The sequence below is a fragment of the Panicum virgatum genome, chromosome 3K, assembly GCF_016808335.1.
Source record: "Panicum virgatum strain AP13 chromosome 3K, P.virgatum_v5, whole genome shotgun sequence".
NCBI classification, from domain to species: domain Eukaryota; kingdom Viridiplantae; phylum Streptophyta; class Magnoliopsida; order Poales; family Poaceae; genus Panicum; species Panicum virgatum.
Genome location: NC_053138.1, coordinates 34,947,970 through 35,019,126, shown reverse-complemented (window position 1 = coordinate 35,019,126; position 71,157 = coordinate 34,947,970). Strand labels below are relative to the sequence as shown.

Here is a 71,157-nt window from a genome sequence, read left to right as displayed (position 1 = left end):
CACACCACGGTATCCACATTGTGTATTTTCAGGCCCTCCTTTCCCCTTCATGCAGCCCTTCTTTGAACCCTTAGCAGGTGCTTTCCTTGCTCGCTTCGCGCCCTCAGCACCATGCTCCAACTGCTTGTTATGCTCAGCCCACCGCTGGATGACAGCTGCAACTGAGGTAGGCCCCTCACGTGATCTGCGAGGCCGTTTCTTCCTGCTAAAGGATAACAAACACTTTAGTATTGCTGTTATTGTGAAAACACTTCACAAAATGAACATGTAATGAGAACGTACAAAATAAAGCAAGATGTCCCAAAATACCATGTAAACCAAAAAGGCTCACAAAAACCATATAATGAACAAGTAGAGTACAAACAAAACAAGACAGCATCCAAACGCATACCATCTCCACAGAAACAGATCAATATTTCGCTCACTACCACCCATCTGTCACCACAGATGACCAAATATTCCTACTTGTCAATCGTCTCCAAGAAACAAATACTATTTAGCTCCGAACTCGCTGTTAGTTGGCTTTTGATCAGAAGTTCAGAACATCGCCCCCAAAAGGGATACCCTTTCACTCAACAATCAAGCTGCTAACACATATCCTAGGTAGTAGGGGCAAAACTATCTTAACAGAACCATTAAATGTAATTGGCACCACTGCAACTCCACATGCAAGGTATACAGCTTCAAACATAGGAAAAGGACCTAGGCAAAACTAACCAAAGGCTGGTCAACAGTAACAGTCAAAGACTGCTAGCGATAGCTCAGATGCTCTACTCTAACACAGAGAGCAGCCAGACAAAACGGTTGAACACACCACAGATTAGAGGCCATTGGTGGCGCATCTCCCTGGGGTTTCTGCTCGACCGAGAGCTCGTACTCATTCGAGCGAAGAGCCCGGCCTCTTGCTGAAACACGAACTGTTATTTGTGTCCTGGGTTTTACACGGTCAAACATTGGGGACTCATAGCAGTCAATATTTCCTGTTTACAAGAGGTGATCAAGCAGTCATACCTATTGTTCTGATGGAACCAAGCACCACAGTACTGCCCTCTGCTCCAAATGTTCTAGATTACCGAAAAGACAACACAGACAGACATAATACGTATCAGAGACTGGATAAACAAAGAAAAACTAACAGTATAACAATTACACAAAAGATGAAGAAACAGAGTTAGCACATAAGTTAGACAGGCACACATTAGTCAAATAGTACACATGTTTCTGTGGAGACGACACGCCAGAACAGAATGTAACTCTCGCCAAACACCAAGTGAATAATGATAGTCCCTCAGGTTCGAATTGGCAATACAAGCTCAAAGTTCCTATCTTACAGTAGTCCACATCCCGAAACTCAATCCCCGACCCTGATATAACTAACAAATCTAGTTATTGCAGCCAACAGCAAGCAAAAGCATGAGATTTCCACAATCTCCAGGGACATGCTATGCTCCACACTACCCAAATCAGCAATCATCACTGCAAGGACCAACTGCAACTACTCTTGTCCATTACCCCCAATTACACCTCTTTTTCCCCAAATCCACAACCAAACGAATCCTGAATTAACCCCAGAGCCCCCAAGCCGCAAAACGGCCGATCCCAAGTACACGGACCACCAACCGAAACCCTAAGCTTCAAATTCAAGGGCAGACTGGCCCAACCCTTCAAAGAAACCCCACGACCCCCACCGCGGGGCACTAGAACCAGCCTACCCCCACCAATTTAACAATCCAGAACCCTAAGCAGAAATCTCCACCAGCGAATCGAACAAGCCCCCATGTAATCGACGTCCTACGACCCCAATCTCTGTACAGGAACCCGCTCCCACCGGATTGAACATCCCCAAACCCTAATCCCCCAAAGAACGGGTAAATCGAAAGAAATCGCGGGAGTTTGGCAGGATGATCTCACCTTCCGGGCTGCAGGGCCTGCGCCTGCATCGGCATGGCCTGCTTCTGATCCACCGTCATGGCCGCTCCAAAGATCGCCACTGGGCTCCTAGGGTTCGCTACCCTGGTTTTGGATAGTGCGCTTCGAGTAGCTCGAGTGGGGAAGACTAGCGAGAGGTCGAGAAGAAAAGTCGTCGACGGGGAGAGAGAACGGAACAGAGAAACCGGAAGCCCGATGAGAGGAGGCGCGAGGGCAATTTATAGGCCGCCCGCGACGCGCTCCGCGGGGCCCACCGAGTGGGAAAATATCTCGGGTTCTAGGTGGCTCGCGGCCGGTCCACGGGGTTCGGAGGTTCCCGGGCCCGCACATCAGCGAGAGGGTTTATGTGGGCGGGGTGCAGAGAGGGTGAACGGGGAGGGGGCGAGGTGACGTGAGGCATGCGCTGGGCCGCGTGGCGCGCCTAAGACTGACCTCATCAGTCCCCCCAGCCGCCGCAATCCCCCACGCCACCGCACACGTGGCCCGTCCCCGGCCCCGCCACCTCCGCCCGCCCGCCCGCCACCTCACCCTCTCGACGCTTCCGCGGGAGGCTGGTGAGGTCAGTCTAAGTAAAGTAGCAAACGCGACCAGCCTAGTCGCCGCGCTTTCCTTCGCGAGTGGATTTTCCCCTCAAGTGATTACTAAAGTCCGACCTCTAGATGGATTTCCATCTATTTTAAGCCTCGCCTTTACATGAATGGCTGGATGGCGTGCGTGGAGGGGGTGGCTTAAGGGCCGGATATATATCTCATCTCACAATTACCTGACTTTACCTCACTCGTATGTACAATCACGTTAGCTAATTTAATTTTTTTACGATTTTAGAGCATCTTCACCAAATTACCTATTTATCACACTAATATCAAAAAACTTATCTTCAATAATGGGAGGTGCTCCATAGGCATAGCCAAAAGGTGCCACATGTATGGTGCGGCATACCCTAAGCTAGTGCAAGCCCACTCCCTCCATCTTGTACTTATAGAGCTCAAAATTTATCTCAAAATATATAAGTGTACATCTACAAATAGGACAAACTAACACTAATTATTATCTCTACTTTCTCTTCACTCAAGATGCAATGATTACATTTTTATAGGGGTAGGCCTGCCTCAACCCTGTTGCCTGTTGGTGAAGTGGAGAGCAACTTTGTGATCTGCTTGTCCCGTGCATGTTCTCCCCAAATGTCTAGCCTTAACTTCTCTTTACTGCATTCCAATTTGTTAACTAGTTGTTGTTAGATTTTACCATGATGTAGTTCAATTGATATGCCTTGTAGATGTATCCAGTAGGAATTAGGGATGTATTGCATTAGTCAATTACTCACATATTTAGTTTAATTGATTTAGCTATTTGTTATTTAAGCTTGTGTTGTTTATATTTCAAACTTTTAGTGTATTCTTTTGAACTTATTTGTATTGTACTTTAAAACTTATCGTACCATTTAGTAGTTGTGTACCATATTGCAGGATAATTTTTATGAACTTTACCGAATTGCTATATCGATTCGCATAGAAAATTTTGGTTCCGCATACCCTATGCAAAAATCTTGGCTATACCACTGTCTCCAGCAATCACATCGCCAATACCAAAACATTTTTAGCAATCTCGAAAGGACACCTACCTCTTGCTTAAATGTAGGGGGTTCCTCCATCCACCTTATCTTTTGAGTAATCTGCAGTAGCACTTGCTATCAAAAAATAAAAAGTATTATTGGAGATGGAGAGAGAAAATATATAGGGCATGAGAGATAAGCAATCTGTCGGAGATGCTCTTAGCATAGTATTCGCGCAATGCATAAAAAAACCAAGCCGGTTTGGATAGGAATTTGGATAGGATAGTGTTAAACTTTAGCACTTTGAGATATTAGCACTTGATCCACACTACTACAAAAAACCATTAACCGTGACCTTTAAAAAAACCCTAGGAGGCGGGCAGCAAAAATAACGGCCCTGTTAATGGCCTGCATTAATCGAGGCGGTCGCTTTTTGCCACCTCACAAGATCTATTAACCGTGGCGGTTATTATAATGACCGTCTTGGTTAATTGTTCCCAAACGTTGCCCTGTGTCTCACATCTATTTTATTCATCCATGCCTCCGCTCTCTCTCTTATCGTCATCTCATCCGCTCCCGAATCTCCCTCTCTCCCCTCCACTTCTCTAGGATTTATCTAGACTACTGATGGGAGCTTTATTGTTATTACTTCAGCGGACCCTCTCTAGGATTTTCATTGTTGCCTATATCATTTGGCACCTCTGGATGTTTCTCCTTTGTTTCTATATTTTTCTTCTTATGCTTAAATAGTCTGACCCATTTATATTACATAAGAGGCAAAAAATTGATACAACATCAATAAAATTTAGGTGTATGCCATTGTTGTTTACTCTTGATTTGATGTTTCTCTTGCCATGCGTGTTGGTTGCTCAATATCATTTTGCTATAGCGCCATTTGTTCATGTTGGATGGTGTATGTATGGTTGAAATATGAGACATATATAAGTTATTTGATATGCTAATGATTAAATGATGAGGATTGGTGTGTTAGTGAGCTCTTCTTGCTATTATATTGCTTATTGTGAAGTTTAGGCGACATCTTTTATGGAATTTTATTTTATTGTATGCGTGAAAACATATTCCGTATGTTGGCCCAAAATTGGCTCTTAAGTAAAATGTATTGGGATCCTTAAATTTATCATAGTATGTCATTTAGTACCATAAACTTTAAATTGTAAATTGATGGGCTGCACGTGCTTCTTACCTTAATTCATATTCTAGCCCAAACTCATATCAAATAACAAACCAGCAATCAAATAGACCACTAACCACTTGTTAAAATAAAGAAGCAACGTTAAATATGATGTTGTGTACAAGCTTCACAAATTGCTGCTAATATTTAACATAGCTGGTGCTGTGAACAATAAGTTCAGGAGTAATCCGACTGCATGAAGATTAATTGTTGAATGATTATTTTGTCACATTTTCTGAGCATGAGTTCCTTCTGCAAGTTAAGGATTATGACATTAACATCGCTTCGAAGCCATGAAGGGCCACAAAGTTAAAATGAAACATATCTTTTTAAAAACATTTTGGTTCTTCTCAGATCTACTTGCTGCAACAGCTTCGATCGCGACTGCAACACCTAGCTGGCACTAACAAAATCTGATTAACCGCGACCATTTTTTTTGGGTTGGAGGTGGGCAGGCATGCGGCCCGCCTCGGTTATGGGTGGCCGGGCCGCAGGCTGTGCAACTGCCTCGATTAATTGATTAACCGAGGCGGGCACCTTAACAAAACCGCCTCGGTTAATAGCCCATTAACAGAGGTGGTTGGGTTAGGCCAACCGCCTCAGTTAAAATTTTATCGAGGCGGTACATCGTAACACATCCACCTCGGTTAATGGACTGTTAACCAAGGCAGATTCTTTAAGACGTCCGCCTCGGTAAAGCTCGATCTATATAACAGCCAGCTCCCTTCTTTCTTTCTGCGGCTCCTCCTTCATTTTTGGGGTTTTTGAGCTCAAAATACCAAAATTAGCCATTTTAGAGGAGGGAGGTTTTGCCCTTGGTTTTTGTGAAGGGGGCACCGCAGGAGGTTGATTTGTTACTCTCCTACTCTCATCTCATCTCTTCTCTTTTTATTGATTTACGTGCTTTTGGTCTAGATCTAGATCTAGATCTAAATGGAGTAGAGAGACGGCCGGATCCGGAACCTGTAGATCTGTTTCTCTCGTTCATGGACAAGATACCCAAGGCTGGCAACGATCTTACTTTCCTGCATTCTGTGATAAAATTTGTTGCCGCTGCGAAAAAGTATCATCTGAGTCTGGGTCGGGAGCGTATAATTTGTCCATGCAGTAGATGCCAGAACAATCTTCTCCACGAAGATAGCGTGGTGAAATCTCACTTGATCCGCTATAGTTTTGTTGAGAATTACACCGTCTGGAAGTTTCAAGGCGAAATGGATCCGAGCGTCACTAGTGCATCTGAAAGGAACTCTTCGACGCCCTCATCGGTGAATGGAAGAGGACAACAACCTTCACCATCAATAGCAACAGCGGCGGCGACAGTGCGAATCGCGATTACATCAACATTGATAAACTTCTCCAAGACATAGTAGGTAACGATGGTGATAGGGATGGTGATGAGCAGGGTGATTTGTTGGGGCCTGAAGATGCAGAGATTTTTGAGAATCTTGCTAACCGTATGGACCAAGATGATGTTCTATTTGGGAATTCGAAGTGGCTCGAGAATTTTAGGAAGATGAAGTAGGCGACAATTTATTCACTATTTAAGGACTGTCCGAAGCAATGGATGGCATTGCGTTTTAACCTCCAATTGTTGATGTTGAAGTCTCGCCATAGGTGGTCCGACACTAGCTTCATCAACTTAATACGTATGCTTGCTGACACATACCCCGAGGATAACAAGCTGCCCGCCAATACCTATCGAGCGAAGAAGATTATCCGGTCAGTGTCGATGAAGCTTAAAAAGTTCCATGCGTGCAGTAACCACTATATCCTATATCGGAGCAAGTATGAGAACTTGCAAAGTTGTCCACACAACGGCTCAAGTTGGTACAAGAGGAATGTTGGTTGTCACGCCAACATGGATGATGAGAGACCCAAGAGTAGGAGTGAAGCGTCCCCTCATAAGAGAAGACTTAAATGTGATACAAACATCGGTCCCAGGAGGCTGATGACACATTTATTACATCAGATGTTTCATTACCGTACAACTCTACGCGGTAGTGAGCAGAGAAACGCCACTATCGTGAGGATTACAACCCACACCCACACAACGATATTAAATATAAAAAGATGGTCATCAGAGTCTTGCGCCATGCGGTAACTCCTGCGGGTGACCCTAATCCACAGGCAAGGCTGGGTGCAGGACGGTACCCTACTCAACGTCCTCTGGAACGAAGTCTGGGTCTTCCTCTGTAAAAATTAAGAATGAGGTGAGTACAAACGTACTCAGCAAGTCCAACCACACCCACGGAGGGGGAATAAACAGAGTATCATGCACAGGGTAATTCAAGGATAAGGTTAAGGCTTAATTTTGCGGAAAGCAATATTTTATGCAAGGGTTCATTTGAAAGCAAGCATTTCCAAAACCAGTTTTCTTGTACCGAGTAACACGAAGGGTTGATCCACACAGGACCCAAGTCTTAAGCTGCTACCGGACTCCTCATCCGCTGTAGCACACGGCACAACAGCCGGACATATTTCCAAAACAACCCACGCCAACCCATCCCATAATAAACACTAGTTATGTGACCACACCGTAACTCGCCCAATACCGTGGGCACGGCTATTCGAATAGATTCTTAACTCTGCAGAGGTGTGCAACTTTACCCACAAGTGGGGTACCGCAACACGAACACCTTAGTGTCGGTGCAGATCCCAACAAAGCCATTACCCACCTTAGCTAGACCTGACTAGCCATCACGGGACGCACCAAGGGGTCATTGACCTATCTCAGAGGTTTTAACTGGGGCATAAGTTACACAGAGCTAATCCCTTCTCCTTGATCACCCGTTGCTCTCAGCTCTCTTGATGGCTATCAGACTAACTAGTGGGATTTATGCTAAGCCATTGCCCATACAACGGTCGAGTGGTTTGCACGATAGTGGAGTTAGGTGAGATGTCACACCAACTCGGTCCTTAGTTGTGATAAGATGGATATCTCCCATCCTTGCCCTGCGACACAGGCACGAGCACACCAAATGGCAAATCACACAGAAATGCCATCCATCCCGTCTGACTCATCTTTCGCAAATCCACTTTTATCCCTTCCCACACACGCACACCTTTTCTTTATAAAAACAAGTTGTATTGTGTATAAGATCCTAAACGTTTTAGCAGCGATTAACGTCCAAACAAAATCAGACATTAATCTAGGTGGTCAAGGAATGGTTATAACAAATCGAGGGGTGGCTATCCAACCGTGTTTTCAGCAAGTAAAACATATGCAGTTTTGTAAAACAGGCCAATAGGTTGTGTTTATAAAAACTAGGATAAAACATGCATCAAAGGGCGGGATTGAACTTGCCGTCTTCAAAGCCTTCGGGGAGGTCCTGATCGAAGCACTGTCCTTCGGGTTAGGGGTCGCGGAATTGGTCTTCATTCGCTTGCTCGCAGTATTGCTCGTCAACGGGCTCTCCTTCGTTCACACCATGGTCTACGACGCATACAAACAAACACACAATCAAGAAAAAGAAATAAAGGTTTTATCGTTGAGCCCAAATCGAAAATACTTAAGATATGGAGTTCGGAGTAACATTTTCTAGCGGTTTCCTAGTGGCATGGACAAAACTATGACATGAGAGACGTGGTAAAGTTTCAGATCGATCCGAGGTCGTTTGGCGCATGAAATGATAGGTTATATATAGGTTTAAGGGTTAAATAAGGGGTCAGGGACCTGTTTGTAATTATTTCTAAGAGTGGAAGAGCGTGATCGTAATTTCTAGAAATATCCGGGACACACTGAAAAGCCGTAGGGATTTATTTAAAATTAATTATATAAAGTGGGAGGGTTTGTTCGTAAAAAGGGAAAACAGGAAGGATCTTTTTGTAAAAAAGGTTATAAAGGGAGGGGTTCTTTAGTAAGTAGAGGGAAGGTAGGGGGTTTCTGGGCAAAAAACCCTTCTCTTTTCCCTCCCCACACTAGAAAACAGGGGATGGGGGCGGCGCGTCGCCGGCGGCGGCCCTGGGCCGGCGGTCTAGGCCCGGGAGCGGCTCTGGGGTGAGGGAAAAGGGAGAGAGAGACCCAAGGGGTCGATTCCCCCCCTCGATTTGGGGAAAGGAGGCCCGCAGGGTGGGGATTCATAGCGGCGGCGGTCAGCAGGCAGCGGCGGCCATGGTGACGCCGCGGTGGGGCTTGACGGCGGCCAAGGTGAGGAGGGAGAGTGAGAGGGATGCGAGGAGGTCCTACTGCACCTCTTACCCTGGGCGGAGACAGCGCATGGAGGCAGCTCCGCGGTGGCCGACGTTCGGGGGCGGCGGCAATGGTGGGTGGTGGCGCTAGGAGGTCAGGGAGGCGGCGGGCGATGGTGGCCGGGGATGTGGGGTTCGAGGGCGACGCCGAGGCCCTTTTATAGCGCAAGCATGGCGGTGGAGCGGTGCGGGGTAGGTGGCCGGCTAGCGAGCATCGCGGGGCGCCATTAATGGCGCTCCGGCGTCGCGATGCGGTGTGCGGGCAATGGCGCGGACGGCGAGGCAGGCACAGTTGATACGACGTCTAGGGCAGACGCGCAAGCACGTGAAGCGGCCGACGTTGAGCGGGGTGGCGTGAGCGGCGGCTCTACAGCGGCGCGAGCAGCGGGGTGGTGTCGCGGCGTGGGCAGGCGTGCACGTGGGCCAAGCAGGGGATGAGGGTGTGCGGGCGCGTGTGCGCGGGCGACAGCGAGCTGTGCCGCGCCGCGCGGCGGAGCAGAGCGGGTCAGCGGCGAACGGCGCGGCGGGTGCATGTGGGGAGCAAGGGTGAGCAGAACCGGGGTGGCCAGCGGTGATGGCGATGCAGCGCACGGCCGCGTGCGCGCGAGTTGCGCGACGCGCGGGGCCGGGAGCGGGGCTCAGGTGTGCGGTGCGGTGGTAGGCGGCTTGGCCGGGCGGGGCATCGAGCGGCCGGTGCGTGTGGAGCATGCGCAGCACTGCTCGGCAGTGCTTGGCGTGGTGGAGTGCGCGGCCAGGGAGCGTGTGCGCATGGGCAGGCGGCCGGCTGGGCGGGCGCGTGCGTTCGCGTGGGCCAGAGACGGCGGCTGAGGCGAGCGTGGAGAAGGATTCGCGCGGGCTGAGCCGCGCTCAGGGGAGGAGAGAGGAAAGGAAGGAAGGAGAGAGGGAGGGAAAAGGAAAAGGAAAAAAAAGGAAAAGAGAAAAAAGGAAAAGAAATGGAAAAAGAAAAAAAGGAAAGAGAAATAGAGAGAGAGAGATTCTCGGCGAAAATTTCGGCGGCGACAACGGCGTCGGTCTGGTGCGCACGGCGGTCGCGGGCGCGTGCCGTGGCTTTGGCGGAAAGCGGCGTGCGCGGAACGAGGGGAACAGAGGGATGGAATGGGGGCTGGATTCGGGTGTCGGAACATAGATCTGATGGGACGGTTCCGGAAAAAGAAAAGGGCTCAGGGGTTTAGGAAGGTTTTGAGCTCAACGATGAAAAGTTTTGAAAAATTATTTTTAGCGCGTGTTTTATTTGGTGGATTTTTTTCGGGATGTCACAAGGAGGAGGAGGAGGAGGAAGAAGCAGATCCTGGTTCCTCAGGATGAGGAAGAAGAGGGCTACGTGCAGAGAAAAGTCCTGCCCTGTCATTGTGGTACCTCCCTGTGATTGATCGTCTGCGTGCGCTATTTGAGAACCCAGAGGATGCCAAGATGATGTCGTGGCATGCATCAGCAGAAGATGCAGTTGGCAAGCTATGACACCCCTCCGATGGCAAGCAGTGGAACAGTTTCAATGCCAAGTTCGCACAGATGCAGTTGACAGGGGTGATGAGGATGATGCAGCTGCAGCAATCACTTTCGGATGAGCTCTTTGTAATTTCTCTTTGTTTCAGTGTGACAAATTTTAGTTGAGCAATCTTTACTTTTTTTACTTTGTAATTTTGCTATTTTGAATGTTCATACTTTGGCTAGACACTTTATCTTTTGACTTGAAAATACCCAACTCCAAACATCAAACTCCACCATCGAACATGTAACATCTCCATCTAAAAATAAAATATTCGCACTTTATGATATAATTGCCTTTGCAATCGGGATGCAAGTGGGTACCCAATGGTGTTTTATGGGTAAACTGAATAATTAAGATGGCATGCCATCCTATTTCATTTCTCCTCCTAAATTAATTACGCACAATGCCATCCTTGTTCCTTTTATCAAAGTTTTGGGTCGACCCAATGACCCAAAATAAATATAACTTGCATCCCTACTTATTATGCCTTTCAAAAGGAAAAAAAAGCAAGTTTGCAACACTTAATGACCTTTTATTAACTTGATGGCATCCATCCATTCTAAAGAATTCAACCAAGTGTTATTCCTGCAGTTAAGTAAGATTAAAGTCACCCACTGGCTCAAACTAGTTTCATGTATCATACCCAACTACTGATGACCTAAGACAATACATGCTCTTCGGTCAAATTGAGCAACTAGAAAAAAATATTAAGTGATAATGTTCTTCATGTAGATGTTGAAGCTTGGAAAGACCTTATGAAGGTTAAACTTTGTTTCTTTAGTCGGTGAACATTCCGACTAGAGATGTAGTAGAAACTGTAATGTTTTATAACAATCGTTAGACCATCTATCACCTTTTATTTTGTCAATAAATCAATTTGCTCGCAAATTGAATAAATATCAAGGCAAAGCCCAAAATTAACCAAAGTGGGAATGATTTTGGAAATAAATGGATGGAAATTTGTGATTCACCAGAATTGGTATGTGTTTCTCATGTTTTCTTCTGCTGTCAAATGCCAATTTCTCATGTGAGAGCAACACGATGAACAATATCCGTGCGGTATTGTCACAGCAGAAAAAACATCCAAAACAACTGCTATCTATCCATCATTGGTAAACAGATCATTCCACCAAATCCCACAATTCTAGAAGTAGGAGGAACGGTATCACATTCAAATAGGTTCACGAGCTCCATGTTTTTCAAGAAGCCTCAGGTGGAGGTGCTCCGTGATGGAATTGGTGGAGCGGAGTTAGAATTCATGGAGTGGTGGGGCTCCAAATAGGCTCATGGTAGAGCTGATGAGCTAGAATTCATGGAGAGGAGCAGTTCCAGAAAAAGCTTAGTCAATGGATCGAAATGAGGGATCTGAAATGAGGAAGCGTGAACGTGGCAAAAATTGAGCTTTTGAGAACTTGAGGGAGAGAAATACCCGCTGGACCGTACGATTGGAAAGTTGGGGTTAAGAGAAACCCTCAACCGTGCATTAGGGTTTTAACTTCCAAGGATTAATGTTGTGATGATTATTAAAAAGGAGCTCTGATAACCTGATTGCTCGCCGGCTCCCAGCCAACAAATATATTATGACAATTTTTTAAAAAATATGAAAAAGGAGCTAGAACAACATTGCTCCACGGCTCTCTAAGCCAACAAATATTATGAATAAATTAAATAATAAGATTACAACTTCACAAGAATTTGTGAGTGTTCTTTGCATAATGCAGCGAGTGATCAGGCATCCCCATAAACACAGCATCCGTAGGAGAAGGGAAGCTGACGCTGGATGCGGCCAGCACTGATCCTGCTGACGCGCGACGAGGGCGCTCTTCGGGTACGCTGACGTGCGAGACTCCGCTTCCGAGACCAGCGGCGATGATGAGAGCGGCGTGCAGGGGGTGTAGTCTGGCTCTGGCGTGGAATCGGCGCGGTTCGACGGGGTCGCCGTGGTGTAGTCCGGCGGCGAAGTGGCGCGACTTGACGGGGGTCTCAGCGATGTAACCCGGCGTGGAATCGGCGCAGCTAGACGGAGTCGCCGGGGTGTAGTCCGACGGGGTCGACGGCGTGTAGTCCGGCGAGGCAGCAAAGCTCGATGATGGTGTCGACAGGGTGTACTCCGTGTTGGCGGCGCGGCTGGACGGTGTCGACGGGCTGTACTCCGACGGGGTTGACGGTGTGTAGTACGGCACCCCGGCGGCGCTACTCGACGAGGGGTCGTCGAGGTGTACTCCGTAGATACGACGCGGCTCGACAGTGTCGCCGAGGTATAGTCCGGTGGGGTTGATGGTGTGTAGTACGGGGACACACGGCGCTGCTCGACGACAGCGTCGCCGGGGTGTAATCTAACAGGGTCAGCGGCGTGTACTCCGCCATCGACGCGGAGCTGCCTGACGGGGTCGCCGGCGTGTACTTCGGCAGGTCGACGGGGTGTACTCCGGCGGCGTCGATGGGGTGTAGTATGGGGACAAGGCGCTGCATGAAGATGGCGTCGCCGAGGTGTACTCCGACGGGATCAGCGGCGTGTACTCCACCGTACACGTGAAGCTGCCCGACGGGGTCGCCGGCGTTTACTCCGGCGACGCGGCGCGGCGCTGAGCAGGAGACGCCGTCAGGGGGCGGTGATCCGAAGATGAAACCGACAGGGACAGGCAGCATCTGTATCGCTCACGGCCGGCGCCCGCGCCGGGCACCTGGATGCTCCCAATCAGGCCCCGCCGCGCCCGCTCTCCGCCGCCCGCTGGAGAGTAGGCATCGACGCCACTGGACGCCGTGCACTTGCGGATCTCTTTCCCCGCCACCATGACAAGCAGCTGAACCCGAGAGATCCGGCCGGTGAGGGATTCGTGCATCGAGGGGCGCGGTGAGAGAGCGTGCGCGGTAGCGGGTGGGAGTCTGGAGCGCGAAGGGGGAGAACCAGAGAGGAGTTGCACGATGGGCTGAGGGCCGAGCCATATGATGGCATGCCCCCACGTGCATCTCCCCTTACATGGCTATATGCACATCTTTCTATATAGAAAGATCTAAAAATAATGCACAATTTAGATAGTTTGATCTACTCTCAAACTAAAATGCCTTACATTTAAACAAAATTTGAACTCTAGAATGCCGTACATTTGAGAACGGAGGAAATATATGTATGTGTATTGAAAAAAATAAAAAAATAACATCCAACCTAACTCCCTTCTTGAAATGGGCCAAAAAGCCTAAAAATCGGCCCACTAACCGGCCTAAACCTCTTCCCCTACTTGATATTTCCACTTTAATATTTTGACCACTTAGTACATCTATTGTCTATATGTCAATAATTTTAAATTATGAATAATTTATGTTATCAATACTCAATTATGTGCTACTGATATTGAAGCGTCCTCTCATAAGAGAAGACTTAAATATGATACAATATCAGTCCCAGGAGGCTGATAACACATTTATTACATCAGATGGTACAACACCGTACAACTCTACGCAGTAATGGGCAGTGAAGCGCCACTATCGCAAGGATAACAACTAAAACCCACACAACGACATTAACTACGAAGAGGTCATCAGAGTCTTGCACCATACGGAGCTTCCTACGGGTGACTCTATCCACAGGCAAGGTTGGGTGCAGGACGGAACCCCTACTCAATGTCTTCGGGGACAAAGTCTGGATCTTCCTCTGTAAAAATTAAGAATGGGTTGAGTACAAATATACTCAACAAGTCCAACCACACCCATAGAGGGGGTATAGCACAGAGTATAATGCACAGGATAAATTAAGGATAAGGCTAGGGTTTAATTTGCGGAAAGCTAATTTTTATGCAGGGGTTTATTTGAAAGAAAGGGGTTTTCAAAAGCAATTATCTTGCACTGAGTAGCACATAGGGTTGATTCACACAGGATCCCAATTTTAAGTTGCTACCGATCTCCTCATCCGCCGTAGCACACGGCACTGCTGCCGGACACTTTTCCAAAACAACTCACGCCAACCCATCCATTCCCAGAAGAAACCCTAGTTGTGTGACCGAACCGTAACTCGACCAGTACCGTGGGCATGACTATTCGAATAGATTTTAACTCTACAGAGGTGTGCAACTTTACCCACAAGCGGGGTACCACAGAACGATCACCTAAGTGTCGGTCAGATCCCAACAAAGCCATTACCCACCTTAGCTAGACCTAACTAGCCACCACGGGATCCACCAAGGGGCCATTGACCTATCTCAGAGATTTTAACCGGGGCATAAGTCACACAGAGCTTATCTCTTCTCCTTGATCACCCGTTGCTCTCAGCTCTCCTGATGGCTATCTGACTAACTAGTGGGATTTATGCTAAGCCGTTGCCCATACAACGGTCGAGTGATTTGCACGATAGTGGATTTAGGCAAGATGACACACCAACTTAGTCCTTAATTGTGACAGGATGGATATCTCCCTTCCTTGCTCAATCACACAGGTACGAGCACACCATTCGGCAATTCACACAGAAGTGCCATCCATCCCGTCTAAACTCATCTTTCGAAAATTTCACATTTCCCTTCCCACACACACATTTTCCTTTTATAAAACCAGTTGTACCATGTTTAAGGTCCTAAGCGCTCTAGCAGCGATTAATGTCCAATTAGAACAGATCATATTCAGACATTAATCTAGGTGGTCAAGGAATGGTTATAACAAATCAAGGGGTGGCTATCCAACCATATTTTCAGCAGACAAAACATATGCAGTTTTGTAAAACAGGCCAATAGGTTGTGTTTATAAAATTAGGACAAAACATGCATCAAAGGATGTGATTGAACTTGCCGTTCTCAAAGCCTTCCGGGAAGTCCTGATCGAGATACTGTCCTTCGGGTTCGGGTCGCAAAACTAGTCCTCATTCCCTTGCTCGCAGTACTACTCGTCGACGGGTTCTCCCTCGTTCACACCGTGATCTATGACGTACACAATCAAGCACGCAATCAAGAAAAAGAAATAAAAGTTTTATCGTTGAGCTCGAAACAGAAACATTTAAGATATGGGGATAGGAGTAATATTTTTGAGCAGTTTTCTAGTGGTACGTCCGAAATTATGTTATAAATGGTGTGGTAAAATTTCAAGTCGATCGGAGGATTTTAGGTGCATAAAATGACGAGTTAAAGAGGGGTTCAGGGGTTAAACCGGGGTTCAGGGGACTTCTTTGTAATTAGTTTCGAAAAGGGAAGGACTTGATTGTGATTTCTAGAAATACATGAGTTACTCTAAAAAGGGGCAGGGGTATAATAAGAATTATGTTTATACGGTGGAGGATTTATTTGTGAATAGGGAAAATAGGAAGGTCTCTTTTGTATAAGTACTAGAGAGGTGGGAGGGTTCTTAATAGAATAGAGAAAAAGGTAGGGGGTTTTGTGGCAAAAAGCCACCTTCTTCCTCCTCCCTCCACGGGAAACAGAGGAAGGGAGGGACGGTCGCCTGGCCGACGGCCCTGGGCCACGGTGGCGGCTGGGAGGAGGGGAAAAGGGGGTAGGGAGGTGCGGGGGTTCGATTCCCCCCTCGATTTCAGGGAAGGAGGCCCGCAGGGAGGGGAGCCATGGCGGCGGGCGGTGGCCGGCTCTGGCTGGTGCGGCGGCGGCGCTGCAGGGCCTGGCAGCGGCCGGGGCTAGGGGGGAAAGGGGCCGCAGGGCGAGAGGATCCTATCCCCCTACTCACCTTGGGTTGGGATGAAGCAGGGCGGCTTGGTCACGAAGGCCGGCGGCGGCGGTGGAGGCGCTAGCGGCGGCGGCGATGCACGGCTCAGGAGGGGGCGCGTGGGGGCTGGGCAGCTTGTGGAGCTCGAGGGCGACGTGGAGGGCCTCTTTATAGGCTAGGAAAGGCGGTGGGGAGGCGGGGCGCCAGTGGGGTGGCCGGCTGAAACAGACCGGGTTCCTGAAAGGTGAACCCGACCCTCTGTATCGTCGTGATTGTCCCTGGATCAGTAGCTATCACATACATAACTCATTTCAATTGAATATCACAGACATAACTCACGTTTACAACATCGCATGGGTTTATTTGTTACATAATCCAAAGGATTGTAATACGAATCTCAAAGTACAAGCCCCTTGGGCTAAAAGAAAACAAACAGAAAGCGGAAATGATATCTAGTCTTCTGGGCAAACTTCGTCTTCACGAATCTTCTCGATCCTTCTCCACAGGCAGCTCGGAGTGTAGCTCGGGCCATCCTTAACTCCTTCCATGTTTGTCGTCCTGTCGACTCCTTCTCTCGGATCCTGCATCTATCAGGCTATCCCCAAGGACGGAATAGGTTCACGTCACCATCCATATGCAAGCTTTATGTGGATGCAGACGGTATAAAAGTAATGCCAACGGTAGGCTATGTTTTCCTAATGCAAGCAGTATATGTATAAGTCTTCCAAAACACCTCTCAACACGGGCAGCTCCGGCAACCCGGACTCCCGATCTCCTATCTTCCACTACAACTGTCTCAACCCTGTTTCGGTGCGGGAACTCCCTCTCCCCGCACCTCAGCTGCTATCCAAGCAGGAAAAGTGGTACTAGAGGGAGGTTGAAAAGTATATGTGGTTCTAACTACATTTGTGGGGGCCAGATCCAGAGTTGTACATGACCGAGTACGCGGCTATACGTATAGTTTTCACCCTGCAGGGGTTGTACACCTGTACCCACTCGCCACAAATCCGGCCAAGAGCGACCTGACCTTCTCCGAGGCACCAGTCAACGAAACTAACGGCTACGGCACCATCCTACTCCCGGTCTGGGGCGCGTCCTCCCGCAGTAGGTCGCTCGGGGCTGTGAAGCTATCTAGAATGGAATCTCCATGGATCCTGCGATCGGGGGCTAAAGGGTCCTGCCCACTCCCCCTGACACTGAAACACTATCCTCCTGCAGTAATGGTGTCGCGCGTAGCTAGCTCGGGCTGGGTCCCACCTCATAAAGGATAAGTGGTGTGCACGTTTGACATAGTTCCGTCACTAGGGCCACAAAGTCAAGTCCTTCATCCAGCCGAGGCGAGCGTCTTCGTCCAAGTTGGCATTCTGTCAACACGGTCTGCAATCGATACTCATTACAAGTATCTCCTCCAAAACTACACCTCTAATATGTTCCCACAGGAACGGTCTAGCACTCGCCACAGGTGCCCGTCACCCATTACAGGTGCTCATAGGATCGTGCCCAACACATAATCCCCGGATCTCGATCCGAAGATCAGAGAAAAGGGTCCGCTCGCCCCCGCTGTAACCTAATCACCAACTCCCATATATGTGGAGTCAACTTCCAGCAAGCAAGGACTATCATATATTTATTCCCATACCCCAAATCTCACTCATAGTGGCAATAGCATGTATCAATCAAAGCTAAGTACGGGAAACAAGGAATACGAAAAGTAAATGGCCATGCAAGCTCATCTCATCACTCAATTTGGGAGTGTAGCGTATCTAGCAAGCAAGGCCTAATAGGTATTCAATCACGAATGGGCGTGAACCTGATAGGTCTTCGTAGTCTTCCTGATCCTCCGGGCTTCTGGTCTCCGGGTACGTCCTTTAGGATCTTCTGGTCGTCCGGGACGTCGGTCAGCTGCTTCTCGTCAGGACCTAATCATAATTACATATAAATACAGGGGCCAAAGTGCAAGAATGCACAAAACAGGCTCAAATAAGATCCAACTCACAACAAAACCTATTCTAATGCGTAGATCATGATTTTAGAAGATTTATGAAACTGGTTTCATATTTTTCGGAGCTCCGGTTGAATTACTACGATTTTTCTAAGATCAAAGCATTTTCTGGAATTAATAAAAGATTATCGGAAAAGGAAAAACACAAAGGTGACACGTGGAAGCACTAGAGCGTGCCATGTGGCACGATGACGCCAGCAAGACATCACCTTGGGGTCAGCTCTGCTGACGTCAGCAGTGGGCCCTGCTGACGTCAGCGTTGACCAAGTCAACGTTGACCATTGACCAGTCAACCGGGTTAGTGGGGTCCGCAAGTCAGTGGGCCCACGGGTCGGTCTCACAGCAGTGACATACAAGTGGGCCTGCGTGTCAGGTTAAACCAGAAAAGAAAAAAAAAGGATTAGGGGTTTATTGGGCCAGAAGTGAATCAGGCGGCCCAATAAGGCTCGGCTCACACTGGTGGGCGGCTCGGCCTGCGGCTTGCAGGCCGGTTTAGGTTCGGCTTAGGAAGGCGGGCCGACTCGGGTATTTGGCTCGCAGGCTGGCTCAGCCTGCGGCTCGGGTTCTTGGCTAGCAGGCCGGCTCAGGTTTGGCTGGTTGGGCCGTACACGGACCACACGCTCTCGGGCCCTCCCTCTCTCCTCTGCTTTCCTCCTCTTCGGCGCGGCGGCGGGGGCTTGGCGGCAGCAGACGGCGACGACGGCGAGGCTCCCTTCAGCGACAGTGGCCGAGACAGTCCACGGGGCTCTCCTCCCTAGGCGGCAGCGGCTGAGACAAAGGGGCGCAGGGCTAGGTCACGGTGGGGCTGTAGAGGGCTCGCGCGGGCGGCGGCGAAGCTTGACGGCTGAGCAGAGGTGCGGCGTGACAGAGGGGTTTGGCAATGCGTCTAGGGTTTCCTCCTCCTCTGGGCGACGATGGCTTCCTGGCAGTGTGGCGGAGTCGAGGCAAGGCGGCGACGGGGCTTCCTTGACGAGGCTAGGACGGGCGGCCAAGGGCGAGACTCACGGCACAGTGTGGAGCGCGAGCGGTGAGGTGGCTTGGCCGTGCGCGCCCGGGACCTGGGACTCCAGGTCCGCGGCGGCGCTGAGGTTTGGCCGTGATGGCGAGGTCAGGAAGGCGGGATGGCGAGGCCACGCCCACGGCTGGGCCAAAGGCGACCCTTGGCTGGTGCTAGCGGACATCGGGGCATGGCCACGGCGGCACAACGTGACGCTGGTGTGGGTACGCGCACACGCCAAGGCGCGGCCGCAACGAGATGCAGGCGTGTGCGAGGGCAAGGTCAAGAACGCAGCGGCGGTGGCATGGCCGCGGTACGTACGTGCGCTCCAATTGCGGTGAGGGCCAAAGGCACAACCTTGGGCACGGGTACGTGGATGCGAGCGCGTGTGTGGGCACTCGGCTTTGGCCGAGGCCGCGTCATGGCCATGGCGATCGCGGTGCTCTGACGGACCGGGCTGCGGCGGCGCCAGGCTGCAGCGGGCTTCGAGGCATAGGCAGCACACAGGAAGGCATCACAAGGGAAGGCGGAAAGGGCTGGCTGCACCTACCGGTGGGCTTGTGGATGACGGGCTTGGAGCGGTGGCGAGGTGCGGCCTTGGAGAGGCAAAGCAGTGCCGAGCAGAGCAGGGACGCTGATGTCGTCGATCGGGGCGCTGGCTCGACGGCGGCGTTCCCCCGGCGGCGGCAACGGTCCTCCTGCGGGGCTTCCTTCTCCTCTCCCTCTTCTCCTGGCGCACGGCTCCTTCTCCTCCTTCCTTCTTCTCCTCTTCTCTGTTCTCTCTCTGCTCTGTTTTGCAGGTGTGGCGGCAGTGGACGAAAAGAGCTCGGGGCTCTAGGGTTAGCGGCGGCCACTAACACTTGTTTTATAGGGGTTCGGCTAGGGTTTGGCTCTCGGGCCCTCCCTCTCTCCTCTGCTTTCCTCCTCTTCGGCCCGGACGCCGAGGGCTCAGATGGGATGTGCGCTGCGGCGTGGACACGCGGCGGCATCACGGCGCTCGGCGCTGGGGCTCGGGAGCGCGCGGGGCGGTCAAGAACGAGCGGGGAAAGGTGTGCGGCGGCCTCCTCCGTGTGTTGTCGCGGTGCAGCGCGGGCTGGTGACGCGAGCGGCAGGCGGCTCCGGCGTGAGAGGCGGAGAGGATGGTCAAAAGCGAAAAAGCAGAGCGGGGCGGCAAAGCTAGCGCGGGCAGGGCAGAGGCGGTGAGCTGGCGCGGCCGATTCTTCTCGCGGTAGCAGAGCGGAGGCGCGCGGGGCAGAGCAGAGGCGGCAGCGGCAGCGGCAGGCGGCGGCGTTGATTTGGGGGAGAAAGGGGAATAGTTCCCCTGGCAGGCGGGCCCGGGATGGCAGCGGCTCGTGGGGAAGGGAACGTAGCGGTGCGCAGGTACGATTGGGCTAGCGCGTCCGTGGTGGCGAGGGGCGCGTGCGGTTGGGCCGAGCGCGCATTCGCGGGCCGGTGGCGAGGCGCGATAGCGGGCCAGGGCGCAAGGAGACGGGCCGGCGAGGTGGCATTGCGAGCTAAGGCGTGGAGCAGGCTGGCGGGTTGGGTTGGACTGGTTTTGATCTTGGGCCAGGTTTGGGGTGAGTCCCGCTGGGTTTTGGGTTGGACCTGAGTTCGGGCTTGGGCTGGTCCGGGTTAGGGCCGGATAGCTTAGCGGGGTTAGATTGGGTCTAGGTGGGTTTGGACTTGGGTCTGACTGGGTAGCAGGCTCGTCCGTGTTTGGGTTGCGGCCCAAGGTTTGGAGCTTGGGTTACGGCTGGGCTGAGTCAACGGGTCTGGGCCGGGTTGGGGTTAGAGGTTTCAGATTTAATTTGAATGGCTTAATTCAAATCAAATCCCACTCACAAGTGTTAGCATTTGAAATCAAATTGAGGGCACACCTCAATTTAATTTCCACACAAATTCACACAATAAAATAAATCCAAATCAAATTCGAATTAAACAAGTAGAGCCAATTAAATCCAATAACTCCAATTGTTCTCACACTAGCAAATATTATCCTTAATTTTATACAAAATTTTAATTACTAGGATTTTGGGGAGGCAGAAATCCTACTTAGGTTGATATTTATAGCATTGCCACGAAAAATTTTGAAATTCACATTTTTCGACTTTATAACATTCCGGAAAAATCCGGGATGTTACACCGGCGAGCTTGGCGGGGAGCCTTTAATGGCGTTCGGCGTCGCGGTGCGCGGCAGCGCGATTCGCGGCGGCGACGTGATGGCTCGGGCAGGGAAGGCGCGCAGGGGAGGACGAGCACGTGGAGGGGCCGGCTGCTCGGCTCGGCGTCGGGTTGCGCGGCTCGAGCAGCAAGGCGGGTGCTGTGCTCTGCAGTGCGGCGGCGCGAGCAGCGAGACGGGCACAGGAACGCGGTGCTGATCAACGGGCAGCACGGCGAGCGGTGCGGCCGCGTGGAATGCGTGCTTCGCTCGGGCTCGTGCGCGTGCGCCGCGTTGATGCGATGGGACGAGTCGGCGGCGAGCGGGCGGCGCGGCGAGCGGCGCGGCCGCATGAAGCGCGTGCGCACGCGTGGGCAGGGGCACGCATTGAGGCGGCGAGGGGGCTCGACATGCGCAATGGCGATGGGCCCGGCGAGTAGGGGGGCGCGCACGCGCGCGTGGACGGGAGTGGGGGAGTGGCCGGTGGCGGGCGCGCTCGGTGCGTCGCGCGTGCGGGAGAGCACGGCAGAGGAGAGGGAGGAAGGAGAGAGGGGGAAGGAGGGAAAAGAAAAGAAAAAAAGGGGGAAGGAAATGGAGAAAAGAAAAAGAGAAAGAGAGAGAGATTCGCGCGACGACTGCGGCCGGACGCGCACGCGCGCTGGTCGGGCGCGACGCGCAGGACGAGAAAGAACAGGGAGACGGGACAGCGGTTTGATTCGGATGTTGGGACTGGGAGATCAGGCAAGGAAAGATTTTGAATGGACTGAGCTCATCGATGAAAAGAGATTTTGAGAAAATTATTTTCAACGCGTGAATTATCTTGGTAAATTTTTGGGGACGTTACAAACCTACCCTACTTAAAATGAATCTCGTCCTCGAGATTCGGCTGGCTTCTAAAGAGGTGGGGAAACTCCTTCTTCATAGCATCTTCACGCTCCCATGTAGCTTCTTCTACTCCGTGTCTGCTCCACAGAACTCTGCAAATCCGTACTTCGGAGTTTTTTGTCCTCCTAGTGACAGTGTCCAAAATCTTGACAGGTACTTCCTGGTACCGAAGGTCTGTTTGTAGATCTATCTCTTCTTCTGGCACATGCTCTTTCTCCGGTACTCTCAAACATCTCCTTAGCTGGGACACATGGAACACCGGGTGTATATCCGACATTCCTTCTGGTAGCTCCAGTCGGTATGCTACGGCCCCGACTTTCTTCAGAACTTGGTACGGTCCAATGTACAGAGGGGCCAACTTTCCTTGTACCTGAAATCTTCGAGTTCCCCGAATAGGTGAAACCTTAAGGTAGATGAACTCTCCCGGGTTGAATCTTATTTCCCATCTCTTTTTGTCTACGTAGCTCTTCTGTCGAGACTGGGCGGCCTTCAGCTTTTCTCTAATCTCGGCCACTCTTTCTTCTGCTTCCTTTATGAGTGCAGGTCCAATTAGGGCACGTTCTCCAACTTCTGACCACATCAGAGGAGTTCTGCATTTTCTCCCATAAAGAGGTTCGAATGGTGACATGCCGAAGCTTGCTTGATAACCGTTGTTGTATGAAAATTCCGCATAGGGCAAACTCTGCTCCCAATCCTTGCCATAAGTAAGGATGCATGCTCTCAACATATCCTCCATGATCTGATTTACCCTTTCTATTTGGCCATCCGTTTGCGGGTGATAGGCGGAGCTAAAATCCAATTTGGTGCCCATGGCTTTATGCAAACTTTTCCAAAATCTAGAAATGAAATGGGTCCCTTTATCTGAGACAATACTGCTAGGCACACCATGCAACTTTACTATGTTTTCCACATAAAGCTTATCTAGCTTTTCTCCACCATAATTGGTCCGCACGTGTATGAAATGAGTCGCTTTAGTGAGTCGGTCCACTATTACCCATATGGAGTCATGTCCTTTCTGTGTTCTGGGCAAACCTACTACAAAGTCCATTCCTATCTCATCCCATTTCCAAACCGGGATAGGTAGGGGTTGCAACAATCCTGCTGGCTTCTGATGTTCGGCCTTGATCCTTTGACAAGTATTACAATGGGCGACAAACCGTGCAATATCCGCCTTCATTCCCTTCCACCAATATTTTTGTTTTAAATCCATATACATCTTGGTGGATCCTGGGTGGATGGAGTAGGCCGAGTTATGGGCTTCATCCATGATTATTTGCCGGAAGTCTCCTTCTTGGGGCACACAAATCCTATTTTTTTACCATAAAGTTCCCTCATTATCCACTCTAAAATCCGGTGCCTTATTTTCTCCAGTCTGCATTTGGATTTCCATCAAGTCCTTGTCCGAATTTTGGGCCTTTCTGATTTTATCCTCCAGAGTGGGTTGAATGCTCATCTTAAGAATTGAACCTCGAGGGACAATGTGCACATTCAATCATGTCATTTCTTCCTGCAGATGGGCATCCTTGGGTCCATAAGATTTCCGGCTTAAGGCATCAGCTACCGCATTAGCTTTGCCAGGGTGGTAATGAATTACCATATTATAATCCTTAACCAGTTCTAACCATCTTCTTTGCCTGAGGTTCAGGTCTGGTTGGGTAAAGATATACTTCAGGATCTTATGATCCATGTATATCTCACACTTGTTTCCAATCAGGTAGTGTCTCCAAATCTTGAGGGCATGCACTACGGCTGCAAACTCCAAATCATGTGTTGGGTAGTTCTACTCATGAGGCCTGAGTTGGCGGGAAGCGTATGCAACTACTTTCCCATCTTGCATAAGGACACACCCTAAACCTTGTCGGGATGCATCACAATAAATGACAAAATCCCGATGAATGTCCGGTAGGGTGAGTACCGGGGCGGTTGTCAATCTTCTCTTCAATTCCTGGAAACTCCTTTCGCAGGATTCTGTCCAAACAAACTTCTTTTCCTTCTTAAGAAGCTCTGTCATGGGTTGGGCTATCTTGGAGAATCCCTCAATGAATCTTCAATAATACCCAGCTAATCCAAGAAAGCTTCTGATTTCACTAACATTGGTCGGTTGCTGCCAGTTGGAGACTGCTTCGACCTTCTCAGGGTCCACTGCTACTCCTTCTGCGGTCAGAATATGACCAAGAAAAGCTACTTTCTTAAGCCAAAATACACACTTGCTGAATTTGACATATAGCTTATGTACCGTCAGCTTTTCAAATACTACCCGCAGATGTTGCTCGTGTTTCTGGACACTCTTGGAGTAAATAAGTATGTCATCGATAAAGACTACGACAAACTTATCTAATTCATCCATAAACACCTTGTTCATGAGATTCATGAAATAAGCAGGTGCATTGGTGAGCCCAAAGGATGACAAAAGCTGCCCGTAACGGGTGACAAAAGCTGTCTTTGGGATGTCGCTTTCTCTAATATTGAGCTAAAAATACCCTGACCTCAGATCAATCTTGGAGAAGTACTTGGCTCCTTTTAGTTGATCAAAAAGGTCATCAATCCTGGGGAGGGGGTACTTATTCTTGATGGTAACTTCGTTCAGTGCCCGGTAATATACACACAACCTCATACTCCCATCATTCTTTTTGACAAATAGGACTGGGGCTCCCCAAGGCGACGAGCTTGGTCTGATGAAGCCAATTCGTTGTAGTTCTTCCAGTTGCTTCTTTAATTCTGCCAATTGAGAGGCTGCCATCCTATATGGTCTCTTGGTTATAGGAGAGGTTCCAGGGACAAGGTCGATGATAAACTCTATATCCCTGTCTGGTGGCATTTCGGGAAGTTCTCAGGGAAAACATCTGGGTATTCGTTTACTACCGGAACTTCTTCCAAGGACTTGGCTTCCATGCTAAACACCATTGGGTCTGGTCCACTTCTCCAGGTATGGTAGGTCACTCGTACTCCTTCTGGGTTCGTTAGGTGTACCATTTTGTCGGTACAACCTATGAGAGCATTGTGCAGGCTTAACCAGTCCATTCCAAGGATCACGTCTATTCCCTTAGACTTAAGTACTACTAGGTCTGCTAGAAATTCTACCCCACTTAAATTGATCCTTACCCGTAGACAACCTAGTTGACACTTGATGTCACCTCCAGGCGTCCGGGTTAATAGGGGTGTTTTTAGTAGTACTGTAGGTATTTTATGCTTATCCACAAAGCTTGACAATATGAATGAATGTGATGCTCCAGAATCAAATAATACTGTTGCCAGAGTTGAGCTGACTAGGAACTCACCTAGTACAACTCCTTGTGCACCTTGAGCCTCTTGCGCGTTGATGTGGTTGACGCGGGCTCGTCCATAAGGCTGATGGCTACTGTTGTTGTTGCCCTTGTTATTGCTGCCAATGGGGACACGGTTGGCTCCGGATAGCGGTGGCCTAGGCCCATTCACCGAGTTGGAGAAGACCAATGCAGCAGGCTTATTTTTGGCATACGGGCAGTTGGCAATGTAATGTCCTATCTCACGGTAGTTGAAACAGGCCCTAGCATTGTTGTTGGTGGTGCTGACTTGGCTTGCATTGCTCTGCGGGGCCTTCATGGTGTTCTGGCTCCTGAACTGTGTGTTAGGGGCCTGTGGGCCTGTCACCTGAGACTGGGTCCTATAATACATTGGGGCCTGAGATCTTGGTGCAGTGTAGCTGAAGCTTCTTGGTTTCTGAAAACGGTCCTGCTGGCGGGCCTTGCTTTCCAGAAACTTGTGCTTGTTATCCTTCCTTTCTTCAGCTTTGGCCCGTTCTGTGAGAATGGCCTTGTTCATCAGAGTGTTAAAGTTTGGGTAAATCTGAGGGGTAAGCAAGGTTCGGAGTTCTGGGTTCAATCCGTTCTTGAACATGTCCTGCTTCTTTTCATCATTGTCCACTTCCTCTAGTGCATATCGGGCCAGCTCCATGAACTGGTAGGTGTACTCTTCTACTGACATGCTTCCCTGCTGCAGTGCGCGGAACTCATCCGCCTTGCGCTTCATGGTGGCCGAGGGGATATGATAGCGGCGGAATTCCTTCACAAATTCCTTCCAAGTGATGGTGGAGGCATTTTGGGCAGCCGCACAGTAATTCTCCCACCAGGCTAAGGCAGTCCCGGTGAGTTGGTGGGCTGCCAGAAGAACTTTGTCTCGATCCTGGCATTCGAACGGCTCGAGCTTCCTCTGGATCACACGCAGCCAGTCGTCTGCATCCAAGGGATTGCTAGATCCGGCCAAGCTGGGTGGCTTGGTCCTCAGAAAAGCTGTCAGCTTGTCATTCATGGTCTGCTCTCGTGGCCGCTTGTTGATGAGGGCATTGGCCAGTGTTTCCAGTATGAGGGTCTGGTTGTGTATTATCTGTGCCAGATCCCCGAGGGGTGGTGGTGGTGGCAGTGGCAGTGGCACTTCTCCTTGATTTCCTCCTCCGTTCTGGCGCACTTCCTGTTCTTCCTTAAGAGGGTTCTGTCCATTAGGTTGTCCTCCCGCGCTAGCGGCTGCAGGGGTCCGGTTGCGGGAGGCCCTCGTACCGCTTCGGGAAGCCATCTGTAGATTGGGCAGAGTCTTTGTGAGATTAGGATTAAGTGATGTTTAAGTTATTTAATTCATATTTTTGAAAAGACAGAATCTACCTTCCGTCGAAAAGCACACAAACTAACAACAAGCATACAAACTAGCAAACAACAAGTACAAACAACTTTATTTCTGCAAGGGGGGGGGGTACACACTGGGACAAGGCCAAACGCGTACTACACGTCCGGGTACAAGGTCACACTTAAGGGTACCACTTAAGCCAAAGGGGCTGGGGTGGCTTTGGGGCATGCTACTCGCGGGGCGATCCTTCTTCGGAGCATGCTTCCAGGGGAACGAGCAGTCCTTGCTCACCGTTCTCTAGGTTTCTATTTTCCCGGGGTTGCGCAGCATCTTCCCTTTCAACGGCGGCAGTAGACCCTTCAGGGTTCTCGGGTGGGGCTTGTGGGGTTCTCAAGAGTGGTCCCCATCCTATGATGGGCGTCCCAAGTAGGACATGGTCTTCCCCAATTGCCGGGACTGGCATTCCACTTCTGGTCCATTCTTGCATACGCCGGTCTCGTGCTTACCTGAGGCTCTCCTAGGCAACCGCTTTGCTGCTGACCGCGGCTGCGGCTCTTGCTTCAGCTTGGGCTGCCCGGATCTGTTGCAGTCTTACCGCGAGCTCTGCTTGCTCGGCTCGATGGGTCTGCTCCCTCAGGATGCTGGCTTTCTCATCAAAGAGCTGATCCAAGGAGGCTAGGTAGATAGCCACTTGGTATAGGGGATCTTCTTCATGGCGGTGCCGTTCCAGGCTTCTCATACGAGCTTCCCAAACTGGGGTTCTGATGGCCGGAGGGAAGAACCTCATTGGTGTGGGGGCTAGGTGTCCTTCAAAAATCTGGCACAGATAACGGAGTGCCTTCCTGACAGCCAAGGGATAGGTGTCTTGGTGCCTAAACCCTGTGGCGGTCACTCGCCATGGCTGGATGTCAGGGTAGACTAGGTCACTTCTGGCGATGACCAGGATGACCCTGCAGCGGAGGGTACCATGGTGCTCGTACTCTCTGCTATAGTACCTTGGGCGTTCCGTAATGCCAAGGCTTTCCAGAGCATTGATCAAGAGGCTGGGGAAACCAGGTGCAGCTTGGCAAAAGCCCTGGGTTCATCCTTCCTCAGCCATCTTAAAACAAAGATAGAGTGAACAAGCTTGCACAAATATTTGGGTACAAAGGGGATAGATGGTACTTATTATTACAACATGATGGGGTACATGGATACACGATTATTAGGATAGGGTTCTAGCTTGGAGTGCTACTCCTATCATAGGGACTCTTGCTCGATCTGGATAGGGCGCTCTTTGGTGGAAGACACTGCTCCATCACATCATCTTCAGTCTGAGTACCCCTATCCCAATGGGTTTCTTCGGGTTCTTCTATCCACCCACCTACTCCTCTGTGAGCCTCGTGTTTTTGCCATTTGGCTTGGAGAGTGGCTAGGGAATACTCGGCTCGTACAGCTCTTGTCTGTTATTCCTCCATTTCTTGGATTGCCTTTTCTGTCCTGTGGATTTGGTGCTTCAATTGTGCCGAGTAGAGCTCATCCAGGCCGGTGAGGTAGATGGATAGGTGGGAGATCGTATCTTCTAGGTCTTCTTCTTCTCTCCCGAGTCCTCTTATTCGGGCAATCCATGAGCGTCCTCTTCCTTCAGTAGGCGGGAAAAATCTCATAGGAGTCCGCTGAAGATGATGCTTGTAGACCACACGCAGGCGTCGCAGGGCTTTTCGGGCGGCCTTTCGGTAGGTATCTGGGAAGTGAAAGCCAGTGGTGGAGATGAAGCAGGGGTCCACATCAGGGTAGCAGGTGCTTTTTCCCACGAAGATCATCATGTCGCACCGAAGAGTGCCCCTGGAGTCGTACTCCCGGTAGACGTACTCTGGTGGGTACACCACTCCGATGCATTCCAGGCTGAGTAGCAATAACTTAGGAAGGCCGGGCTCTGCGTGGCAGACTCCGCCACTCCATCCATTGTCAGCCATCTGGAACAGGGCAAGAATCAGCGATGAGTGTTTGTGTGGAAAAAGGATTAAGCAAGGAAAGTCCTGAAGTGGAAAGACTCGAAAACGGGGTCACAGTCCTAGGGTCACGTCCTACGGCCAACCTACGGCTCTGATACCACCTGAAGCATCCCCTCATAAGAGAAGACTTAAATGTGATACAATATCAGTCCCAGGAGGCTGATAACACATTTATTACATCAGATGGTACATCACCGTACAACTCTACGTGGTAATGGGCAGCGAAGTGCCACTATCGCGAGGATAACAACTAAAACCCACACAACGACATTAACGACGAAGAGGTCATCAGAGTCTTGCACCATACGGAGCTTCCTGCGGGTGACTCTATCCACAGGCAAGGTTGGGTGCAGAACGGAACCCCTACTCAACGTCTTCAGGGACAAAGTCCGGATCTTCCTCTGTAAAAATTAAGAATGGGGTGAGTACAAATGTACTCAACAAGTCCAACCACACCCATGGAGGGGGTATAAATAGAGTATAATGCACAGGATAAATCAAGGATAAGGCTAGGGTTTAATTTGAGGAAAGCTAATTTTTATGCAAGGGTTTATTTGAAAGAAAGGGGTTTTCAAAAGCAATTATCTTACACTGAGTAACACGCAGGGTTGATTCACACAAGATTCCAGTTTTAAGTTGCTACCGGTCTCCTCATCCGCCGTAGCATATGACACAGCTGCCAGACACTTTTCCAAAACAACTCACACCAACCCATCCATTCCCAGAAGAAACACTAGTTGTGTGACCGAACTATAACTCGCCCAGTACCGTGGGCACGGCTATTCGAATAGATTTTAACTCTGCAGATGTGTGCAACTTTACCCACAAGCGGGGTACCACAGCACGATCACCTTAGTGTCGGTGCAGATCCCAACAAAGCCATTATCCACCGTAGCTAGACCTGACTAGCCACCACGGAATCCACCAAGGGGCCATTGACCTATCATAGAGGTTTTAACCGGGGCATAAGTCACACAGAGTTTATCCCTTCTCCTTGATCACCAGTTGCTCTCAGCTCTTCTGATGGCTATCAGACTAACTAGTGGGATTTATGCTAAGCCGTTGCCCATACAACGATCGAGTGGTTTGCACGATAGTGGAGTTAGACAAGATGACACACCAACTCGGTCCTTAATTGTGACAGGATGGATATCTCCCTTCCTTACTCAACCACACAGGTACGAGCACACCATTCGGCAATTCACACAGAAGTGCCATCCATCCCGTCTAAACTCATCTTTCGAAATACATGATTGAGCAGGGGACTTCAGGGGTTAAACCGGGGTTCAGGGGTTAAACCGGGGTTCAGGGGACTTCTTTGTAATTAGTTTCGGAAAGGGAAGGACTTGATTGTAATTTCTAGAAATACATGAGTTACTATAAAAAGGGGCAGGGGTATAATAAGAATTATGTTTATACGGTGGAGGGTTTATTTGTGATTAGGGAAAATAGGAAGGTCTCTTTTGTAAAAGTACTAGAGAGGTGGGATGGTTCTTAATAGAATAGAAAAAAGGCAGGGGGTTTTGTGGCAAAAATCCACCTTCTTCCTCCTCCCTCCACGGGAAACAGAGAAAGGGAGGGGCTGTCTCCGGCGGCGCCTGGCCGGCGGCCCTAGGCCACGGTGGCGGCTGGGAGGAGGGGAAAAAGGGGTAGGGTGGTGCAGGGGTTCGATTCCCCCCTCGATTTCAGGGAAGGAGGCCCGCAGGGAGGGGAGCCATGGCGGCGGGCGGCGGGCGGCTCTGGCTGTTGCGCCGGCGGCGCTGCAGGGCCTGGCGGCGGCCGGGGCTAGGGGAAAAGGGGCCGCAGGGCGAGAGGATCCTATCCCCCTACTCACCTTGGGTTGGGATGAAGCAGGGTGGTTTGGTCACGAAGGCTGCCGCCGGCGGGTGGAGGCGCTAGCTGCGGCGGCGATGCATGGCTCAGGAGGGGGCGCGTGGGGGCTGGGCGGCTTGTGGAGCTCGAGGGCGACGTGGAGGGCCTCTTTATAGGCGAGGAAAGGCGGTGGGGAGGAGGGGCGCCGGTGGGGGGCCGGTGAGCTTGGCGGGGTGCCTTTAATGTTGTTCGGCGTCACGGTGCGTGGCAGCGCGTTTCACGGTGGCGACGTGATGGCTCGGGCAGGGAGGGCGCGCAGGGGAGGACGAGCACGTGGAGGGGCCGGCTGCTCGGCTCGGTGTCAGGTTGCGCGGCTCGAGCGGCGAGGCGGGGTGCTGTGCTCTGCAGTGCGGCGGCGCGAGCGGCGAGACGGGCACAGGAAGGCGGTGCTGATCGACGAGCGGCACGGCGAGCGGCGCGGCCGCGTGGAACGCGTGCTGCGCTTAGGCTCGTGCGCGTGCGGCGCGTGGATACGACGGGACGAGTCGGCGGCGAGGGGGCGGCGCGGCCGCGTGAAGCGCGTGCGCATGCGTGGGCAGGGGCGCGCGTCGAGGCGGCGAGGGTGCTCAGCATGCGCAACGGCGATGGGCCCAGCGAGCAGGGGCGCGCGCACGCGCGCATGGACGGGAGCGGGGGAGTGGCCGGTGGCGGGCGCGATCGGCGCATCGCGCGTGCGGGAGAGCGCGGCAGATGAGAGGGAGGAAGGAGAGAGAGAGGGAAGGAGGGAAAAGAAAAGAAAAATAGGGGGAAGGAAATGGGGAAAAGAAAAAGAGAAAGAGAGAGATTCGCGGCGACGACTGCGGCCGGACGCGCACGCGCGCTGGTCGGTCGTGACGCGCGGGACGAGGAAGAACAGGGAGACGGGACAGCGGTTGGATTCGGATGTCGGGACTGGGAGATCGGGCAGGGAACGATTTTGAATGGACTGAGCTCATCGATGAAAAGAGATTTTGAGAAAATTATTTTCAATGCGTGAATTATCTTGGTAAATTTTTCGGGACGTTACAGATATGAACTTTGGGTTCTTAAATTTTTTTACACCACTTGAAATTTTGAATACTCACCTCCCAAATCCTGGGCCCACCCCTGCCAATAAACCCGACCCGACTTGCCAAAGAAAACCTGACCCAACCTGTTCCGATTAATGTGTGGGCCGGGCTCAGGCCGAAATTTTTGACCCGACAAAAAACAGGCAAGACACTGGCTGAATTTGTTCCCGAACCCAGACCCAACTTGACTCGACCCAACTATGTGCCGGGTTGGGCTCAAGCCAAAAAATCCAGCCCAATGGCCGGGTCGAGTACAAGCTAAAGAAAAAACGCATCATATATTCCGGAACAAATATTTAAAACATTTAAATATTTAGAAAAAGTGCGAAAAAGTTTCTAGAACACTTTAATTTGTTCCCAAACAGTTTTGCAAAAATTCAAACTTTCAGAACGTTTTGAAGTGTTTGAAAAACATTTGGAAAAGCCTGCAGCAAATGGCAGGTCCCTAGCTTCCGCTTCAAGCTTGGTCGTCGGTCTTAATGGACCTGAAGCTTAATTCGTAGCACTTTTAATTGCTTTTGGGCATGATTAATAGCCTCCATCTTCTGCGTCCGCAGGGTCCGCACGTGCATGCCAGTGCCGATTGAGCTGCCGGCCCACCCACCCACTGAAATCGTTCTATGATTGGATCCCCACAAATCGCACAAAGTGATCCCTCAATGCCATAAAATTTTGATAAGTATTTCTCAAAAAAAAATTGATAAGTTCCCTCAGCGCCAATTTTTTTCCCAAACTCCCCCAAGTGCCATGAAAACTCTGATTTATCCGTGCCATGAAAACTCTGATTTATCCCACCGCGCCTAGCTCACGAGGGGCAGATGGAGAGGGCAACAGGAGAGATCCAAAGATTGGGAGAGAAATCACACAAAGCGATATGAGCCAATTTTCTCAATGCTATAAAATTTTGACAAGTCCCCTCAGCGTCAATTTTTTTCCCCAAACTCCCCCTAGTGTCATGAAAACTCTGATTTATCGCACCGCGCCTAGCTCACGAGGGGCAACCGGGCAGATGGAGAGCACGCCTACCTCATGAGGGGCAGATGGAGAGGGCAACAGGAGAGATCCAACGATTGGGACAGAAGAGAACCAGGTGGTAGGAATTCAGGAAAAGTCACATATAGACGGACCCCCCCCCCCCCCCCCCCCCACACACACACAGACTGGACAGCTTCTTTTGCGGCAACTCACCCTGCAAATGGTGTGGGTTTAAATGAGTTTAATGGGTTGGGTTTTAATGTGGAGTGTATCTGAGAACTTTATGCATCATCTGGCTTTGCTACAAAAACTAAACTGTGTCCGTGTCCACTACGGACTGATTTCCTCACCTTTAAACTTCTTTTCCATATTTTCTTAAAATGCTTGGCATCTCACCGCCCCCCCCCCCCCCCCCCCCCACCCAACACACACACACACTGAGTCTGATGCGAATAAGTGTCAGCTTATAAAAGGCAGGGGTACGAACTGATACTCTAGTCCCGAACATGTCAATTCCTTCTTTTATCAGCAGATATATCATGCACTGCATTGCAAAACATTTGCAGAATCCAAGACAGAAGAAACGAGATTGGCATGTTTCAGGATGTTGAACACTATTTCCCGCATGAAATATATGGTAATGAAATCTGTTTCAGATAGACGAAACATATTGTAATAGCCAGCTGACTAAAGGACAAGGGGGCTCAAGCGCTCTCAGCCATGGGGTAGTCAAACACAACCTCCTTCCCACAAAGCCTCTGGTAGACTGAGCTGAAAGTGTCAAGCTTATACTCAGTGTTGGTACGCTCCTTTGGATCAAGGAAGACCTGTCACACCACAATGTGTGTCATTAGTGTTGTTGAATTCCGAAAGAAAGCATACGAGCAAACACTATGAAGGGTTCTTTACAATATTCAAAAGTATCACATGAAACAAAGGACAAATTATTTTATGATAGGCAAACAACTGAAGTGAAGTACTACTTTTCAAAGAATCAAAGGGGAGAAAAAAGACACAAATCCACCCTGGGGATTGTAAAGGGGATAGATGCTTAAGACACATGTCATTTGTCTTGAGGCTAATGCTTTTGTTTTTCTATCTCTTCATTTACAAGGAAGGAACAAGTGTTATAAATTGCACCACCAACTAGATAACAGAGATACAAGAGTGCCAACTTAAGACAAACATCCAGCTAGAAAACAGAAAGACAGCAAGAAGATGTCATATTTACAACTACAGATACACTGAATGAACAGCTGTGTTTCTATGATTCTAGTCATTAGTCAAGATGAGTAAGGATGTCAATGTCAACAACATACCTTCAAGACTTTTGCACCGTCCAAGTGGAACCTAATACGCTTCCCAACAATCTCAGCTGGATACACAACGTCTTCCAAAATGCCATCATGAACAGCAGTAAGAGTGCGGCTACGGGGACGGACAACAGCTGAACCCTTCTTTGGGGGCCGCACAATTCTTCTAGTCGCAACCAGAACAACATCCTATATTTAGATTACCACAAAGAGGACAGATGAAGTCATGACAGCTAATCAAGCATTAATAGGAAATATAACAATTACAATGCAACTATAAAAGGAACTATTCTAAATCATTTTTAATGCCACATAACCACTCTCAAGTCTAAGTTGCCCTGCTAGTGGGCTGGGCTGTTTTGGTTTTATTGGATTGGATATTGAGGTGGGCCTTACTGGTTTGGGTGGGAATGGGCTATAGGAGCTATTGGGCTGGATTGGGTTTTTACCAAATCCGGATTGGGTGCGGGTTCTAAGTCTATCGCAGTCGCACAGCTGCAGGGAGCCGCCGCCAGGGCGCCCTCCTCACCGGCCGTCCTCGCCGGCCGCGTATTACTTTGAGCTTGTTGGGAATTAACTTCTGATGCTCGGTTTCCTTGTTGGGAATTAACTTTGAGTTCTTTGTAACTGCAGTTGTAGTAACTTCGAGTATTACTTTGAGCTTCAGTTTGCTGATTCAACTTTTAAATTCAGGGTTCATACTCTAATCTGAGCTTGTGTTATTGTCTGCTTTATTTGCACTCAACTCAACATGGTACTAGTACCAGCAGAAAAACAAGCTAGACATTTGGTTAGTTCAAGCAGCTGGAAAATGGCAATGAGGAATTTGTGCAGACGAGATTGCTCCATGCATGGTCCCACGTCGGTGACAAGGAGGCCAAATGCTGCAGGTCTTTGCAGTCCCACGTCCGCCTCATCTCAGTTCAGTGGGTTTCAAATGGGTTGAAACCATAGTTGTGTGGAGGTGGAAGTGGGGTGGATCTATGTTTTTAAAGCGGTAAGGCGAGGCGAGGCGATCCACCACCGCCTTATCGCCTAGGCGACGCCTAGGCGGGCTAAGGCGAGACCTTAAGCAAGGCGAGCCGCCACCGCCTTGTCGCCTAGGCGACGCCTTGAAAACAGAGGGGTGGATTGGTTTTTGTAGTCAACGGATTGGTTTGGGGTGGGTTTATTTTTTTTACAACACTAGTATGGATTGGTGCGGGTACAAGTTGGGCTTCAGCCCACTAGCAGAGCGAAGTCTAAGGATGAGCAAAAAGTGGGAACTACATAAAAAACATCTCTTAAAAACTAGCAAGGTGCTAAAATAAAATAATATGCCTCCAGGTTCAGTTCTTGCAAATGCCCAGAATACAATTAACAAGGTTTCAAATAAATTTGCATGGCTAATCACTCACCAAAGGTCATGTTTTAGAACAAAAATACATGCCCGAGGTATTTTGATAAAATGCAATAATTTTACTCAACTCCCAGTATCTATTACCAGGGAAATCCTGTATCCATTGAGTGATACAGATACAAATTTGCTCACTGTGTACAAATATCAATTATTTTCCTAAGAGCTGCAGCAGTGTTTTAAAGGCGACCCAAGGTAAGTTGGGCATGCCTAGACGCCTAGGCGGCGCCAAGGCGACAACTGACAAGGCATGGCTGTTACCCAAGGCGAGTTGGGTCCGCCTGGACGCCTAGGTGACGCCTTTAAAACACTGAGCTGCAAATGATCTATCATATGTGGAAAAACCAGCAATCTACTCTAACCAATCATGAGTGTGCCAGACGCCGCACAGGTTTGAATAATTTTTCTTCATTTAGGTTTTCAGATAAATTGTCAGTTTTTTAGTCAATATATTCATTATCAGGATAATGTGAATCAACTACAGTTTTTTCCACAAGGAAGGTGTAGCCAATCAATTAAAAGTTACTATTCCCACCATTTGCCTTTACACATCATGGTAGACCTTCTCAAGTTTTCCCTCATAAAGCTTTTTTCGTTTTTAAAAGTTTTTAATTTCAGAAAAAGTCATAAAGCTTTTGAATTTTTTTTCCTCATTTTCTCACCTTATACTCTTGCTGAATGAATGCTATCCCTGTCATAAATATATAAAACATGTTTTCCTATGTGGTAATAATTGAAGGGAAGCAAATTCATTTTCATCTATGTCCTTAATTCATGTCTCCAAGTCTATAACTCGCAAGGTCAAATCTAGGAGTAATAGCTCTCTTTAGAGGAGCACTCATATATGTTAAGCAGTTTGTTGTTAAAGCTGCAACAACCAACACTCAGCACAAACAAGTAGCTTGTCACTTGCTAGATTTGTTTCAAATAGTTTTGAGCAATCCAATTCTCAGGATGAGAGGTTTATAAATATAGAAGCTATTGGGCATAGCACATATGATGTATGCTTTAAGAAGTATATTACGTAATTGCAAAAGTGTGGATTATTTTCTCACCTTCCCACTGAACTTCTTCTCAAGCTCCCGAATAAGCCTCACATGAATCTTCTTGTAAGACTTTTGTAGCCTGTATGGAACATGGATTATAACAGCCTTCCTGTTGCCAGGCACATCCATCTGCCTGCACAAAACAAGGAAAACATTTTTTTTTCAAATTAGATAACACCAAATGCACCCAAAGTTAAAAAAAAACAAGGCAGAAGATACACACACTGCTCCATTGATGTAAAGGTCCTTCAAGTCACTCTTAAGCTCCTGATTCCCATTCTCGAGGTCAAAGAATGCCTGCACCAAGTATAATTTAGATTCTAGAATGTCAACGACTAAAGAGACAACTGAACATTTGAAAGGGTCTAACCTGGGCAATTGTGTCCTCAAACTCAGTTGGCTCCACGCCCTTGTCCTTCTGGATCTTCCTCCTTGCAGTAAACATCTTCTCTAGCTTGAGCTGACATTCAAGTTCAACAAAAGTTAAGCTCTGAACCTAAAGAGCTTCAAATGCATTTGTCAACTATCAAATTGTCATCTTGTCAAAATATGCATCATGTTGTAACTGTTAAGAAAATGCTAGCCTGCATAAACCACCGATTGATGAATTAACATTCAAATAGCAGAGAACACTTGTTTTTGCAGCCTCTACCATGGACAGTCACAAATTATCCATAGGTAAGGAGAACAACTTTGAACTAGCATCCTAAAATTCTATATGTGATCAAATGAATTCCTAAAAGGAATATGAAACAGTAATACAACAAACAAATGTAGCATCCATAGCAACTTCCGAAATTGCAAATGATATGAAAGCAAGAAGATTGATTTTGAGCCACTGCCATCCTACAATGGAATCACCACACAGCAAGATCGGTTTCAAAGAATGGGCAGCCTATTTCACCAAAAGCTGCAGAATTATGTAATGTAGCACGCCAGCTAATTCCACACGCCAAACTGTTTTTCAGTTTCTCTCTTCGGCAAGCTACATGTATCTAGGGAGCAGTCAGTCATATTCAAGGAATATTTACGAATCTTTCACACGACTCAGCTAAAATCGAGTCCGGGGGCTGAAACAAATACGCACAGCAATCCATCTAGCACTACACCTGAGCCGACCGGATAACATATAGCTGTGCGCTACAAGGTACCAAAGAAATGGGGGGAAGTCGTTCTTGATGGCGACATTCCAATTCTCGATAGACGGGGAACCTCGGTCCTTACCTCAGCAGCTTCGCGCGAGACGGTGGTGAGAGCAGCGGGAGAGCGTGGAGGCACAGCGCAGAATGGCGGCGGTAAGGAGGAGATGAGAGGCAAGGGTAGGGTTTTCTGTCCCGGGGACTCGAGTTCGAGTCTCGACCAGGGTTCACGTATCCGACCGGTGACCGGTAACCGCCGGCCTCCGGTTCCGGTATACCGGTCCGGTTTGGCCGGTTACCGGTCGGAACCGGTGGAATTCAAATTTGAATTCAAACTTCCCCGTTCAACCGGTTCCGATCGGTATGCCGGTCGGTTTGGCCGGTATACCGGCCGGTTTGGATGGTAACCGGCCGGTTTGACTGGTACAGGTCAAATTCAAATTTTTTTCTTTTTTTGTTTAAATTCAAATGCCCACAAAGTATACTAAATAAATGTTTGTACAACATATTTTAGTCTAAATGAACCCTCCAACTCTTTTTTATACTACTTTTACATTGTATTTGTATACTTTCGTATGCACGTTTTTTTTATTTAACTTATAAATTCCGCAAACCATACTAAATGAACGAATTTTTGAGAAAATTTGACACCATTAGATTCATCACACCTTGAAATATTTTTAGGAATTTTTTGAGAATTTTTCATTTTTTTGAATTCAAATTCAAAATTTGAATTTGGACCGGTTGGGAACCGGTCGGAACCGGAACCGGTCCGGACCGGTTTGACCGGTTACCGGTCAAACCGGACCGGTTCCCACCGGTAAGGTTAACCATGGTCTCGACTCCTGTCGTGCCGGCCGCCGCTGGTGGTCATGGGCCTACTGTGAGAGGAAATTCTTAGGCTTTCCCAAAATCTGAGCCCAGCACATTCTGTGATGAAACCCTTGGGCTTTTTAAACTTTGAGCCCAGCCCAGTCCATGATGAAACTAATGGCTTGGCTTCTCTCGTACTGCCAAAAACCCGCAAGGAATAACTCCTATTTACCTCTCTGAATTATAGGTCTGTTGACACAGATTCGCGTCAAACACACTTGAACACTTGAACGCACTAGCACGCGCGAACGATCGTCAAAACGATCAATACCCGCGAAATGCCCGTCTGACCGGTGCCGCTAACCGGTCTGATCGGTGCAGGCAGGAGCTCGCTAGAAATCTAGAACAGCAAGCTCGGAAGGGACTCCGTCGAAGCTCGTGAACGTAGAGTTGTCCTGAGGTCGGCAGGCCACTCGGAACGTCTTCAAACACCGTAGAGACGAAGGAAGAAAGTAATCTAGAGTTGAAAAAGACTAGAGTTTGAGAGACAAAAGTAATGCGATATTTTGATTGATTCGATTGGGAATAACCTCAATCGGCCTTAGCCTTTATATTTATAGGCGGGGGAAGACGTACCCCTTCACGAGTAGGATTCAAAAGGACTCTTTACAAAAACCCTAATTCTATTCGGATTGTACAGACCAGACCGGTCGCCCACGGCAGGTGCCAATTTTGACTGTCAACATATGCCCCATACTTTTTATTGAATTTACAAGCTAAAAAGCAAACAATAGAAATATGCTATACAATACTAGGGCCTAAAAATATTGCTAAGAACGATTTTCATAAATCGGCCATCTTCTCTTCATGCATCTTGCCACACGCTGCGATAGTATTTCTTCAAGTATCTTCTATTGATAGCTCTAGGTAGACGATCATTTTGTAGCATCTCCATCCTATAAAAATTCTCGAAGATAACTTTAACAACTCTATATGGACCCTCCCAACTTGGCGATCACTTAACAAACATATTGCTTTTCATCCCAAGAGGTAATATTGTCTTCCAAACTAGATCTCCAACTTGAAAAAATTTACCTTTTACTTTCTTGTTGTAAGCTCTAGCAACCCGAAGCTTGTTTTTTTCAATCTCTTTTAAAGCCTTCGTCCGCTTGTCGGTCACCTTATCAATATTATCCATCATTGAATTATGATAATCAACGGCGGAAAGATTATTTTGCTTAGTCAATCTATAAGTGTCCAGATTTACCTCAACGGACAAAATGGCCTCTTGACCATACACAAACTCAAAAGGAGTAATCTTAGTAGCACCATGATGAGATATACGATGAGCCCACAATGTTTTGGATAACACTTCATGCCACCTCTTAGGATTTTCTTCTATTTTCTTCTTAATAAGTTTGATCAAAATCTCATTACTTGACTCGGCTTGTCCATTTGCCTGAGCATAATATGGAGATGAATTGAGCAACTTGATCTTGTAAGATTCGATAAATGCACGCACCTCCTTTAATATGAATGAAGAACCTTGATCCGTAGTCAAAGTTTGAGGAATACCGAATCTATGAATAATATACTCGATTATACACTCAATCACCTTTCTATGTGTCATATTCTTCAAAGCAACCGCTTCGGTCCACTTAGTGAAATAATCCGTAGCAACCAACACCAAGCGATGCCCCTTTGAAGATAGAGGATTAATTTGTCCAATAAAATCCAACCCCCAAACTCGGAATGACCATGGTTTAATAATAGAATGCATTAATGTAGCGGGTACCAATTGCAAATCTCCAAACCGTTGACATTCTTCACATCTTTTATAATATCTAAAGCAATCCGAAATCATTGAAGCCAATAGAAACCGGCTCTCCTAAGCAACCACTTCATTTTAGGAGCCGATTGATGAGTACCACAAATGTCTTCATGAACTTCACCCATAGCAATTTTGGCCTGATCCGAGTCCAAATATTTAAGAAGCAAATTTTCGGCAGTTCGACGATAAAGCTCATCATCAATCAAAATATATTTGAATGCTGCACGTCGAATATTTCTCTCTGGACCACGATCAGAATCTTTGAGATAAGAGATTATAGGGACTCTCCAATCCTATTCCTCGGTCTTATTTGCAATTGAATCGATGTTTTCTGTTGATTGGGTGGTCAGATCGGTCTCTGGACCGGTCAGACTGGTCTGGGCAGTCAGACCGGTCGTGTCAACCGGTCGGACCGGTTCGTCCAGAATCTGTAGCTCGACTTTGATCCGCATCGGTTTTCTAATGTTGAATTTTTCTTTTTCAATAATATAACCAGATGCTTGCTGAGCCAGAGCGTTAGCCTGTCCATTTTCTTCTCTTTGCAAATGTCTTATAACAAATTCATCAAAAGAAGAAATAATTTCGAGGCACTTATCAAGATATGCATTTAATGAACTATTATAATATTAGCATAAATTGGATACTTGCTGCACAACAAGAAGCGAATCACCAAGAGCCTCAACATGCTTCACGCCCATGGATTATAAAATTTCCAAGCCAAATAACAATGCTTCATACTCGACTTGGTTATTTGTACAATATTCTTCTAATCGATTTGAGAACTCAAAACAGCACCACTTGGAGATATAAGGACAGCACCAATTCCTCTCCCATCATCACAAACCGATACATCAAAGTAAAGCTTCCATGGTGTGCAAACAATATAGCCGACTTCTAAATCATGCTCATCATTTATTCGAAGCTCAACAATAAAATCTGCTACAATTTGGTCCTTCATAGATCTCAAAGGTTCACAAGTCAAAATCATATTCCACCAAAGCATATGCCCACTTGCCGATTCTATCACTCAAAATCGGCTTTTGTAACATATGTTTTTTCACATCAATTTAATATACCACTATGCAATTACTAGATAGTAGGTAGTGCCTCAGTTTAATGCAAGCATAATATAAAGACAAACATAACTTTTCAATAAAAGTATACCTAGTCTCCGCATCAATAAGTCGTCGGCCTATGTAAGTAACAATATACTCCTTACCTTCGGTTTCTTGAGTCAAAACAGCTCCAATAACTTTATCTTCGGCCGCTATATAAAGCTTAAAAGGAACACCTCTCATAGGTGCTCTGAGAACCAGCAGCGAAGACAAGTAATACTTAATTTTCTCAAACAGCTCTTGTTGTTTTGCCCCCAAGTAAATTCGGCTTTATTCTTTAACCGAAGAATAGGAGTAAAAGCATCAATCTTCCCGGACAAGTTAGAAATAAATCTCCTCAAGTAATTTACCTTGCATAGAAACTTTTACAAATCCTTCTTGCAAGTAATTTACCTTGCCTCAACTTTCTTTATGCCTTCAATTCTTTTAGGATCAATCTCTATGCCCTTCTCATGAATAATGAAACCAATAAACTTTCCAGCCGATACCTCCAAAAGCACATTTGAGTGGATTCATCTTCAAACCATACCGACGCATCCTTTCAGGAGCAAGTCTTAAATTGGCTAAATGATGATCCAAATCAGCCGATTTAATAACAATATCATCAATGTACACTTCCAAGATGACACCAAGAAAATCATGGAAGATTAAATTCATAGCTCTTTGGTAAGTTGCACCGGCATTTTTCAAACCAAAAGTCATAACCACCCACTCAAACAAACCAACAAATCCAGGACATACAAAAACCGTTTTAGACGTATCTTCCTCGGCCATAAATTTTTTATTGTAACCCACATTACCATCAAGAAAAATAATAACACGATGTCCCGAAGCTTCATTAATTAACATATCGGCTATAGGCATAGGATACTCATCTTTGTGAGTAGCTTTATTGAGATCTCTAAAATCAATGGAAACACGAATCTTGCCCGAATCTTTCTTTTTCAATGGGCACAATATTAGAGATCCAATCCGCATAACGACAAGACCGAATGAAACCAGCAACTAACAATCGATTAATATCTTCTTTAATTCGGTCATAAATACTAGGATTGAAACGCCAAGCCGATTGCTTATAAGGCTTAAAACCGGCTTTGATGGGTAAACGATGTTCAACAAGATCGCGACTTAAACCCGGCATTTCAGAATACTTCCAAGCAAAACAATCGATATATTCTTTCAATAACTTTATTAAATCGGATTTAAACTCAGCCGATAAATTTTTGTTTATAAAAGTCGGCCTAAAAATAGTTCCATCACCTAGATCTACCTTTTCTAAAGGATCAGCAGACGTAAAACCTTGGCCCAGCTTGTCCATGTCTTCTAACTCTTTAATAGTTTCGCACATATCGTTCGTACGCGCCCGATAGTGCTCAATACGCTGCTGGAGCCATTCTGCGTTGGACCGGTCTGACCAGTCTGACCCACCGGTCTGACCGGTCGGCTCTGGTAACTGATCCGACGAGGACCGGTCTGACCGATCGCGAGACCCGGTCTGACCGGTTGCACCTGAGTTGCCTGCTTGACTCATTCTGATCACATTAGATGATTTAGCCGATTCTCCATCGACTTTAGAGTAGTAGGGACGAAACCTTCTTTGGTGCAACTGATAAGCTCATAATCTGGCAGATCCAAGCCCGATATGCATTTGATGTTGTCATTGACACCAATGGAGTTGGAATCGGCGGTAGCAATGAAGGAAGAAATATCACCATGCACTAACTCAACCTCATCGCCGATCCACTGAATAAGAAATTGATTGGCATGAATCCAATCACGCCTAAGTGTTAAATTGAAGCTACCTTGCACCTCCGAGACGAAGAAGGTTGTGGCGAGTGTGACAGCCAAGATATTTAATTAGCTAATCCAGGGTTGTTAGCACCAAATCATACATCATTAACCAGTAAACTTTGAAACAAATGCCTGAATGTTTGTGTGTCTATGTGTATATGTGCATAGGTTGAAAACTTTAAATAACTTTTAAACTGATGTAAGTTTGCATATGAAATTGAATAGGCATCTCACTGACGTCATGACAAACCAAAGTCTAGTTTAAGTCAAAGGGAGAAAATGAAATTTTTGCACATGAAATGACGAGTCTTTCAAACCAAAGTTTTCAAACATTTAATTTATCTTTCAAATTTAAACAAATATGCTTTGAAAACAATTTCTAAAACATAGCTCAAATAAACTTTTTCCAAGAACTAAAGTTGTAGAGTTTTAAATATTGAACAACTTTGTGTTCAAGGAATTTCAAGTTGCTACACAGAAATTGAAGAAAAATTTGAATTTGAAGTTGAATAGGGCAATAATTCATATTCATCGAACATTCAAATTTAACTCTTCATATAAACTTCAAATGAGTTTTTGTGCCTAAAATGAAAGTTGTGAAGTTCGAAATTTTCTACAACTTTCGTGTTGAAAGTTTTTCACATTTCCATTAGAAATTTTGAGAAAAATTCAGTCAAACTCGTTGACTCTTTCTCCCTCTTCTCTCTGTTCCCTTCCCTGGTTCCTGAACACGCCTGCTCGCCGCTTGCCGCAGCTCGCTGCGCCATCGCTGCGGCCACTGCCTGGCCATGAGTACCCACCCACGCTGACTTTCCCTCCCGTCCCGTCGAGCCTGCCACGCTGCTGACCATCTGCTCCGTCGAGCACACCACCACACGACGAGCGCTCGGCGACAACGCCGTGGCGATGTCGCTGGGCATCAATGCTGATCCCAGCGCCGCGTCCTCTACTTCGCCTGGCCGCACTGCAGAGCTCTGCCCTCCCTCATTTGCATCGCGGACCAGTGCCTCGCCCCGTCCCCTCTCCACTCTCGCGCTCCCAGAACCGAGCCCCTGCTTCCCTGCGCACAGAATGCCGCCATCGCCCACCATTAGAGCCGGCGAGCGGAGCACGCCATGGCGCCGCCTCTCCACCATCCCTTTGCCCAAATCCGACCCCCTACTAGCTACGTATCATCCCAGTGGAGCTCCCAGGCCCGGCCGCCCCTCCACATCTTCGCCGACGAGCGGGCGCCGCAGACAGAGCCGATGCCGGCCGCCTCCTCCGGCCATCTCCTGTCAAGCCAAGACCACCCAGAGGTTCGCCTCGGCCCCCTCCTTCTTTTCCCCTGTGGGGCCCCCACCGCCGGCGAGCTCCCTCGCCGGGAAACGGACCGCAGCCGCCTCCTCTGTTCCTGGGCCGGCCAGGGGTCTCCCGTAAAAAGAAACAAAAGAGTCAAGGGTTAAAGTGCAAAATGTACATGAACTTTTGAAAAGAAATCAGTGAACTTAGAAAATGCATAGAAATTCATAGAAAAATTGGAAAAATGCAAACTCAACTTTTCTAGAATTATTGTGACTAGATCTACAACTTTTGTTACATGCACTTTTTCATTTGCTCACTAGTTTTTGCTTCATTTAAAATACAAAGAATAGGTAGCTTTTATTGTATTTCAAGTTATATGTATGTTCTGGTTCTGATTTTTGGACAGTATTGTATTACCAAATAGTATGGCTCTGTGTAAAAATTTCATGACCATAGGAGAAATCTAGCTATAGATTTTAATAGATCTTGATTTATGCCTAGGTTAAATAGTTTTATTTATCCAAGTTGTTCTGATATGATTCACGAGCTGAAACTTTTATAGTTGCTCTATTTAGATTCATGTATTCTTCAAAAAAATGTTTGGAAATTTTTAGTTAAGTAAAACTGGTCTAAATAATTTATGGTAGGAAGGAATGTACTAAATCATGAAAAATAGTTCATGTGGCTCGAAAAAACTAATATTTTTACTACAGTCCTTACTTATGTTGGGAACCATTCCTGTAAATTTTGAGGCTCAGAATCTTGGTATAACAGTCTGTGGAATTTAGTTTTGATCCATGTAGCTATATATTGTGCTATTTTTCATGCCTTGTGTAATGCTTAGTTAAATCTGAAATTTTTAAAGTAGCTTCATAATAGGATCATCAACACTCAGTTTAAGTTTCATTACCAGTACGTGCATGGTTTGACTTGTACAATTTATTTTTTTTCTAGTAGTAGCAGCTTACGCTAGTTTTGATAATTAATATACTTGATGAAAATGGCTGAAAATTTGACAGCAAGTTTGTACTCACGTAGTGTACTTTGCATAAAATTTTTACCTTCAGAATTTATCTATAGTAGCCGTTTTGTTTAATCCATGCTCACTTTTGAAAAATGGCAATTCTAAAATTACAACTCCCACTTGCTTAATGAGTTTAGTGAAATTTATTAACTACTCAATTAATGAATGCCCCTGTAATGATAGCAAGGTTATTCCATAGTTATAACTTGAGTGGTGTTGTAAATAGTTATATACCTTTTACCATCAAGATAGCTCATGCATGTGCATTTCATATAGATTCGACTACTCTCGCTGACGGTTCGTACGAGCTGGTGCCGGAGTCCGAGAGTGAGCAGCGTGAAGCTCAAGTGAATCTAACTGAAGCCACTGAAGACTCGAACCAAGTTTCGGAAGAGCCCAAGGCTAGCTACGCTCAGGAAGGCAAGCCCCGGAGCATGACCTATTACTTTCAACTTTATGCCACTTATTGTTTCTATATACTTGTGCATTTATGTTTATAAGGAATTGACTAAAACCTTAGTTGCATGATCCTAGATACCTATGTTTGAACACTAGTATGTGTAGGTCGCTAGATGGCTATGCTGATGGTTCGGTAGAAGTCGAGTGATTTCCTGTCACTCGCGAGTTTATAGGAGTTGAATGTTTAATTCATGCTGCAACTATAAGGTCCATGGGCGGGGCCATAGTATGATATAGATACCCCATCTGTTTAGTGAAAAATGCTAAGGCCGCAGTGTGTGGTAGTTGTGGTTAAGATTTGAACGTACTATCCACATGCCGAGAATATGGTAATCGGTAAGCTCAGTACCTGATTGGACCGGCAAGTGGACTCTCCCACCCTCTTGAATTCGTTCCCTGGCTAGTGCACGTGCCGCCACGACCCGACATTGCACCGTGGTCCGTGTACTCGAGGGGGGTGGCCCTGATCCACGACCTGGAAAGAAAGGGAAAAGGTTGCTTGGGGTGACCCATCGGTGCTCCGGGCGTGTGAGTTAGGTTTGCCTGGCCAGGTTAACAAATTCGATTCGAATCGTCCGTTTCTCGCAGTTATTGAGACTGCTTAACCCTTTTACCACATAGAGTAAGAAGTGGAACAATGATGATGAGGAATATGGTTGAATGATGAAAAATAATTATTTTCCAACATTTATGTTATTGGATAGATGCTCACTTAGAATGGTCAATTGAACTAGAATCTTGAAGCTAAAATTGGAAATTAAGGATTTACTCTTAGTTGCTTTTTGGCAAAACACACCCTTCCAGCCAAAAGTCTTGCATGTCTAGGTAGTGGGCTAAGTATACCCATAGTCGGGTAAGCCTTGCTGAGTATTAGTATACTCAGCCTTGCTTGTAGCTCAACTTTGTTTTCAGGTGATACGTTTGAAGATCAAATAGCTAGCTTGACTTGGCTGTGTACTTTACCTCCTGGTTGGTCAGTGGAGTGGGATCCGACTCCGGCCAACGATGACAATGCTGAGTGATGTCATGTACGGGCTTCATCATGACATCTTGTATCTTCGTTTAGAACTCGCTTCATTTCCGCTGCAGTTGAACTCTGAACTACTTTAAGTTTGACTTTCAAGTACCTTTCTAAGACTTCGAACTTGATTTGTAATATTTAAGTTAAGACTCTGTGATGTAAGAATTTGTGAAATGTTGTACTCTCTGGACTCACCTTCGTGTGAGTTGCATGTAAGCTTTGGGTTTCGAATACAGCTCAGGTGGTTTTATCGGGACTCTACCCGACTGGACTGTCAAATTACTCTGTTTGAAGTGCGTGTTAGCCGGGATTACCTTTATGGTTATGGTTAGTGCACTTGAGCCGGATTAATTCGGGCGGTTCTGCCACAGTGAGCGTCTTGCTTCCAACGGACAACTCTATGGATGCAACCCCCTTGGCACCAATGGGATCACCTCCACCCACGCCGCTAACCGTCATGTTGGTCTTGATCAACTCTTCATCTTTCCAGCCAAGCTTCTTGTACAATGAGTAGGGCATAAGATTTACAATGGCCCCCACCATCCACGAGCATACGAGAAATCGGTTTTCCATTAACATGCCCTCTCATGTAGAGAGCCTTCAAGTGGTTATCTGATTCTTTGGGCTTCTGAAACACGGCATCACGAGTCCCAAATTGAAGATGAGCCACCTCCTCTTCGAGAATTATGAGATAATCCAAAGACATATGCACGACATTAATCTCTAAACTATTGCTCTCCGGAGATGCCTCATAATCCACCAACTCTTCATCTTCCTTTGCTGAAGGGGCTAGTTCCACCTCATCGACACGAGAAGCCGAAATAGGCACCACTGATTCGGCTGTGCTTTCTATACTGGGCTCGACCGGTCTGATCGATTGCTTATAGTGGTATGACCGGTCGGGTATACCGGTCTGACCGGTCGCCGGGGTCGGTCCGACCGGTCCTGCTGCTAACTGGTCAACCGTCTTGACCTGCCACACTTTTTCTTGAGGGATCATGGGTCTATACTTGTTGAAGTATTCATCCCTCGCCTTTTCTGCCTCTTACTCCCTCTTCTCTTTGTTGCGAAGGCGTTGGAGCTTCCTCTTTTGGATATGTGTCAACCCCTCTGGACACCAACAAGGTTGATTGTACTTGTCCGCCACCTTGCTGCCGCTGGCCTCATGATTATTGGCAGTAAAGGGCTTCTGAACAGGAGAAGTAAAAGCAGTAGCCGATTTGTCAATCACCATCGGCTCCTTACCCTTGTCTTGCACAACCACCTTGATTTCGTCGATCTGAAAAACAGTATCAGCTTTGGCCTTTTCTGAAGTAGCTTCAGGTTGCACCTCTTGTTTCTTCTCCTTCATGCGATATTCCATCCGTGGAGGAGAAAACTGTGTCGGCCTCTGTTGAGACCGGTCTGACTGGTCATGGGGGACCGGTTTGATCGGTGGCGCCTGCTGAGCCGGACCAGATTGGTGTGGCCCCAATCGGTCGTGTACTGACGTCCTGGATCTTTCCTCTCTCTGATATGGTGGTGGTATGACATTGGAAAGCACTTGAGCCAAATCCCCTCATGTTCCCACACCGGATTAACCGCATTTGATGCCGGTGGAGACCAAGACATGGTAGCGTATACCGTCTATGGAGGGAACTGCGGATAATCACCCCTGCGCCTGGTGAACTCCCTCCTGGGAGGTGAAGTATTGCCTCGACGCGACGGTGAGCGAGGTCTCTTTTTTAACAGCCGATCTTGTTGAACGGCCTTTGTGTACTTGTTCAGCAACTGTCTAAAGGTAGGTCCCTGATTTGCAGATCTCCCCTGCACCTTTGGCTTATTTAGTTTTGCAAGTACCCGCTTCCAAACGTTTTGGCTTGAACATCTGGGGCTGCTCTCTGGGTCGGTCTGACAGGTCGTTGGACACAGTCTGACCGGTCAAACCAGTCTGACCGGTCGATGGCACTAGTCTGACCAGTCGCACCTGAACAGTAGGCTGACTGGAAGACTTCTCTTGCCCCCCGGGCTTAGGAACGTTGACAAAAATTCTCAAAGTTGGCTTCCCATCTGGGGTCTTCTCAGCCACGACTTCCCTTGTCAGAATCTTGTCATTTGCATTCATCGGCCTTGGGTCACCAATCACCACATTCTTTCCTTGAGCCCCTTCGGTTTGCTCTGGCCGAAGGAGGACCTTTGGATTGTTCAGTTCCAAAGTGTGGACAGGGAAGGGAGTCTTGTCCACTTGCATCTCAGAAAGTACCAATCGTCTTTCATCTACAGCCGATTGGATCTGTTGACGGAAAACATTACGATCATTAGTTGCATGCGAGAAAGAATTATGCCACTTACAATATGCATGCCATTTTAGTTCTTCCGGCGACGGTATAACATTAGATAAACGAATGTTTCCATGCTTAAGCAATTCATCAAAAATTCTATCGCACTTAGAAACATCGAAAGTAAATTTTATCTCATTCCGCCGATTCTTTGAATCGGCTTAAGCGAAGGGCACGTAGATGGTCTGTCCTTTGATGGCCAAACAAACTCAGCGGCATATACACCCTTTTACTCATCGTCTGAACAATCCGAATCAATCTCAACAACATGTGTGTTGGACCGATGAGGCTTAAAAGAGTCTTTTGAATTTTTGTACTTAAATTCAACACCAATGGCACACATTTGCAAATGATTAACTGTAATGAAATCAAAACCCTCAAATTTTTCCTTCAAATAAGAACGCAAGCCATTAAATGCTAAATCCGCCAAGTCTTTTTCTGAAAGAGATGAATTAAAGCATCTTTTTTTCAAAGCTTTAAATCTTTGAAAGTAATCCAAAACCGATTCATCTCGGTTTTGTTTAACTGATGTCAAGTCTAGCAATCTAACTTCGGTTTCCCCACTAAAGAAGTGATCATGAAATCTGCACTCTAATTGATTCCAATTTAAAATCGAACCTGGCACAAGCTAGGAAAACCAAGAGAAAGCGGTTCCGATCAAAGATAAAGAAAACAAACGAACTCACAAAGCATCATTAAGACCCGCTTCTCCCAATTGCAAGATATATTGGCTAACATGCTCCCAAGTTTTACGAGAATCTTCACCATTAAACTTAACAAACTCAGGAATACACCAATCAGTAGCATACGAAACAAAATCAAAATCAGGAGGATACGGTTTTTGATATAAACATGAACCACCCGTATCAATCCCAAGCTTAGACTTAAGCACATCAGCCATATCTTCTTTGAATCTAGTAAAATCGGCCTGATAAGTACTGCTGGTCGATGCAAGCAAAGAAGATGAAACACGTTGCATGCTAGGACCAGTGTAAGCCATGTTAGTATTAGGAATCGATCCTCGATGAGGTCCAGATCCCTGCTGTGATGCAGCATGAGGTCTTGCATGTATTGCTATCTCACCAGTTCGGCTAGGGGCAGCCGAACTAGGGATAGAAGCATGCATCGTAGGGGGCAATGAACTTTGCCCCGTCAAACCGGTCTGACCGGTCATATGACTCGTCTAACCGCCTGCACCGGTTGGACCAGTCGACTGGACCGGTTGGACCGATGGCGTGTGAACTCTAGATGGCGGCGGTGTTTGCCTTGAGAACGAGTTCGGCGGCATACCATAGAATTGATCTTGGGTAGCAGATGTACCAGCCGAATTCGTTTATGGAAAATAAGTGCCACCCTCGACACTTTTACCCTTTTTTAGTGCCGCAATCTCATCATTAAGCCTAGCAAAAGTCTCTCCAGCGGCTACTTATGCAGCAGATATTTTCATATCTACCATAAGAGAGAATTACTTGACTAATTGAGAGGGGTCATTAGGAAGTACCTCAACCTTGTCTTTGTTCAGCTTGAAGGACGACATCACGAACTTCCCGACCTTCTTGAATAGGCCTCCATGCTCCTTCATGAATTCTTGAAGGAATTGCTCCTTCAAGTGCTCTTCAGCGATGAGGTAGGCCTGGCGCTCGTCGTCTGTGAGCTCCTCCATAGTCGCCTTGATGACGTTAGCTTCACTGACTTCAGCTTTCTCGTTGGAGACCATCTTGTTGGAGATTTAGATTAGATCGGTTTTAAAACCAGATTAATCTGTTCCCCAGCGGAGTCGCCAAAAAGTGTGTTGACACAGATTCGAGCCAAACACACTTGAAGCTAGCACACACGAACGATCGTCAAAACGATCAACACCCGCGAAACCCTAGGCAGGCCGGTCTGACCGGTGCCGCCGACCGGTCTGACCGGTACAGGCAAAGGGCTCGCTGGAAACTTAGAACAGCGAGCTCGGGAGGGACCCCATCGGAACTCGTGAATGTAGGGTTGTCCTGAGCCCGGCAGGCCACTCAGAACGTCTTCAAACGCCGTAGAGACGAAGGAAGAAAGCAATCTAGGGTTGGAAAAGGCTAGGGTTTGAGAGACAAAAGTAATGCGATATTTTGATTGATTCGATTGGGAATAACCTCAATCGGCCTTAGCTTTCATATTTATAGGCCGGGAAAGACGTACCCCTTCACGAGTAGGATTACAAAAGGACTCTTTACAAAAACCCTAACTCTACTCAGACTGTATAAACCAGATCGGTCTAAACGGTCGGCCCGACCGGTCAGACCGGTCGGCCTCGGCAGGTGCCAATTTTGGCTGTCAACAAAGTCAAGTTTACATTTCCACCTTAAACTCGAAAACAGGGTATTTTGCCTCCTCGAACTCGCAAAACCGAACATATGACCTTCCTGAGTGGTTTTCTTAGTGGTTTTTCTATTTTTCTTTTATGTTTATTTTGGATAATTTTTTTAAAAATCATAGTAAATAGCAAAAAAAAAAATCATAAAATAGAAAATCAAATTTTATTGAACTCCACATGAGTTGGTGTATGCAGTAAACATATGACATGATAAAATTAATAAAATTATTATTTTTAATATTAGATATATACTTTTCTATTATTAATTCGTATCTATATTTTGTGTGGTCCAATTATGATGAAATTTTTATAGTCCTATAATAATTAAATTATTGAGCTGTAGTAAAAATTTCATACTCATTGGATCATGTATGCTTGAGTTATAGATTCAGAAGTTTAATTTCGAGCAATACCAGACTCTTCAGTTTGTCAAGAATAAATGATCCAATGACCATTATTTTTTACTGAAGCTTAATAATATAATTATAAGCTCATCATAAAAATATCACTGTAATTTGACAAAGGAAGATGTAGATATGTATTAATTATAGAAAATTATATATTTAAAATTAAAAATAAAATTTTTACTAAGTTATATCTTATAATATATTAACTGCATAGACCTACTTTTGTGGAGTCCAACAAAATTTAATTTTCTATTTTATAATTTTTTATTTACTATGATTTTTCAAAGTTTCATCGAAAATAAACATAAAAGAAAAAGAGAAAAACCACTAAGAAAACCACTCAAAGAGGTATTATTTCCGGTTTTGCAAGTTTAAGGAGGCAAAATAACCGATTTTCGAATTCAAGGTGGAAATATAAACTCGGTCTATAGTTGAGGGAGGTAAATAAAACTTTTCCCAACCCACAAATATTAACGGTAAAAGCGTGGGCCGCGGGCGGGTGGGATTGATTTTGTCGCTGAAGAAATTATTCGGACCAACCTCCTCGTTTCTTTATTTTTTCTGCCGGCTTTAGTCAGTGGTGAGATCCTCCACGAATGTTAAATGTTAGGAGTTATATGCGTGACTGACAGTTAAATTATCACACAAAGTGAAATATTTTTTGTTCTGAAATAATTTTTTTGTTGCTGGACCAATTAAAAATTTGTTTCGTAATAAGAAATTGTTCGGCAACAAATTTGATTGCACATGTATGCTAGTTTGTTGGACTGGTTTAGGCTTCACTTTGATCTAGTTATAGTTTGTATTGTACTAAATTGAACACATATCAAAGAAGATGATTAATCAACAAGTAGTTGCCCTTCTCCAACCGTATTGAAAGCTCAGTTCGTAATCCCTTTGCCCCTTCTTTCTTCCCCTCAGCTTACAAACGGAATGTACCTAGGGAATCCTATCCATCAAATCAGAGGCTAACCCTAGTTATTTTTCTCCTGAGGCAAACATCGAAAGGAAGTAGATAGGGTTATTGTGTTGACTTGGCCTTTGCAAATAAGCCAGGCTAATTAGGTAGTCTTTTAGCTTGATTATTGGCGTATTTCGGCATCAAGTATTTAGTGTACTAGTCGGTCACTATGTATACGTGGACTGTTCATCATTTATATATTCAATGGGTGTATTGGGGCACAGTAAAAGGCAGGAAATCGGATTTCCTTTTCCTCTTCCCATTCAAACTTACATAGGTTTCCCGTAATGTCAAGTTAGCTTAAAGTAGTAAAAAGCAAATATTAAAGTATATGAGTAAGTTAATTTCTCTATACAGTATGCTATAAGATAATAAAGAAGACAATCTATTATATATGTTATCTGTTAATAAGTTGTCTCAAGGTAATGTGCCATTGCATGATACCATCTGTTAGAGCAACTCTAGTGGAGTGACTAAATGAGCTTCTATATGAAAATTTAGTCGGTGGACATCAAAAATCGATCTCCAGCAGGAGGAGTAAATGAGCTTCCATTTTAATAGATCTTTCAAATTTCTCCTTCCATCTTCCAATTTGGTGGGGGACTCCTATCCATATTCCGGAAGATGATAAACTATCCATCACACGACCCATTGCAGCCCACTCTTCCGCTTCCTCACCAGCCTGGTATACCCGTTGTTCCACATCACCGCTGGATTGCTAATTTTTTACTCGTGGAAACCAGCAGCTTTTCCCCATGCAACAACTAGCAAGCAGGTGCGTGGTTTTACTGCTTTTTAATGCACCAGACGTTAGCTTGGACCAAAATAACCAAAGCATATGCTATCCTTTATTTATTTTTCTTCTAATTGTGCCGCTAATTTGTTACTTTGCTAAGATTTTGTGACCAAATATGTTGTACTAATACAGTCAACATTTATCTAAATTTAATTCAACAGTTCCAAAGAACTAGTTCAATAATTTACATCAAAGTGTTGAAATAGTATGTCAAAAATATTGAACACATGAATCCTATATGTTGAAATAGTATATTCAATTGTTGATTTTCAAAATAAAGTTAAAATATATTCATCTTGGATCTTATTTTGTTACATAAATTCTAATAAACATCATGGTACAAACAGAATATTAAATGCATTGATAATTTAAAAGAAAAATGAAATCAAAGTTTCAAAATCTATAAGAATCCTCTCAACTATCCATCAGTTGAGTGAGTAAAATTTAGAAGTGGACTTCTAAATGAGCATTTGCTCACCTGAATTTAGCAGCTTTATTGGAGTTGCTCTTAGACGTCTTCACTGTGCTTGCCGTGTACTTGTTAAACTCGAAATAAAAGGGCTCATTTGTTACTTGAAAATACTTGGGTATTTATTTTCTGTAGAAAAAACTGCGGCTATCTAATCGAAAAGAGCCATGGCATCCAGCAGATGCGACGTCACGTTCGCCCCGCCGATGGAAAGCCATTTTTCGCTCAGAAAAAAAAAGAGAAGCCTTTTCGCCACGCCGTCACCTTCGCGAGGAAAAAGAGGGAACAACCACCACCTCATCACTTGAAGCTGGACCCGGTCCACGCCCTAACCGGTGCGCTCGAGAGCCCCCAGCACGCGGTCCGCCTCGACGGCGCGTACGCCGAGCGCACGCGGGGAGGGCGGGCGACAGAGACGAGGAAGGAGCGTGCGTGCGTGACCCCGCCGCGGACGCGAGTCCACCCCCCGGAGAAGCAACGGCAGATAGATATCCCCGACGACGACGTCGAGCGCAGCAAACCAGCAGCATCCTCGTCAGTCCCCTCCCCGATTCGATACGAGGCGAGTGTCGCGTCCGCTCCGAACCGGATCGAGCCCGGCCTCCCGGGGGAGTTTGGATTTGGGGGAAGGGCGGAGAGGGGAGGAGGGGTGGACATGGACCAGGTGCTCAACAAGGTGGGGAGCTACTGGTTCAGCAAGAGGGCGAGCAAGGAGATCGACTCCATCGGCGACGACATCAGCGTGAGTCAGCCTGCCTCCGCCCGCGCCGCTCCCCATCCTTCCGCGCACGCCGCTTAGCAGCTCGGTTTTGCTTCACCTGCATTGCGCAGCCCTCCTCGACGAACGGGGGGGTTCTGGATCTGGGGCGGTGGTTGTTTCGGTGCGGCGACGGCTGTGGATGGTAAACTTTGGGTTATCATTAGAAGTGGGGCTGCGGGAACGAAACTAATTTTGGAATGTCTTTTGTAGAGCTTGGAGCAGTCCCAATCCGATTCATCCCCTCTCTTCCTTTGTAAGGGCGCGAGGGGAATTGGGTGCACTGGTTTTCAAGTCGACTAATCGCGATTAGTCACGACTAATCGTCCTTATCGGTCCGCCGCTACCGATAAGGGCCACCGACTCGATTACCTCGACTAGAACTCTAGGCGTCCGACTAATCATCGACTATTAGTCGTCCGATTAGTATGTGGACGACCATCTGGAACTGTTCTTAGGAAAGCCATTGTTGGCCCCATTGTTGCAATCGGGATTGAAAGCTTAGTTTCCTAGGCACAGTACGAGCCGTCTGGCCGCTGGCGGCCTTGTCCACTCACCAGGTTTTGGTCAATGGCTGGGCCATTGGCTAAACATTTTTCATTTCTTTTTCAGTTTTCATTTGCTGAGTTTTGCATGATGCCACGCAGTCGGCACATTGTGCGACTCATCCTCTGCACCTCCAAAATCACCTTATTTGCTCTGTATCCTCTGCACCTCCAAAATCACCTTATTTGCTCTGTTTTTGATGGGGAGGTCCATGAGTAAATGGATAAAGCTGGAGCAATGAAATTCAAGGTCATTGAGATGATAAAACCAAATGAGAGGAGGATTGCTCTGTATGTTTAGGAAGTTTGGGTTGGTCATCATGTGTCAAGAGTGATGGCTGCAGATTCCTTAACAAAGGATCAGATTCTCTGGCTAATTCGCATGGCTTAAAATGACACCGAGTGCTCTCTCTGTCGTATTTTACATGGCTTGCGACTTGTCCATAGTCTGTGTTGCTTAGCCTCTTGGGTTGATTAAGCATAACACGTACTATGGCTCATGCGATCCTGCCTGTAGCACACATTACCTTGATGACTGAAGAACTGTGGAAGAGAATTCCTATTATTAAAAATTCTTATTTCAGTCATATCTATTTGGCATGTCATGGCTAGATGCACAGCATAGCCATATCATCATACTTTTCAATACTGTAGGTTTTTTGGTGGCTTTCTTTAGATCGATGTTATGCACCATGTATTAATTTAAGTATACTGTATAAACAATTTTTGCTATCTGCGTTCCACATTCCGATTCTGAATACTGTAACTTTTTGGTGGTTTAATGTAGGTTGATATTATGCACCATGTATTAATTGAAGTATACTGTATAAGTAATTTTTGCTATCTGTGTTCAAAATTCTGATTGTTCAATAGGGTAACCAAGGTTCTATTATCTAGTTCTGAGTTCTGACATTGAAATATTTTCCATAAATCCAGTCTATCTCAAGCAGCATTGGAGGGTCAGCCAAATGGATGTTGAACATGATTAAAGGTATTCCATATTCCTGTATCTGTTCTTTATCTTCTAATAGCAAAAGTGACATGTAGTGTAAATAACTGTACCACTGACTTGGTATATTTTGTGTTGTGGTGCGCTATTGTGATATGTCAACATTATTTTAAGAGAGAATTGCATTGCAAGTCCTTAAACTTGCACCAATGTAGCACCTCAATCCCATAACTTTCACTTTGATTTTCCAAGTCTTTAACTTGCTACTGTTTGCACTGGTGCCCTATTCCCCGGTTTGCTGACGGGTGTAGGTGAGCTGGTAGACTTGACTCCAGTGAGGAGGATGAAGCTGATTAACGGAAGAAAAACAGTGCCAGGGGTGAGTTACAACAGAACACAAGAAGAATGCTGGGAGTGCCCTTGCACCATCCACACACATGCTGGATATTGGTGTCGTGGTGCTCATGCTGCAAAAGGACGAGAGAAACAAAACTAGGCTGGTGTGGGACTACAATGCCTGGTTGCCTGCGACACGGTTGCCACCTACATCGGTTTCGATTCAAGGAAGGTCGCGACAGCCCTGGCGGCAGAGCCGGACACCTCAGAGATGGTGGGGTGGATGTGCCCGGTGTCCGGCAGGTCATCTGTCATGTGGGGCCACACGTACGCCAGGAACAGAAGGGCCCGAGACGTGCGCCGCGCAGCGGAACGCCAGCGCGTCGGGGACGCCGCGATCACCGCGACAGGAGCCGGCGCTGGTTTGGATTCGGCAAGTGGCTAGATTAGAGGAGATCCTATAATTAAGGAAGGATTTGTTGGGAACTTTGTAAGGGCTGCGGCCTATAAGAACTTCTGTACTCGGTCATTAAGGGCAAGAAAGAACAATCATCCCATCCTTCCTCTTCTCGAAACCCTGGGCGCTGAGGGGTAAAACCTCGCATCCAACACAGGTCGCGGCTACGATCTACGTAGCCGAGGGCCGCCTACCTTATCCCTCGACGCTCTTGACAACCTGGTATCATGATCCAGGCATTCCTCGCCTTCGCCGCGCCGCCACTCTTCATCGCCGCCACGCTCGCCCCCCCCCACCGCTTCGCCCGATCTCTGCACCGTCCACGCCGCGCCGTCTCGCCGCCATGGGTGACTCGAGTGCCAACCTCCAGACCACCCTGGACCAAGGTTCACCAAACCGGTGGGAACCGGTCCGGTTTGACCGGTTACCGGTCAAACCGGACCGGCCCGGTTCCGGTTTGGTCCGGTACCCAACCGGCCAAAATTCAAAATTTAAATTTAAATTCAAAAAATGAAAAATTCCCAAAAAATTCCTAAAAATACTTTAAGGTGCAATGAATCTAATAGTGTCAAATTTTCTCAAAAATTCGTTCATTTAGTATAGTTTGCGGGGATTTAAAATTAAATCAAAAAAGAAAAAAGAAAAAAATGGGCCGGCCCATTAAAGCCCACCGGTCAAACCGGCCGGTAAACCGGTCAAACCGGCCGGTAAACCGGTCAAACCGGTCGGTAAACCGGTAAAATCGGCCGGTAAACCGGTTGCACGGGAGCTTTTGAATTTGAATTTGAATTCAAACCGGTCAAAACCGACCGGTAAACCGGTAAAACCGGCCGGTAAATCGGTCAAACCGGCCGGTAAACCGGTCGGAACCGGTTGCATGGGATTTTTTGAATTTATTTGAATTTGGATTTGAATTCAACCGGTTTCCACCGGTTACCGGTCAAATGGGTCCGGTAAACCGCTACCGGAGGGCGGCGGTTTGACCGGACCGGTCGGTTCGGTTAACCCTGCCCTGGACAACCTGGCCGCTACCATCAAGACCCTGCAAACGACGGTTGAGGCCAACGCCCTGGCGATCAAGCGCCTGACTGAGGTGCAGCAGTCGTCGTCGTCGTCGGGCAACAATGGTTCTCTTCCGGTGAACATCACAACGACCGTCCGCCGCGATTCCAGAAGTTTGGTTTCCCCCGCTATGATGGCAAGTCCGATCCTCTGATCTTCAATTGCTGTGAATCATACTTCCATCAGCAGAGGATCATGGAGGAGGAGAAGGTTTGGATGGCGTCGTACAACTTGGAGGACGGCGCTCAATTGTGGTATTACCAAGTCCAGCAGGATGAGGGTACGCCCTCCTAGCGCCACTTCAAGGAGCTCCTCCACCTACGCTTTGGACCACCTCTCCGATCCAATCCACTCGGCGAGCTGGCGGCTTGTCATTGGACCGGTACCGTGGAGGAGTACCAGGCCCTGCTCCCGCGTGCGGGCCGTTTGGATGAGGCGCCACGCGTCCAGTTGTTCACCGCCGGCCTCCGTCCGCCGCTCAGCCATGATGTGGAGATCCACAACCCGCAGACACTGGCCTCGGCCATGAGTCTCGGCCGCAAGATCGAGTTGCGGAACAACTACGCCGTGCCCGCCGCCCGCGCGCTCCCGCGCAACCGGCCGCTCCTGCCGGCGCCTGCGCCGCGGCCCGCGCGGCACTGACCCCGGCAGCGGACGCGGCGACCAGGGCCGCACCAGCCCAGATCACGGTGGAGGGCCGGCCGGTCTGCCGGCTGACTCAGGCCGAACAGGAGGAATGTCGTCGCCTCGGCCTCTGCTACAACTGCGATGAAAAGTTTGGTCGCGGGCACAACTGAGTCTGCAAGCGGATCTTCCTCGAGGGCGCCATCGAGGACGAAGCCGACGACGGGGCCACCGCCGGGGAGGAGGACGAGGAGAACCCACACTTCTCACTCAACGCGATCGCGGGGGTCACCTGCGGCGACACCATGCAGATCCGCGCGGCAGTGGGCGCCGCCGCCTTCACCGCGCTCCTCGACTCGGGCTCCACGCACAATTTCATCGCCGAGGACGCAGCCTTGCGCACGGGACTACCCCTGCAGCGCCGTCCTCGTCTCACAGCGACAGTGGCCAACGGCGAACGCGTCACCTGCCTTGGGGTGATTCGGCAGGCTCCGATCACCATCGGCGACGACGTGTTCCGCGCCGACCTCTTCGTAATGCCACTCGCGGGGTACGACCTGGTACTTTGGACGCAGTGGCTGGCGACCCTGGGACCGGTGCTTTGGGACCTTGGCGCACGGAAGATGTCGTTCATGCGCCAAGGGCGCACCGTGTGCTGGACTGGGGTGGCAACGTCCAACGAGCCGAGCGTCCGGACGACGACGGCCGGCGCGTCGCTCTTGGACGAACTGCTCGCAACCTTTTGGGACGTCTTCGCCGAGCCAAAGGGGTCGCCGCCTCCGCGCACGCGCGCGACCATGGCATCGTCCTCAAGGCGGGTGCGCTTCCGGTGGCAGTCAGGCCGTATCAGTATCCAGCGTCCCACAAGGACGAGTTGGAGCGGCAATGCGCCGCCATGCGGGAGCAGGGCATCATACGCAGCAGCGCGTCGGCTTTCTCCCCGGTCCTCCTTGTCAAGAAGGCGGATGGATCTTGGCATTTCTGCGTCGATTACCGCGCTCTGAACGCCCTCACCGTCAAGGACGCGTTCCCTATTCCGGTGGTGGACGAACTGCTGGACGAGCTCCACGGTGCTCGTTTCTTCTCCAAGCTGGACCTTCGTTCCGGGTACCACCAGGTTCGCATGCGGCCGGGCGACGTCCACAAGACGGCGTTCCGCACACACGAGGGGCTCTACGAGTTCTTGGTCATGCCCTTCGGCCTGTGCAACGCGCCGGCGACATTCCAAGCACTCATGAACGACGTGCTGCGCCCCTTCCTACGCCGGTTTGTCCTTGTCTTCTTTGACGACATTTTGATTTACAGCGAGACATGGGCCGACCACCTCCGCCATCTTCGTGCCGTCCTCTCCACGCTGCGCCAGCACCAGCTCTTCGTCAAGCGCGCCAAGTGCGCCTTCGGCGTCGCATCCGTCGCCTACCTCGGCCATATCATCTCCAAGGCGGGCGTCTCTATGGATCCGGCTAAGGTGCAGGCCATCCACGACTGGCCGGTTCCTCGCTCGGCGCGGGCGGTGTGCGGGTTCCTCGGTTTGGCCGGGTACTACCGCAAATTCGTCCGCAGCTTCGGCACCGTTGCCGCCCCACTGACCGCCCTCCTCAAGAAGGAAGGTTTCTCATGGTCAGCCGCAGCAGCCGCGGCCTTCGACGAGCTCAAGAAGGCCATCACCACGGCGCTGGTGTTGGCAATGCCAGACTTCGCCAAGGACTTCGTGGTGGAGTGCGATGCTTCCTCGCATGGGTTCGGCGCGGTGCTCATCCAGGACGCGCACCCCATTGCGTTCTTCAGCCGACCCATCGCGCCACGCCATAGCTCCCTTGCTGCCTACGAGCGGGAGCTAATTGGTCTCATCCACGCCATCCGGCACTGGAGGCCGTATCTTTGGGGCTGCCGCTTCCTCGTCAAGACGGATCATTACAGCCTCAAGTACCACCTGGATCAAGCGCCTCGCCCCAATCCCCCAGCACCACTGGGTGGGGAAACTGCTGGGCTTCGACTTCACGGTCGAGTACAAGCCCGACACGGCGAACGTTGTGGCGGACACCCTGTCCCGCCGCAACACAGACGAGGGGAGCATCATCGCCATCTCTGGGCTGCGCTTCGACTTCGTCTCGCGTCTCCGTCAAGTGCAGGACACTGACCCAGCTCTCGTCTCCATCCGAGATGAACTCCGCGAGGGGTCCCGCGGCACCCCGTGGACGCTCGTCGATGGCATGGTCCAGTTTGGGGGGCGTCTCTACATCCTGCCGGCATCCCCGTTGGTCCAGGAGATCATGGTGGCCGTTCACGAGGACGGGCACGAAGGCGTCCAGCGCACGCTCCATTGACTACGCCGTGATTTTCACTTCCCTAACATGCGTCAGATGGTGCAGGATCTTGTACGTTCCTGCGTAACGTGCCAGCGTTACAAGTCAGAGCACCTCCACCCGGCGGGCCGCCTCCTTCCACTACCCGTCCCACAGGGTGTCTGGACGGACATCGGGCTGGACTTCGTGGAGGCACTGCCGCGCATCCGTGGCTAGTCCGTCATCTTGACGGTGGTGGACAGGTTTAGTAAATATTGTCACTTCATCCCCTTGGGGCATCTGTACTCCGCCGAGTCTGTCACGCAAGCCTTCTTCACCGACATTGTCCGTCTCCACGGTGTGTGCCCCAGTCCATGGTGTCCGACCGCGACCCGGTCTTCACCTCGACGTTCTGGCGCAAGCTTATGCGGCTGATGGGCACCAAGCTTCACATGACGACGGCGTTCCACCCTCAGTCCGACGGCCAGACGGAGGCCGCCAACCGCGTCATTGTCATGTACCTGTGCTGCATCACCGGCGATCGGCCTCGCCAGTGGCTACGTTGGCTACCTTGGGCAGAGTACATCTACAACACCACCTTCCAGACGTCGTTGCGCGACACTCTGTTCCGCGTCGTCTACGGGCGTGAACTGCCGACCATCCGCTCTTATGAGCCCGGGGACACTTGCGTGGCGGCTGTCGCCAGGAGCATGGAGGAGCGAGGAGCATGGAGGAGCGCGATGAGTTCTTGGCGGACATCCGCTATCGCCTCGAACAGGCGCAGGCGGTCCAGAAGAAACACTACGACAAGTCTCCTACCAGGTGGGCGACTGGGCCCTCCTTCGTCTCCGGCAACACGCGGCTTCGTCCCTTCCTCAGGCCGTCTCCGGCAAGCTCAAGCCGCGCTACTTCGGGCCCTATTGCGTCGTCGAGCTAATCGACGAAGTCGCCGTCCGGCTAGCTCTCCCTCCGCGCGCCAAGCTGCACGATGTGTTTCACGTCAGGCTCCTGAAGAAGTTCAGTGGACCGCCACCCGCCGCCCCGCCGCCACTACCTCCGGTCCATCACGGCGCCACAGTCCTAGAACCGGAGAAGGCAGTCTGGTCCCGGTTGGCACGAAGAATCTGCCAGGTTCTTGTCCAGTGGAAGGGGGAGAGCGCTGCATCGGCTACGTGGGAGGACGTCGACGCCTTCACCGCCAAGTACCCAAACTTCCAGCTCAAGGACGAGCTGCTCCTCGATGGGGGGAGAGATGTCTGTGGGGCCGCACGTACGCCAGGAACAGAAGGGCCCGAGACGACGCCAGCGCGTCGGGGACGCCGCGATCACCGCGATAGGCGCCGACGCTGGTTTGGATTCGGCAAGTGGCTAGATTAGAGGAGATCCTATAATTAAGAAAGGATTTGTTGGGAACTTTGTAAGGGCTACGGCCTATAAGAACTTCGGTACTCGGTCATTAAGGGCAAGAAAGAACAATTATCCCATCCTTCCTCTTCTCGAAACCCTGGGCGCTGAGGGGTAAAACCTCGCATCCAACACGGGTCGCGGCTACGATCTACGTAGCCGAGGGCCGCCTACCTTATCCCTCGACGCCCTTGACATCATCTGCCGAGGTGCTTGGCAAAAGCACACACGGTTCCACGTCCGAGGCAACCATGCTCAACGAACGACATCACCGTCACTAGGAAGCACATGCGCGACATGAACTGCGTCGGCCTGACGAGTTCAAGTAGCACTTGAACATGCTCGGGGCAGCCTCCTCTACATCCTGCAGCATCGTGTTGGCCTTTTCATCAAACCAGCTTTTCATCTCCTCGCCGGCTAGTGCCTGGTCCATGGCCACCAGTTTACATACTCCCGTCAGCAACGGCAGAATGGAACACCAAAGCAAACGGTGGCAAGTTGAAGGACTCGCAAAATCGACATGCAAGCTAGAGGGTCCAAGTGCTACAATGGTGCAATTTCAAGGGTCTGCAATGCAGTTCTCTCTTATTTTAAACTTAGTTTCGGTGCATTGGCAGTGTATGAGTCATGGAGTATATCAAACAATGGTGGTCGATATTTTTTTATTATGTGATAAAGGAACAAAGAAGTTACACTTCCCTTCTCAATTACTAAATTTAACTTGCCAGATCTGTGTTTTGTCATGAAAAATATAGGAAAGACAAATCGATAGTCAACTGTGACATGTAGCCATTATTTCTCTTATTACGAAAATGAGGTCAATAAACTGTGAAGGTGGAACCTGATCTTTGAGTTTCTGATAATTCTGGAAGCCATGCATCCTTTATATAGCACAATAAGTAATAACTAATAAAGCCAAAATAAATTCTGAGACTAATGTGCTTTCTTAATTCCTCGAGGTGATGTGGTGTCATTTATTTAATGTGGGCTTGTCTTCCAGTGAAAATCTCCACTTATATCCTCCAACACATGATGCCTGTTCACTTTTATCACTGAAATGCACGTATTTATCTATGATAACATGAAAGGAGATTAGTTGGATTGATAAAGAAATAAAGCAGTGTCCTGATATCATATTATTCAAACTATGTGATGAATGCGTGTTAATGTGCTCAATTAGCACACCATAGTTTGCATTATTTTCTTGCTCAAGTGGTCATTGCACCTGTTCAATCTATTTGAATCTTTTGTTTGCTCAATCGCCAATCACACAAATGTTCATGCATCAGAGGCCTTGAGGGCGGGACTTTATCATATCTACTGATCTGACTATCTGTGTGAAACATGCTGTGGTCTCAGGGAAGATGCAGAAAGCACTACCAGACCTCCTCAAGGAATATGACATGCCAGCTGGCCTCTTCCCACGGGATGCGACTAACTATGAGTTCAACGAGGAGACAAAGAAGCTGACGGTGTACATCCCTTCAGCATGCGACGTCGGGTACAAGGACTCCTCAGTCCTGCGGTTCTTCACCTGTGTGACTGGCTACCTTGAGAAAGGTAAGTTTTCCGACATCGAGGGTATGAAGACCAAAGTGCTGGTGTGGACCAAGGTGACCACCATCAAGACCGAGGGCTCGAAGGTCCATTTCACTGCTGGTGTGAAGAAAACCCGGAGCCGTGATGCCTATGAGGTTGTCAGGGATGGTATCACCATAGATAAATTCTAGAGCATGGTTTGCATGAGAAATGTGATGTAATTAAATTATCCAGACGATGATTCTCTTCTTGGTACACCAAAAGTCTAAAATATGATGTGGTACTACCCATTCGGTCATTATCTACAAATTGGATGTCTCATGTCATTATGTTTCTGTTCAAAATGTGGAGCTTACTTTCACATTGCGACTGATGTTATTGTGAAATTGCACTAGGATGCACTCTTCGTTCCGTCAAAGTTGCCCTTTTTTTTTGTTCGGCTTTGTGGAGAAAAATAATTCAAGAAATTCCGGTCTCTTTTGTTGAAAAGCCTATTCTTTTCCATCTCAATCCTGCGTTTCGGTACCTCTCTTAGCTAGCTCCTTGCGTTGTGCGTCTCTCTGCTTATTGCGGCTAAATTCCTAAATCAAACCGATTTAGTATCAAAAAAAGATTATTACATTTTTTTCCAACATGGGTTTTTACCCGAATTTCATTATTACCCGTGTAATGAAATTACAAAGCGTCTGTTTTTAGCAGAAAGGTAAAGCACCGATCTATCAAAAAGGAAAAAAGAAAACCGAAGCGAAACGGACAGACAAAGGGCCCCGAAGATACTGCCTGACATAGACTGGGAAAGTTCCCTAAGCAAACAGACTCCAACAGCACAGAACAATGAGGAACACTAAAGAAAACTAAAAGCCACAACACAGCTGGGCAACGAAGCCTCCTTTTTTGGGTGCGCCGAGCCTCAGTCTAGTAACACCATCCCAGTATCCCTTGGCGACGCGCTCTTTGGGTGGAAATGTAGAGCTGCTTCGTTCAGAGCTTCAGCGCCAGCCTTCAGTTCCGCCTGATCCTCCTGTTTTTTCAACCCTATCCAATAGCCAATAAAAGAAGACGTTGAGCAGATAATCTCAGTAGGAGATTTAGGTTTCTTTTGTTCAAAACAAGTAAGATTTCTTATTTTCCAGATCGCCAAGCAAATCGCTGCCAAACACTCCAAGTGGAAGTGCTTGTGATTTGGGAGGACAGTGTCCGCCCAGAACCAGAAATGCTCAAAAGAGTTAGGCCTATAACCGGCTCCCACAACATGAGCAACTAGGCTCCAAGTGTACCTAGCTATAGGGCAGTCGAAAAAAAGGTGGACTATTGTTTCTTGCGCAGGGCAGAAGCAGCAATGTGCATCCCCCGCCAATTTCTTTTGAACAAGTTATCTTTTGTGAGAATAGTATTTTGCTGACACAGCCACATAAAAATCTTAATTTTGAGTGGCACCTTAGCTTTCCAAATTTTCTTGTTCGGTTCCTCAGTGAGGTCGCAACAGAGGTGCACATAGGTAGTTTTCACCGAGAACTTTCCATTCTTCTCCCATACCCACATAGGGGAGTAAGGTTCTTCGGAAAGAGCAACTGTTGCCAACAAATCCCTCAACCTTCTGATCTGGGTTTGCAAATTTTCATTCAGCCAATGCCTAAAAGTTAATCTCCAACCTCTGGCAGCAAAGTCCGAGACAAAAAGATTGCTGCATATGTTATATCAAAAAAGAAAAGAAAATCGTTTTGTGCAACTAGTTTGATATTTTCGGTCAGACACATCAACTGAGCCATACTGATAATTCTTTGGGATGTGGGTGTGATAAGCATGAACTGAAAAGGAAAAAAAAAAAGACTTCGTCCCACATGTTAAATTGAACTGATATTGCCATAAAACGAGGAAATAAAACATCAAATAGACTGATGAGAAATTATCCTCCAAACGCTGTATTGTGAAGCTTACTGCTGAATTGACATGCCACTGCCTCAAGAGAAGCTAATACTCCCTCCGTTACAAATTATAAGTCATTTCAAGAATTTTGGAGAGTCAAACTATCTCAAAGTTTGACAAAATTATAGAGAGAAATATAAAGATTTATGGCATTAAATAGGTGCACTATGAAAATATATCTAACAAAAAATCTAATAATACTTAATTGATATCATAAATATTATTATTTTGTCATATAAATTTAATCAAACTTCAAAAACTTTGAGTCTCCAAAATTTTTGAAATGATTTATAATTTGGAACCGAGGGAGTAACTCAATTCCATCGAGGCCAATCGCGCTAAACCCTAAGGAACTTGAACAATGAACATCAGTTAAAAATGCATCTTGCGGAGGCTCTACTGCAGCTGCGTCGTCGGCTGCGAGGCATGGGCCGGCGGCAGCTTCTCGGCGTGGCGTCGCACATTGTCCCTGAGCCGGCGGAGCGCCCTGGCGAACTCCCGCAGCTCCTCCGCCTCGAGCGCCTCCACGTCCGCCTCCCACCAGAACGACCGACTCGCGGCGGCCCGGAGCACCTTCTCTCCGGCGGCGCCCATCCGCGTCTCCTCTTCGGCCACGCGCGCCTCGGCCACCTCCTTCCACCGCGCCGCGCTCGCCGCCGTCGGTGGCATCGTCGGGGAATAAGCCGGAGCCGAGGCCGTCCTCGTCGCCGGCGGGGAGCGGGGCGCAGAGGCGGAGGACGTGGTCGACGGAGGGGGTGCCAAACGCGAACGGCCTGCCGGCGGAGGAGAAGATGACGGCGGCCACGTGCGCGCCGCAGAGGAGGGAGAGCTCCGAGGCCTTCTTGAAAAACCCCGACTTGCGCTTGGAGAAGGTGACCAGGCGGCTAGCGCGGTCCTTGATGAGGGCCATCTCGGTGCGCTTCCTCCGCCCCTGGCTCTTCCTCCCGGTCCCGCGCGGCGGCGCCACCATCGCCGCTGCCTTCTCTTGCTTTCTTGTCTTGGTCACCTACCGGCGCTCTCTCTTTCTCTACCTCCCTCGCTCTCGCTCAATAAAGCAGGCAACTGCGCGATATAGGATTGCTGTTGGGCGAGGGAGCCGTGTATTTGTAGAAGGAAAGATCCCAACAAGGCAAACAATGGAGGCTCGGAGGAAGGAGCATGGCAACTTCCTGAGACGGTGCGGCGGTGGAATCCGAACGCCAGCCGAACAGCCTATGTTTGGAAACTTGGAATTGGATGCGGGGAGGGAGGGAGTTATGGCTTGGATCTTCTTGCAAGGAAAGAGGAAACAAATCCACGTTTCTACTGTTTCCTGAAATAAGTAAGAATAAATGCAAGGAACCGTTGAGGTGAGTCCTCCCTCGTCTACAATCCACATGCAAGGGAACTCGGCTGAAGATTGGTTCCTTGCATGTGGATTGTCTTATTATGAGCGGTTTAGACTTCAGCCGAGTTTCCTTGCATGTTAGGGGGGTCTATAATTCACCGGGGATGTACCTCTAAAGTCTAAACCATCCTAAAAATTCAGGAACATTTTTTTCTCTCTAAATTTCTAAAAAAGGTAAGAAACACGATAGGATGTGTGTAGTGTATTCTGATGCACCACTATTTCTCGGAGATTGTGTTACATTAATTGGGCCTACATCTATTAAATCAATAATCAAATAATTCCAAAATTATAAAAAATGGTGGTAACTAGTGATTACAATCCTCCAAATGCTAAATAGAGGCTGCCTTTATTCTAATTTATAATTGAAGGCTCCATAGAGACCTCCTAGGAATTCACGAATCCGGGGGTCAGAATTCCTTACAATTCGAAAGTCCCAAATGATCCGAAGGGGCAGAAAGAGAGGGATTCAAACCCCCGGTATAAAAAAATATACAATGGATTAGCAATCCGCCGCTTTAGTCCACTCAGCCATCTCTCCTCATTCCAAATCGAAAGGTTTTCGTGATACGACAGAGGCAAGAAATAACGATTGTGATGGTGGGGGAGTACCGCAAGTAGGGATTAGAGGAACCCCCGTTTAGAGATTCAGCCAGGGGCTGAACACGCTGATCTCCTATATAGCACGAGATGGTGAGCACACGTAGATTATACCATATGCCCTGCCTTTTTGTATATTTTGTGGTTGTGTATCAGAGAGTAAAAGGGTCGAGCTCGTGCATAAGCTATGTAGTCTTTTTTTGGGGGGGGGGGGGAGGAGAAGCCGTCCCCTCTTCCTGCCCCGGGTCTCCTCTTTTATAATCCAAGAGGGATCCCACATTAGGCTGCGTATAGAGAAAATAGGCGACGCGTCCCTGCAGAGGGGACGTGGGCTTCATGCAGGCCTATGACGCACCCCTGCGGAGACGACATGCCCTTCATGCACGACTGTGGTTGGCGCCACTCTCTACTTGACCCTTTCTTGGGAGTCCTCATGCATGTATGCATGGCTTGTGTCAGATTGCTTAATTATCCGGCAAGTCTACCAGGAGTATGCCCGGCTGTAGATTTGTAGGTGAAGGGGGGATTCTGGAGCCAAGAGTCGGATGGTTGCGTGATGACGCTTGGGTTTAGACAGGTTCGGGCCGCTCGGGAGCGTAATACCCTACATCCTGTGTTCTGTGTATTGTATGAGCTTGATGAATGAGATAGGATGAATTGCGTTCTATGGGTCTCCTCACGGCGCCTTTATAGGCCAGATGCCGTGGGTTACAAGTAAGGGAGGATATCTACTCGGGTTGTTACATGGAATCAGGTCGGTGGAGATACCTAGATATCCGGAATCCATATCTGTGCCTTAATCCTGATCCTCGGAGGAACCTTCCAACGTCCAGCCGAGTGCCTGTTCGTCGGGTAGTCATGCAGAGTGGTCCTGGCCTAGTAAGTACCCAGTCAGGAGATAACTACTCGGCTGGAAGGTACCCGGATGTACCTCCGTCAAGCCCCCGAGTGCTGAAGAGCTTGAGCCGAATCTTGATGGTTGACTTGTTGCGAAGTTCTTCGGGACTCAAATGATGATTCTTGTCCTCCTCCAGTCTTCAACGGGATGCGCCCCTTGGCGCACCCGTTGGGTGCAGCCCCCGAGCCTCGAAAGGTTTCGAAGAAGCTTTTCGAGGGTCAATAAAGAAATCTTGGTCGTCTGAATTCCTGAGTTGCCTGAGCACCCAGGTTACCGTTTCGCCGTATCGTTTCCCCAGCCATTCGTCAAACCGGGTTTATACAACCCTAGAGTCATGGCATCTAGCCCCCGAGCAGGGTTGCCAGCAGAGTCATGGAGACATGCTAGATTGTTACGGCGCTCAGCCCCTGAGCAGGGTCGCTGGCGGAGTCATGGAGACACGCCGGGTCGTTGCGGCGCCCAACCCCCGAGCAGGGTCGCTGGCGGAGTCACAGAGACGTGCCGGATCGGTCCGGCGCCCAGCTCCCGAGCAGGGTCGCTGGCGGAGTCACGGAGATGCGCCGGGTCCTTGCGGCTCCCAGCCCCCAAGCAGGGTCGCTAGCGGAATCGTGGAGATGCGCCGGGTCGTTGCGGCGCCCAGCCCCTAAGCAGGGTCGCTGGCGGAGTCACGGAGACGCACCGGGTCCTTTCGGCGCCCAGCCCCCAGCAGGGCTGCTGGCGGAGTCGCGGAGATGCGTCGAGTCGTTACGGCGCCCAGCCCCCAAGCAGGGTCGCTGGCGGAGTCACGGAGACGCGCCGGGTGGTTGCGGTGCCCAGCCCCTGAGCAGGGTCGCTGGCAGAGTCACGGAGTCACGCCGGGTAGTCGAGTTCTCCCGGTAATTTGTATTTTTACCATTGGTTTTGACTGCAACGGGCAGAACATTATCGTTTGGGGCCCGCTTCTTGCCGAGTACGACTCGGGCCATTTCTGGAAAGTAGATTTGAATCCCGCGCGATCTTCGGGGTTGCCATTACATGCGCGTCCGATCCTCTTTAAAAGGGGAAGGGCCCAGCCCGCGGAAGGCCACCCGTTCCCTTGCCTTCTTGCTCTCGCCTCCTCGCCATCAGCCATCCTCTCTGCTTTCCAGTAGATCCGATCCACACACAGCCACACAAAATGGCCTGTCCATCACCGAAGTCCTCCTCCTCCGCGTCAGGAAGCGCCGGCGACGTGCTGCCGCCTTCGGTGGCGTGGGTGCCGAGAGCCCATCGAGAGGAGGACATCCAGGACCTGGTGGAGCGTGGCCTGCTCCCCGAGAAGGAGATCTCGGGGTAGCGGTGCTGCTATGGGGAGGACTTCCCGACGGAGGACCGGACAGAGACGGTGGTCTTCCGGTCCTTCTACTAGAAGGGCTTCGCCTGGCCCGCGGGGGCCTTCTTCCGCGGGCTTCTCTTGTTCTACGGGCTCGAGGTAATGCACCTCAAGCCAAATTCCATCGCGCATATGAAAGGCCCTTGTTTGGTTTTGGTAATTGAGTGACAACTTAGGTGGACTAATAAGTGTTTATGTTGAGATACACAGAAGATTAGTCCACACAAAGACACTAGTATGAGAAACATGTGCCATGGAGGAGAAATGACTAAGGGTTGATGCTATGCTCATATAGTGTGATCGAGGAGCTCATTGCATATGAGACATGACATGGAGTTATGTGACCAAAGTGGAGAAGATCAAGACAAGGCTTGGCTTGATGGACCGATTGCAATTGAGAAGGGCAAGTCAAGGCTTTGAAGCGAGGGACCGCGAGGCGGTGAAGCTTGGGCAAGATTTGGTGCCGATGGACTGAGGCAACGGTGAAGAGCGAGCAAGGTCAAGATCGATGAACCAAAGAGGTCATGTGATAATATGGAGTGGATCATATCATTCAAGAAAGATCAAGCCAAGTGTTGACTCATGATGATGATCAAAAGGCTTGATGGAGTTTGGTGCTTGTGTGGCATCAATATTTGGGAAGATGAAATGGAATGCGCAAGGCAAAGGTATGACTTGTAGGGCATTTCATTTCACCAGTCAAAAGGTTGTGTAGAGAAGTGCATGACCGGATTTAGGATAGATGGCCGTACTATCAAGAGGGGCAAACTTGTTTGCATATCGGTCATCTAGTGCCACTTGAGCGATCTAACATTGCGATGTTGCTAGGATCGAGTGGCGTGGTGAGATCAAGTGAAAATCCTTTAAAAACGTTTGTGAAATGCTAACACACATGCACATGGTGTTGTTCACATGGTGGTGTTGGCACGTTTGCAAAGGAGAAATAGTTGGAGTTGATGTTTATCAAC

The 71,157-nt window shown here is 48.3% G+C and overlaps 3 protein-coding genes and 1 pseudogene across 4 annotated transcripts in view; 1 reads left to right on the top strand and 3 right to left on the bottom strand.

Annotated features, from left to right (window-relative positions):
• LOC120699080 (dehydration-responsive element-binding protein 2B-like) overlaps positions 1–2,119 on the bottom strand; it is a 3,201-nt gene extending 1,082 nt beyond the window's left edge. Inside the window, exons 1-2 of one of the 2 annotated variants that reach the window (XM_039982942.1) lie at positions 1,912–2,119; positions 1–205 (exon numbers count right to left, since the gene is read on the bottom strand). The exon at positions 1–205 is cut by the window's left edge and continues 1,082 nt beyond it. In XM_039982942.1, coding sequence (XP_039838876.1) covers positions 1–205; positions 1,912–1,970 — 264 coding nt within the window. In that variant the 5' untranslated portion in view covers positions 1,971–2,119. The remainder of the gene's footprint in view (positions 206–1,911) is intronic. The other variant, XM_039982943.1, reaches the window with a different exon arrangement.
• Positions 2,120–33,031: 30,912 nt separating this feature from the next.
• Positions 33,032–37,672, bottom strand: LOC120699078 (40S ribosomal protein S7). Its single transcript, XM_039982940.1, has 6 exons — positions 37,516–37,672; positions 36,662–36,751; positions 36,515–36,588; positions 36,301–36,424; positions 33,856–34,038; positions 33,032–33,363 (listed from the first exon to the last, which is right to left on the bottom strand). The coding sequence occupies exons 2-6, from the start codon at positions 36,734–36,736 to the stop codon at positions 33,241–33,243; spliced, it is 579 nt and encodes a 192-aa protein (XP_039838874.1). The 5' UTR covers positions 36,737–36,751; positions 37,516–37,672; the 3' UTR covers positions 33,032–33,240.
• A 16,787-nt stretch (positions 37,673–54,459) lies between these two features.
• LOC120699077 (uncharacterized protein At5g01610-like) lies at positions 54,460–64,424 on the top strand. Its single transcript, XM_039982939.1, has 3 exons — positions 54,460–54,811; positions 56,308–56,362; positions 63,848–64,424. Exons 1-3 carry the CDS (start codon positions 54,725–54,727, stop codon positions 64,216–64,218), a joined length of 513 nt encoding a protein of 170 aa, XP_039838873.1. The 5' UTR covers positions 54,460–54,724; the 3' UTR covers positions 64,219–64,424.
• Positions 64,425–66,269: 1,845 nt separating this feature from the next.
• On the bottom strand, positions 66,270–67,190 carry LOC120701433 (annotated as a pseudogene).
• Positions 67,191–71,157: the final 3,967 nt, after the last annotated feature.

Bases quoted from the DNA above. Each gene is read 5' to 3' on its own strand.
- LOC120699078 (XM_039982940.1), bottom strand. From the start codon at position 36,736: ATGTTTACTGCAAGGAGGAAGATCCAGAAGGACAAGGGCGTGGAGCCA. The intron at 36,589-36,661 runs GTTAGACCCTTT...TACTTGGTGCAG, and splicing joins TTGAGGACACAATTGCCCAG to GCATTCTTTGACCTCGAGAA. The intron at 34,039-36,300 runs GTGAGAAAATAA...ATCTAAATATAG, and splicing joins AGAAGAAGTTCAGTGGGAAG to GATGTTGTTCTGGTTGCGAC.
- LOC120699077 (XM_039982939.1), top strand. From the start codon at position 54,725: ATGGACCAGGTGCTCAACAAGGTGGGGAGCTACTGGTTCAGCAAGAGG. The intron at 54,812-56,307 runs GTGAGTCAGCCT...CCATAAATCCAG, and splicing joins CCATCGGCGACGACATCAGC to TCTATCTCAAGCAGCATTGG. The intron at 56,363-63,847 runs GTATTCCATATT...CTGTGGTCTCAG, and splicing joins GATGTTGAACATGATTAAAG to GGAAGATGCAGAAAGCACTA.